Here is a 63,692-nt window from a genome sequence, read left to right as displayed (position 1 = left end):
TACCCTTCCATTGAGCTTATCATTATTGGCTCGAACATAACATAGATAACAAAATATTCTAAGAATATAATAATCAGCAACTTTATGATATTTCTTCAAGAGTCCGAAATCCAATTGCAAACGATGGGAATCTCTTAACTAGGTAGCTCGTTGTGCTAAGCATATCCATTAGAAATCTCCTAGCCATACCATTAATAGAGAGTATTTTATGGGCCGTCTTTATAACTTTTTGCTCATCAACTCCGCAACATATTGTGGTTCATTAGCATTAGTGCAGTGTTTCACTATGTCTTCCTTCATGCATAATAACATTTAATAGTTTCGAGCGAAATTCCATACTACTGTCAATTTGCACATGTTTGATTGTCTTACTAGTCTTCTTTTCAATTAAAGCTCTCGACTACATAATCCTAATATTAGCATCAAACTTGTGCCTAAACACAAACATCCACATCCTCCTCGAGTAGTCATCAACAATTATTAACATATATTTGGCACTCTTCTTCGAAGGAAACCACAACAACCTGTAAACATTCAAGTAAATTGGCTTTGCAATATCCGTAGTTTCTTTGACAATCATATTGAACTTTACTTTCCACTATTGATCTAAATCATATCACTTGCATACATTCAATTCGTTAGCAATATAACTGCATAACAAATATTTTTCACCTAAAACCTTCAGGCTTCTCTTGCTAATATACCCCAAACGCATATGCCATAATTTAGAATTGTGAATGAATGTATCCAACATATCCACGACGAAATCTCTCATTGTCTTACCTTGAAGCTCATATAGGCCATTGTAATTGATTCTTTTCATGATCATCAAAGTATCTCGAACAACTTTCAAAATTCCACATATTCGATACCCAACTAAATACAAGGCACTGAAGGAAATCAAGTTCTTCTTCAACTCTAAAACATGCCTTACTCCAATCAATATCTTTATGATACCATCCTACATTCTGATTCTAACATTATCAACATCGACAACATCGCATTTAGCATTATTCCCCACTTGCAATATGCTATCATCCATACACTGATAAATAGTAAACTAGTTTTTATTTGGTGTAGTATGAAACGAATAACCAGAATCCATAATCGATCCATCGAATGATGAATAATTAGTGATAGACAATCAACACTATCCGAATTACTGACAGCTATAGCTGTAACATCTTCTGTAGAATCAATTATAATTCCCTTACCCTTCTTATTCTTCAGCTTAAGACAATTTCTTTTAAGATGCCCTCTCTTACCACAACTTTAACAGATAACACCATCAGTCCTAGACTAAGATTCTCTTCTACGGATGCCCTCTTTCATAATTAAATCTCAAACCCCATTAAATGTGAAACTTGTTGACCTAAAGGAAAAACTAACAACAATAACAGTAGTATTCCAACTATTAGGTAATGAAGATAATAGAATCAAAGCAAGTACCTCATCTTTAAAATCAATCTCAACTAAACTCAATTGATTAACAATTACATTGAAATCATTAATATAATCTACAACTAACGCACCTTCACTCATCTTTAAATCAAATAGACTTCGCATCAAATAGATATTATTGATCGCAAAGGTCTTCTCATCCATATCCAATAGAGCTTTTATCAAATAAACATCTTTACGATGTTAAATGCAACATTAACCAGCCAATGTCAGCCAAATAACACCCATAACACATCTATCTAGCAATTTCCAATTAGCATACTTCAATGTCTCAGTTTCTCCCCAAATAGGGGCAAGTGCAATTTCATTTCGTAGAGATAATTTTCAATTTGCATCTTTCAAAAACCAAAATCCTTTCTATCAAATCTATCAATTCTCATTTTACTTCTTTTGTCGCTATCGATTTGCTTCAACTCAACCAAGCCTAGTTCCAATACCAATTGTTGTAGAAAGTAAGCAATTTAATAATAAAATAGGAAGAATAAAGAAAATAGATTTTTTTTCCCAAGAATAAAGACAAAAAAAAAGAGAGAAGAAAGAAAATAGATTGAACATCAGATTTTTATGTGGTTCGGTTATAACGACTTACATTCATGGAGAGAACAATAATGAATTCCACTATAAATCAATCAATACACAGAGATTACAATCACACACGCTTGAGTTAATCAAATGTTCTTAGTATTTTCTAAGCCCCAATAACACTCAAAATACACGCAGTATTTATCCTTTTTGTGAAAGTCATCTTAAAGAAAAAAATTTATTTTTATTTGTTTGATGGTACGTTAAAAAGTGTCACTGAAAATGTTTTTGAGTGCTTAAATCTCATTGTGGATAATAGGTCTTGTGTTTTGTGAGCCCATGTGTTTCATCGTCATGGAGGAGTAATCATATGTACAATCTGAGCCTTGTTAAAAGACTTATTATGTTTAGGAAAATGATTTCCTCTATTTAAAGCCGGGAATTTGATTTTCTAATTTTAGTGCGGGTGTTTCTCTTGATGAACATTTTTCAATTGATTTACCATTTTCATCAAGCCAAACACATGAACTCCGGAAGATTATTTTGCCAAAAAGTCTTTCATTAAAAAACATGCGCACGCCCTTAGTATCAGAGCAAAAAGCCTCGACTTGAAATATCTACGAACTCATTATTTATCTCCCTTTCTACATATTTCCACACATAGTCTCAAGCTAAAATCCAATCTATGTGCAAGAGAAAATGTTGGAATATTATTAAAACACACCGAGGCCTCTTATTTGTCTCTCTCCCTGTATATTTCTAGTCTCATGCCAAAGTTTTGTCTATGTGTAAAAGGAGTGTTAGAATATTTGAACATTAAATCACTCATTTGTCTAACCGAACACTACCAACACAACACCATCCTATCAAAGTAAAATCTCCATGAAAAGTGGATAAGCGAGCAGTTTACTTGCTCATAAACAGAGAGTAGAAATGGATCTTTAATATCTTGCTTTGATTTGACTAGAAAATTTGTCGAATGGAAATTGAGTGGAAATTTATTGATTTCACTTCCGTTTTCAAACCGGAAAAAGTCAATTTTAGAATAATTAGTGGTGATCTTGTAAAGTTTTACTTAGGATGCATTTAATTTGTGAAAACCTATATGATTTGCATCCCTCTAGTAGCACTGCCTCTCTCTCTCTCTCTCAAGATTTTTCTCCTTGGCCACGTCTTCAAATTTTTCTTTAAAAAATTCAGCCCAACTTGCTTAATAATTATTATAGGACTTACTTGTAGTAAAATGGTCTGGAAAAATGAGAAAGTCGTTGAAGCACCAATTTTGCATCCTATATATAGGAACACTCGTTTCTTGTGTCATGTGTGTTGAGAAGAAAGAGTCTCCCACATGTAGAGTCCACAAATAAGGTTGTGTATTTATGTGTGAGTGTTCTTAAAATAATACTAAGAGAGTGTTTATTCTAATTGGAATATGCTCTTGATTCTCAACGAGTGATGTCAAAATTTGCGATCGAGATCATGAACCAAGCAATTAGGATTGTGGTATACAAAGACAGTGGTCGGGACCATCGTATGTGAGCAGGCTATCAGGGACGGGAGTACGTTGAAATTCTGCCAATACACAACCAGAGACCATGATCACAGTCTGGGACCAAGCTTGCTTAGTATAAGTGCCAGGCATTAAAACCAAGCTAGATGGCGAATATTTTGAATTTGGTGAATGGCGTCGAGAAGCATAACAACTCGAGTCCCTGCTTGATCAAGACTTATGTGACGTCATTAACGGTGACGATACCACACCACTAACAGATGATGAAGAGCGAAGGAAGTGGAAGATTAAGGTCGGAAAGGCTCTTTTATGTTCTTGCTATTATAGTAGAAGATGAATTATTGTAGCATATCAAGAGTGCAAAGACCTTGAAGATGGCATAGAACACTTTAGGTACTGTTTGCGAGGAACAAGCGATGCCAAGTTACAGCGATTGGAGAAAGAGTTACTATTGATCTCACAATAGAGTATGACAGTGATGTAATACTTTGCCCAAGTTAAATTTATTTGTAAAAAAAAAAATCAAAATTAGATCCTCAAAATGCTTTTTATGAGACTATGATAAGAAGAATTATCATTCAAGATTTACTACTAGAATATAATGACATTGTTACAGTCACCTGTAGATAGGTAAAAGAGCCAACTCTGATTGAGTTGGAAAATTTATTGGCAAGTCGAGAGGTTTTCGACAGACAAATGTCCAAGGTTTTAGTTAAGGATATTGAAACTGTCCTCTTCAATAATAAAAAAAGGGTTTAAGAGCTAGAAGAGAAATGGTGCCGACGTTAGAAATGGCAAACTAAGGAAAAAACATAGAGATTGGCAAAGGCATATATGGGACTAGCACTCAGGCAAAGGGACCTCGTTGGGATATCCGCAAAGACAACAAAGATGATAAAAGTAATAGAAGGGGTAGCCTAGAGGACGGTGCTACATTTACGGTAAAGTAGGGCATTTTGCTAGGGACTATTTATTCAAAAGAGCTTAAGGTAAAATTGCAGCATCTACAAGGAGAATAATAGGGAAGAGAAGTGGGATTTCTAAGCGTTCATCGTAGTGGAGGAACAAGAAAAGCTCGCAGCATCCTCTATCATCTAGTTAAAAGATACGATGGTCCTCATAACTCAGTGATAAATTAGTCAATTATGAATGATTGGATAATTGATTTGGGATACTCAAATCATATGACTAGAGATTAAGACAAGCTATCAAATAGGTCTTAGTACACTTGTGGACAAGTAGTTGTCACCACAGACAACTCAAGATTGTCGATTACCCGTGTCGGCCAAACGATGATAACATTCTGGTTTAGTTCACAACAAGTTGAGCTATAAAATGTGCATCACATTCCAAGAATGAAGAAAAATCTAATATTGATGTCACAGCTCACAGATTCAAGCAATTATGCAGTGTTCAATCCAAGAGATGTCAAGGTGCACTGCAATTTGAAACCCACTAGTACACCAATTATGGAGAGGCATCGAATAAAGTCTATCTATGATGCTAGCACAGATGGCATATATGGACAAAACTTGAAAGAGTGATATGCTTGATTTGTGGCACACACGACTCGGACATGTAAGATTACATAAGTTGAAGGTGATGATGAAGAAGGGCATGCTACAAGGTCTCCCCCATTTGAAAGTTCAAGATGACGTAGTTTGTGGTGTGTGTTAATATGGGAAGGTGCATCAACTTCTATAGGAGAAGTCTACATTTAGAGCTAACATTTAGAGCTAAGAAACCTCTCGAGTTCATCCACTTAGATTTATTTAGACCAATAAAGCAACTATTGGTTAGAGGATCAAAGTAAATGATAACGTTCATAGACGATTTTTCCAGGTATGTCCGGGTCGATTTCATGAAAGAAAAATCAAACACATCTAATAAATCTAAAGAGTTTAAAGAAAAAGTAGAAAGAGAAGTAGGTAAGAAATACGATACCCGAGCCCTTAGAGTGTCAAAACTTAGTATGGAGAGACACTTAGGGCGCACATGATAAAATTTCCACTTCTCTATTTCTTTATTTTCTGTTTCCCGGAACAAGTTTGAAATAGAAATCTGTTTGGTAACACAATTTGATTTTTCTATTTTGGAACAGATTTCTATTCCAGAAATTCCAGAAATAGATTTGAAGAAGAAATTAGAAGTTGAAATTTTTAACTTCTCAATTTCTAGCCAGAAATCAAATTCTGTTCCGGAAATTTTGTCATGCGCACCCAGAATCACAAGCGCTTGGTAAGTCATTTTAGAGAATTTGGTTGTGTATGCTATGCAATCATGCCTAACCATCTATGCAGTAAGTTCGATAAGAGGGCAATTTGCTACATATTTGTGGTTACAGTGATCAAAGAAAAAGGTGGAAATGTTGTGATCCTACAATAAGGCAGTGTTACACTTCTAAAAATGTGGTGTTATCATGGTGGTCATCACAATCCATTCAATTACTAAATTCAAAACAAATTGAAGAAGATGTTCATGAAAGAATGGAAGATAATGACAAGCTTGATAGGGTCTAGCCGAGTATAGAAAGTAAACCCATAACAAAAGAAGAAGTTGAAGTATAGTCACTAAAAAATTCAAAGAGTACATGACGAATTGATGTACATCTTAGAACAACAAAAGAACTCTAACAAAGTCAAATAGAAGAACCTAAAGAGTAGATACCTCAACTTAGGAGATCAACAACGCAATAAAAACCAAATCTTAAATATGTAAATGTGGCATTGACCAAAGATGTCGGCGTAATTGAGCCAAGAAGCCTCACAAGGTAAAGAATGGAGAAAGGCCATGGAAGGATAGATCAGAATGAGATATGAGATTCGGTGCCAATACCTAAAGAGGTACATCTCATATCTTGCAATGGGCTACAAACTCCAGTGTGACAGCCCAAGGAAGGGGAGGGGTCATCTCTAGTCCCACATCGCTTAGGGGGAGAGTCCTGGACTAGTTTATAAGGCTTGAGGTCCCTTTAACCTGTGTGACGCATTTTAAAGCCGTGAGGACTTAGTGTCCAAAGCAGACAATATTACACAGTGGGGCCCGAGTCATTACAGTATTGTCTTAAAAGTATAACATGGATTATGATGAGACTTTAGCCTAATGGCAAAGGTTACTACTATACAAGTTTTACTAGCACTTGCAGCAAGCAAATCATGTAAATTATGGTAAAGGGATAGGAAAAAATGCCTTCTTATATAGATGACTAGATTGAGAAATAAACATGGAGTAGCTAGATGGTTTGAAGAGAAGACTCATTAAAGAAAGTTCTCTATGGCTTAAAAAAAAAGTTGATAGCATGGTAAGAGAAGATTGCCAAATTCTTGGTACAAAGCGGTTATTCGGTAGTCCTACCAAACCCAAGCTTATTTGTGAAAGAATAAGATGGAAAGCTTGTAATAATATTAATTTAAATGGATGATCTAATCATCACTGAAGATGATGAAAAAGAGATATGTCGAATCAAAGTTAATATCTTGCTACGATAATAGATGGAGGAGCTTGGAGAGCTAGATAGCTTTCTGGGACTTGAGGTTGAGTGAATGAAAGAGGAGAATTATAAGACTCAACTATGTATAGACAAATGGTGGGTAATCTTATCTACCTAACCATACCATAACACAACCTGACATTACCTTCGCAATAAGAGTAGTAAGTTGGTTCATGGAGAGACCATAAAAGCCTCACTTAGATGCAGTCGGATGCATACTAAGATATGTAAATGGTTCATTTGATATTGGCTCTTATATAAGAAAGAAGCATTGTGTGAGGTGGAAGGGTATTGCGATGCCAACTTTGCAGGAGATTGTTATACAAGATGATCAACTATTGGGTACATGTTTAGTCTCATATTAGCAGTGGCGTCATGGTGAAGCAAAAGATAGCCAACTATGTCATTGTTTACAACAAAAGTTAAGTATAGAGCGGTAATAATGGCAACACAAGAGAGTTCGTGGTTGGTACAGTCGATTGAAGATCTTCATCAACCAATAAGCTACTCCACACAACTATATTGTGACAATCTATCAGCCATAAGCTTAGCAAGGAATTAAGTTTTCCGCACAAGGACTAAGCATTTAGAAGTGTATTATTACTTCCTATGGCAAAAAGTATTACTTGGCGAGACAAATATGAAGTGTGGCAAAACAAGTGATCAAGTTGCAGATATAAAGGACCCGGAGCTGCACTCTCTCTCTCTCAGCGCGACCTTTTTAGGTTTTTCTCCTTAGTCGCCATCTCCATTTCGTTAGGAATATCAGCCCAAATTACTTAATGACAAATAAAGGAGATATTTGTAGTGGAATGGTATAAAAAGTGGGAAAGTCGATTTAAGCACCGACTTTGCATCGTTCAAATAGGGGCACTTGCTCCTTGTGTCGTGTGCGTTGATTAAAACGAGTCTCCTACGTGTGGAGTCCACAAATAAGGTGGTGCGTTTATGTGTGAGTGGCGTGAGTATTCTTATTATTATTATTATTATTATTATTATTATTATTATTATTATTATTATTATTATTATTATAATAGAGCATTTAATTTGTTTGGAGTATCCACTTGATTCTCAACACACAAACGTACGCCTAAGAGTGGTAGGCTCTTACCTCTCCTCGTTTTTCTACAACTTTGACATAATTTATTGTTTTCAACTTATGCTATGTTGTTCGGGTCTAAACAGAAATTAAATTTCACCCCACATTAAATTTCTCGAAAATAATTATATAGCTAAGTCAATAGTGAATATTTTCATCTGAAACTATAAAAGATAAACTATTCTAAAATCATGAAAATGGTTATTATAGACGAACAAAACCTATAAATATGATATTCTATCATGCGTCGCATTTAATCAAGTTTTCCCCACGATGAAAAACTGGAGAAGCCGCCCGTGATTTTTATGTTGAGCTGTCATCGGTCATCACGTCAGAAGGATCATATACTTGAGCATCTCAGCCAAAGTATCTTAGGGAAAAACAAGGGTAAGAATTATACTGCAACTGGCAAGTGGCAAGGACGACAACAACGAGGCTTGCAACCCATGCACGCACGGTACTTCCATTCGAATTGGGTCCAAAGCAAGGTCTTGTATTCCCTTCATTATCACGGAACATTCCCTCCTCCTGATTGAAGCGTTCTCACATGGCCTCAGGTGTGTTCATCTGTCGTCTGACCATGCGATGGCTGCTCAAATATATTCAATTCGGTTTGTCGCCCTCTTGCCATGCAGAGAGTCGAAGATTAGAGTCTACGCATTGTACTGCGTGGAGCCGCGGACAGGATCTTGGAAAGTAGTCGACTGCATTCTCGGATTACGTATACATTCGAGAAAATCACCATCTTTAAGACTATCGTGAAAGTCACTTAATCTCGATCTGTTTCTATTCGTTCCGATAAGTTTCACCATCAACTTTATGAACCCACCACAACTAGAGAGGAACATTTGGTTTGCCGAATTCGCCGAATTCGACGATTTAGACGGACCGAGGGCGCGAACTGGCCCACGTGGTTATTTGCCAACCTACATGTGGGACAACAGTGAGAGTGCCCTAGGATATGATTCCCTTCAAGGGTTTAATCAATTGCAAGAAAGATGGGATGTTTTTGCATAGATGCTTGAAGCATTTTCAGACGAGTGGACATGGTTTTCCCACGGAGTCCCCATTTGGCCCATGTCTTGTACTTGAGAAATAGAATTTGTGTACTTAAAACCCAATGCAACTAAATGTGACGAGGAACAACACTTTGCCCAGAAAAGCTGAAGACAGAGACAGTTCGCGTACTACTTTTCAATTTGGCATAAAGCGTACTCATTAATTGAAACGTTTTGGGTCGGCTTATTCGAGGGAAATTGTATTGCGTTAGACTTCTTTTAAACCGAGCCATTCATCCAACAAGAACCGGCGAAGCTTATGTTGAATATTCAGACAACAAAAGGATAAGATCATCAGGCAATTTTCACACTTTGATTTGCTTGTTTTTGTCACATCTTTTGTGGATTAAGTCTGCAGTGTATTTTCTCTTCTCAAACCCGACGAAAGCCTCGAGATACCATATTAATATTTCGTGAACCGGCCACAGATGATGATCAGTGCAAAATCTGGTATGATCTTCATCTTGTGGTGTGGTACTGGTCGCCATCACTCCGCAGAGTAAAGTTTCCATAATTATGCGGAACATGAGAAAGTTTTAGGTCAAAATTCAAATACTTTGTTTCATGTAATCTATGATATAGTCATCTTCAGAAAAATACGGGACTGAAAAAGTAACAATATAAAAGAAAGCCGTGGCCGACACAGACTGTAAGGAGCCACCAGAGAGTCTAATGAAACTGTATTTTATCTTATGAGACATGCATCAATAGTAATAAGAATTTGGAGATTGCAAAAACAAGAAAAGCAGCATCTTCGTCAGATTTGATTACGACGACCTCCGCTCATTGAGCCACCTTTTTTCCCCAAGATCCTGCATTAGTGCTCTTATACTCCACGTTGGGAAATGAAATGCTGATCAGTAAGCTCTAATGAATGAGGGAATTAGATGCTAAGTATAGAAGAGGGGAGAGGATCCATTTATAGTACCATCCCACTTAAAGATGCTTATTGGTTAAATATAGCAGCAGCTCTCTAAAAGGCCATTTGCATTCTAAAAGAAGATGACATGTTATCGGAGGCTCGTGCTTGCAATCCGCTTTTTGATGATTTCTTAAAGGATGATCACTCCAATGTCAATCGCTGCACTGTTTGTGTGGCAAATTTGTAAACGATTCTCAAACAATCTCTCTTTGTTGGGAAGGATCAGTCAAAAGGAAGCAAGAAAAGAAGAGAGAATAACTATTAAACTAATGTCAAAGTTGGTTGCTTAAAGCACTGATGTGATCTGAAGAATTTAATCTTGCTTTGTCCCCACTTATTCTGGAGGAGAGAGAGCCCCCTCAGAGCTACAAAAGTATGCGTTCCGGGGTGTAATGACTGGCCATAAGAGTAATCTCTCTCGCACCGTCGTGTTGTGTGAAGGGGGGAGAGAGAGAGAGAGAGAATAGAGAGAAAGGAGGCCTACCAGTGCCTCCTAGAGTGTTGAATTTGAATGGCTATAGAGAGGAGCTGCAACGAGTGGAAGCCTTTCTTTGTGATGCTGGCGATTGATTTTGCCTTTGCAATTGTGAATATTCTGCTTAAGAAAGTGCTTGAAGAGGGTATTGATCATTTGGTCCTAATCACATATCGCCTAGCAATTTCAGCCATTTTCTTGTCTCCGATCGGTTACTTTTTGGAAAGGTACACTTTTCTTAGTCAGAATCTTATTATAGAGAGCTCTAGGGTGAGTGAGATGGGCATGCTGTGTGTGTTCCTTACATGGCTTAGTTGTCTGACTCGATGCTTAGCCGATTTAGCTGTCACTCTGCCACAGTTTGATCTCGAAATGTCACATAGAGTTTCATGAGTTGTGCAATATCCATGAAGTCGGTTACAGTCTGCTTTTTCATTGTTTGGCTTCTGTATCTGTGCTTTTCATATCCGTTTTCTGTCTGCTGTGGTAAACTAACAGCATTCTCATTTGTAGGAATACCAGACCAAAGCTCACGATTAGCATCTTATGTTATCTCTTTTTCAGCGCCATTGTAGGGTTAGTCACCTCAATTCCCATATTCCTTTTTCAAATATCTGCTCCTATCCCAAGAAATGAGTTATATATATTATAGAAAGTACTTAATGAAAATTTGATCTCTCTTGCAGGGCATCGCTCACGCAATATTTCTTCCTCCTTGGTATTCAATACACATCTGCGACTTTCTCGTGCGCCTTCATTAACATCGTTCCTGTTCTCACATTCATCATGGCCTTACCTTTCAGGTATATTAGACCAATGGCTAGAAACTTAGTACTCTGAGTATGTGATCTAGGAAAACAAGTGATTGGTCTGTCATGTTGGCACTGCAGGATAGAGAGGGTGAACATAAAGAGAAGCAGCGGAAAAGCCAAAATAGTTGGTACATTAGTATGCGTCGGTGGGGCTTTGACGTTGACTCTTTATCGAGGAAGGCCTTTGTTCAGCTCTTCACATTCACAGGCTGTTATTTCGATGAGTGATCATGCCACCAAACTCAATTCGGCTGATAGGATGCAGAATTGGGGACTCGGCTTGATTTGCTTGGTTCTCGGAACATTGCTCTGGTCTCTGTGGTTTCTTCTCCAATCCAAGATAGCCAAGAGATATCCTTGCCAGTACTCAAGCACAGCCATTATGTGCTTCTTTGGCTCCGTTCAGTCGGCTGCTTTGAGCTTCTCCACGTCCAGGAGCCTCTCTATTTGGATCTTAAGAGGAAGAACTGAAATATTCACCGTTCTCTTCGCCGTAAGTATGACTTCTTTTGGGTATAAAACCAAACCGCAAGAAATTTATGCAGTCACATTAAATTAAATTAAATTGAGAGAGGATTGTTCAAGTTCAGGGCTTTACGGTGAAGTATGCATATACAGTAGTAAATAGAAGGAATTTATTGGTGCAAGAGCTCTCCATTCGTGAGGCCAATCCTCTATCTGCATTCAACTTCTTTCAGTAGCTCTGTTCAAGTAGCCCTCGATAGGATCCGTCTTTAACCCAACCTGACAAATGTCCCCTGTTCAATCCACCAAATTCCCACATCTAAGGGAGAGAGATGCTATGACTTTAAAAATGGCCATCAGAGAATCTAAATGATCAAGTTGGACCTGCCATATTCAGTGATAATTGTGTTGTGTTTCTGCCTCTAGGGTATGGTAGGTTCAGGTTTGTGCTATGTTGGGATGTCATGGTGCGTCAAGAAACGGGGTCCCGTCTTCACGGCAGCATTCAGCCCCCTCGTCCAGATAATGGCGGCAATGTTTGATATCCCCATTCTGCATGAGCAGCTCCATATTGGGAGGTGAATGTTGACAAATACCAAAAATGCCGTGATGTGTTTAGAACCTGCATTTTGCTGAACCTTTTCTTCTGCTGCTGTTGTTGAGCAGCTTGCTTGGGTCGGTCATTGTCATCATCGGCTTGTACATTCTTCTGTGGGGCAAGAACAAAGAGATGCAGGATTGTGCAATGAAAGTAGCTCAGGAAGCCGAACAGATCAAGGAGCAGGAGCTGAAGTTACAGGTCGTCACAGTGTCGTGCGAGTCGCAGAATCCCTAGTGTGTTGCTTCCGTTGGTGGTCCCAGAGTCTGTAGCCCCCTTTCTCTGCCCCCTCGAATTCCTACTTCTGTGGAGGGTGCATATGGTTGCTTTGTGCAAAGCACAGTCCGTCACTTTGTTTTCCGAAATGCATAATACAGTAAAAGAGCACCTCATTTGGTACCCAGTGTTCAGCATAATCCTGCACACATGATTTGAGTGTATCACTAGAAGACCCTAATTCTGTTCATTATTGATTCACGTCGGGCGTAAAAGTCATGCACTAATGAGAGGGTCCGTACCCTAATTTAATCGCTTTCTTTTGCCTCTCTCTTTCTTAGGCTCGTCGGTCTAATTTTACCGTGATAATCTGCCGGATTCCACGGCTTCTTTAGTGCTGATTCTAATTGGGCAATCTTCTTTGCTCTTTGGACAAGTTAATTCGGCAATCTGACTTCTGTTGCAGCTACTCATCTGTTTGGAAAGCGATATCTCAAAAGAGTTTTGTCAATGGACTATTTATAGCATGGGATGGATTGTCGGAGGTGATCGATCGGAGAAGGGTGAGGGCATTAACCTTAATATGGCATGATCAAACCCCCAGGGCACATCTTGATCAACAGGGTCTGCGCAGTAGTTTTCCGCCTATTGGGAGGGCAATCATTTTCTTTTCGACCTCTAGAATTCCCGATCAATAACGTGAAAGCATAGTAAACAAAGTCAATTTCCAGATGAACAAACTGAAGGCCTTCCCTAGAATGGAAAAATGATGCAAGATCAGCACCTTAAGCTATAAGAAAAGACAGTGCTCTGGTTTTTGATTGCTTGAGATCAGCATTAAGTGTCCCTACAATTAACAGGGCATTTACTTCACTCAGTCCATGACTAAGCTATGGCCAAAGTCCGAGGGGAGATGCAACCCCAAGTTTGGCATCAGACAAGGACTCCTCTTCCAGCCCACTTTCAAGAAATTTTTCTTAGGAACGAACCACTTCAAGAAAAGCAGAGACGAGTGCAGCAATTGAGTCAGGGACACGGAAGTGATTCTACACTCCATTGGATAAACACACGGTAACTTCAAAACAAAGCTCCGTCATGGTTACAAGAAAGCTTATTCGGCATAGAAAACAGCAGCAACTAGCAATAAGGCAGTGGAACGCGTAGAGAGAGACAGGGATTATTATCAGGGATCTCTTTCACCGAACTGTGTTTCTTCTTTTTTTCCCTTTTTTTCTGTGATTTTAAGGGTGTCCAGAGAAACAGACAAACTTGGATGCGCTCATTTACTGTCCTCAGCAGAGTGCTCAGTGTGCTCGTCACTCTTCCCACTTTCCTGGTCCTTCTTCTTCTTCTTCTTCTTCTTCTCCTTCTTGCCGTGCTTCTCTGACTTGTGGTGGTCCTTTCCACGGTGCTCAAAAAAGTCACACACTTCTAAATGCACACCGGGGTCATTGGTCGTGTAGCTCCCGCCCATCATGATCGAGTTGTTCACGGCCTGGAAGTTGCTGTTCACGTGTGTGATCATCGCATCAAGCTCGTCATCAGAATCACCTGACTTCTGATCCATCTCGCCCTTCAGGGTGGCGCCGATGTTGTTCCCCGCCAGCGTGACAATCCCCGTGCCACTGTCATCGTCCCCCTCAGACATCTGGCTCGAGCCAGGCCTTTGGAGTTTAAAGATCCGGCCCACGATCGCCGAGACCATGTCCCGGGCATCATCGTGGTCGAGCTTCTTCGGCTTCTCTTCTTCTAGAGGCATTTGGTTCTGGGGAAGCAAGGAGAGAAGAGGGTGCTTAGAGGGAAACTCAGGATGGAGAGCTTGATGAGGATGTGAATGAGGTGGGGATTTTAAGAGGGAATGAGGAGTGAACTTTGTGCATTGGAATAAAGGGAGTTTTGCTTGAATGGCAATGCAAGGATTTTTCTTTTTTTCCACAAGAGTCTTGGTGTGAATAAAGAGAAGGGTTTTGCTTGAGGAGGGGTTTTGGCTTCTATGGATGCTTTTGTGAGCTTCAAGTTCCTTGCTTTGCATTTGAACTTTCTTAGGAAGGAGTAGAGATTGATCTGTTCATTGTCCTAGAATCATATTGTGGGTATATGAGCACCTAGGACCCTTTTGCTTGATTTTGCATTTTCTTCTTATATGCGATAATAATAAAAAAAGGGCTACAATCTTATATGGTAAGGTTGGAAATGAAAGTTAATCGAACCAAATTTATCCCGAGAGATGACTATTGCAATCCAACATCATAGCCAAAACCTAACTTCCCCAAAAAACTTTAACCCTTGCATTGTTTTGACAAAAGAACACCTAGAGTTTTTAAACTTGTTATGGAGAGACACTTTAAGTGCTAAAAATTACAAATGTGACATTTAAGTGCCATTAAAAAAAAAAATGAGACGCTTAAGTGTCAAATCTGACAAATGTGGTCAAAAATCCTATGTGGCAATTTTTTAATAATATAACTCACCTACGTGGTACATCAGAAAGTAAGTCAACAACGAAGAACCAAAAGAACTTCTTTTTGTCTTTTTTTAATTTTAATATAAATATTAATTAAATTAAAAATATTTTATTTTTGGTAAAAGTTAAATTAAAAATATTTATATTAAATTTATTTTAAAAGGGAAGAGAAGGAGGAGACAGAAGGTGAGGGTTGAGCTCTCATTGCCACCTCCCACTGATGACGGTGGGTGAAGGGTCCACGGAGGTCGTCGGGCCTTGACTAGAAGTTGGCAACCCTCGCCGAATTTGGGGGAGGGCTACAACCTTGCCTCAAATCTAGGCGAGGGTTCATAGGCTCTCGTCATCAATTAGCCAAGGTTACTGACCCTTGGCCCGACCGAGCGAGGGTCGACAACCCTTGCCGAATTTAGGGGAAGGCCAAGACCCTTACCCCAAATCTTGACGAGGGCTCACAAGCCCTCGCCACTAGCCAATGCTCAGCGCCCTCAGTAGACTCTTCATCTATTGTCGTCAGCCCTTCTCATCGTCAGTAGGGAGGTGGCAATGAGGGCTAAGCCCTCACCGCCTAAGATCTCCATCTTTTTTTTTTTTAATATAGTTTTAATTTTAATTTGATTAATATTTATATTAATTATCTAGTCTTTTTTTTGGTCAATTATTAATTATCTAGTCACGTCAGTAAAATAATGTCATTTTTACACATGTCTAGTCACGTCAGCGTATAAAATGGTGTCATTTTGCACTTATCTTGTCGAAAAATCGTCACGTTAGTATTTTTGGTCGAATTTTCTTGCCGTTAACATTGAACTGGTCTATTTTACTTCGATTTTGGCATTGAATTGTCACTTTCGTAAATTTTAGTATTCATATGCCAAATTTTGACACTCCATGTGTTCTTTCATCACCTTTAATGCATCCTATACAAAATCATATGAGACACACTATAACTGTTACAAAATGCGCAAATCCAAACACGAAGCTCATCTAGCTGGCCATAGACAAGCCTAGGCAATGACTATAACAGGAAATATTCTAGGGACATTTTTTATAGTTGGTTACAACTGGTAAACTTTACGAATGATGACTATGGGTATTGGAAACTTAATATCTGAATATAAATGAACCTGCAATAGGATGAAACTGGACCGGCCAGGTTAGGACTCAAACACAATGCGTGTGGCCAAGCCCCCACACTACTCCTTTGGACAAATGTTTCAAACTGGGCTAAACTCGTGGTGTGTCCAAAACTGAAACCCACGACGGGCCAAGTGGCCCGTCACAAGCTCCATACCTGATTTCTTCAGCTTAAGGTAAGCACCAGTCGTCGTCCATCATGGTCCAAATCCAGTGCAAAATCAAGAGATAAGAGTAGCCTCTTGCTAGCTTTTACGGGTTAGTTTGTTTGGTTCGTTTTTTCCAATGGTTTTCAGCCTTTAAGCCCTCTTTAGGAAATGTTGGGGCATTTAACAAGTATTTTGAAATAACTTTTGGATAAATGCTAGCCTTAGGAATGTTGAAAGCCTAATAATACTCTAACCCAACTTTCTAAAGTAACATTTGTGAAATGCTTAAACTCAAATTAAAATATCGTATCCCTTGAAGATTACCCTCACCAATTCTTTAGTTTTTTGGTTTTGCCCCCTCCTTATAAATATTTATCTTCTTTGCATGAGGGCAAAAGACCAAATTCGGTCAACAAAGGGCCTCCAAGGCTAGATTTGGTTGGCAAAGGGTCAACAAAGGTCTAACGAGGGTCACACCCCAAGCGACCTCTGCTTGAGGTTGCATGACCTTAGACGACCCTTGCCTAGGTCGAGAGACCTCCCCCTAACTGGAGGTTGCCCATGGTCAAGCAACCTCAATCGATGCCCGCCAACGCTAGACTTGGCTCATCGGCAACTATACTCCTTCGCCATGTAGCCAAGGATTTGAATTATTTTTAATAAAAAAATATAAAGAATAAAGACAAAGCTCATTGCAAAAGTTTTTTTGCTAAACATTATTTAAGCTCAAAATCCATTTGCAAATTTTTTTTACTAAACACACTTTGGCTTTTCCAAAAGGTTTTGGCTTTCAACGTATTCATTACACTTGAAGCCCATTTGTAAAGTTGAATCAAATCCACCCAATATTAGTTTCAGTTGACCCCTTTAGTTTTATGCCTGATAGAATGTCAAAATGTGGAAAGTTTAGAAGTTGAAAGTATAAACTATGGCTAAAAGAAAGGACTCGGTCACCACGCCATTAAGATGGAACGATACATAGGTTACTGTATCTATACTTATTTGCGTCATTACATGCGTCAAGCTAAGATGTCGTAGTCGGCTGGATCACAACATATGTAGCGTTTGCATAGTTTGACCTTGACATTGTCGAACCCTGCAAGTTATGCAATGGCGGTGGGCAAAACAGTTCGTGAAGATGAAGACGGCGGTGGTTCACCGTCGTTGTAGGGTGGGAGGGAAAAAAAGTGTAATAAATAAATTTTTTAAAAAAGGGGGAGTGATTCAAACCTTCCAACCTTCTTCAACTGTCTCATGCAATAATGGCTCACCTGCTACGCCATTATAAAATTCACACATATTTTAATACTTAACGGGATGATGCAATGCCCAATTCACTGTTTGCCTCCTCCTCCCCCAGCAAAGGGAAGTGCCAAAAAAAAGAGGAAATTAAAAATAGAGATTAAGTAGAATGGCTGTAGTCACTGATTATGTCACAAGAATCAAATAAAATGTTTAGTAATATGCAATATACTATTGCAGCCATGATTGTTCAACATATTATGATTAAACCATGATTGTAGTATGAGTATCTAATCATAGGAAGATAACCATACAATTTCAAATAATTTATATTTATCGTAATATTCAGATAATTTTTATTCAATTATACTTCAATAACTATTAGAAAACAAAAAAAATATTATCATTTTTGTTTTCGTTTTCTATATATCCCGTAATCAAATTAAGTATAAATTATTGATATAGTTTTATGATAATTGGTGATCTGCTCATAATAATTGAATGACAATTAGAATGCAATTGAATTACTCGACTATGATAAATTCTAAAACTTAAATGTTTATAATAATTTCTTTATCGATCATTACTTGATGATAAAATAATGATGGTACTATATTTGCTATGAGAAATCAAAATATAATTGAGAATCTACAAATTGTGATAACTTTTGGTTCATGATTTTTCAAAATATGACAATAAGAAAAGTTAGGCTTTGACCATCTGTTAGTATATGAACCATTAGGCCTCACTAATGACAAATTTACATGTGCAACTCGACAATCTTGATTTAGTGCATCCGACACAATTGCTTAGGTCTATTAGAGGGCCAAAATTTATTGGTTACACACATGGATGAATGTAAACTTTAGGCCAATGAGATGGAGGACAAGACAAGTTAAAGAAGGGTGAGATAATACCTTATACTTAGGATTTTTCTCATAAAAGATGTTCAAAAAGAGTTTTGCAAGATGAATTTTTAAAACAAATAGAATAGTCAGAGACTTTGCCATGGTAGTCCTCTCAATCTGTCATCAAATGCATGTTGTACTGTACTAGCTTCTTACAAGTCCTAATCAACACAAGGCTAGGTGTCAAAGTCTAAACATCGTTGTTCATGTTAGACTTGTCCTTGATTCAAAAGTTCGATATATAAAATAATCTAATCCGAGAGGGCCCAAGCAAGTCTATGTGTTGGATGCTCATGCGCAAAAAGAGAATTGCACAATCCGACACCTTTGAAATTATGTTGCGAGTGCTGTTGGCTCCGGAGGATCAAGCGGGTTGGGCAAGCCATCAATCCACCATAAAAAAGTCTACTTATTTTTATGTCTATGAAAGAATCATTCAAAAGTTTCTTAGAAAACAAATAATTTTGAAATTTTTTTCCTAAAAATGATTGTTTATTTTGTTTAAAATAATTAATAAATAAAAATATTTTCATTATCAATAATAGTATATGTCTAAATATCGTTATATTTGATGAAAATATTTTTTTATTCGTGTGTTCAATTCATTCCTCAAAGTGATATAAATAATTATTTTTGTGGAGTACTTTTTGGAATTATCCATATTTCTGTAGACAAAGGCAGTCGCTTCCAACTTTTTTTCATAGTTTGCTTGTTCCTTTGTCTCCCAAATACTATTTCGATCTGATCCTTGAACTTACCAAATAAAATTTTCCTGCCAACCACATCCATCGATGGGGAATTAGGTCGCCACGTCAGCTGTTTTTACGACAGGCCTTTCCATCGTCGCCCCTGACCTGCGCGCTGTCCCTGTCCGGCTGTCCCTGTCATTGTCCCAGCGAGCGAGGGTTTAACATTTCACGGTAACCGCTTAACTGCATTTACAGCAGAAAATCAAGAAAAAATCAAGAAAATCAAGAAAATCAAGAAACCCAAACACGCCACAGCGAGCGAGCGAGAGAGAGAGGAGAGAGAGAGAGAGGGGAGACTAGGGAGGGAGCTCAACCCATTTGTGGCGTTGCGTCACGTCACTCACAGGCACTGCCAACAACAACACAAATGAAACCGAAAGACGCGAGCTTTTCATCGAGAAGCGGCGCGAAATGAATTCCGCCTTGTTGGGTCGGGAGAATTTGATGGGCGAGGTTTGATCTTTCTCTTCCGCCCGAGGTTTCGTTCCGGCTGTTCTTGTTTTTCCGCGTCTTGCGACGTGTTGGGTATAGCGATCGAGGCCTTTGTTCCGATTTCTTTGGTTCTTGGCAATTCGCTTGATGCGAGATTTTTGAGACCGATCCGGGTCATCGTTTTCGGGCTTGTTTGAGCTGCTGGGTCTGATGATCGTTCGAATGCCGTTGATGGGTTTGTCGATTGCTTGTTTCTGGTAGGCGATTTGGAGAGGTTTTTGAGTTTAGGTCTTGCGAAATTTTTGGAGTGGTGCATTGCGAGGTGAACCTGAGGTTTGGGAGCTGCCGAGGCTGCGTTGGGATTTTGCCATTTTCCCTCAATCCCATCGCAATATGCGTGGCGATGGATCCACCGCTGCTGTGGGCTTGGCTGATAAGCCCTCTGGGGATGAAACCGATGTCGAGAAACAAGGTGGGGCGGTGGTTTCTCGGGAGAGCGACGGTGAGGCCGCGATGGATGGTTTGGCCGCTGGCGTGAATCAGGCGACGCCGTTGACTGTCGTGGTGTCTGGTGGCGGTTCGTGCGTGCCTCCAGAGCCTGCCGTGAAGGATTCGAAGGTATTGGAGTGTGTTGTTGAAGAGCCTCCTTTGGTGGGTTCCCCTAAAAAGGGTTACTTTTCGAGGAGCGGGAGCTCTCATGAACAATGCAGGTATGCTGGACTTGTTTTATGTCCTTGATTGCGTTGGAAATGAGCATGTGGCAGTCTTCTGATCAGCGTACTTGGTAGTGAACTCTGTGTTTTCTGCAGGCGATGGCTGGTTTGATTGAATTTGTTTGATACGCTGGCATGCTTCTGAATTTGCTTTCTTTGAGTATGCTAACTATTTAGATATAAATCACAACATTGGCCTTAGTATACCGATAGACATGTTCCTGAACAAGTAATCGATGCCATACATGTCTTCATATGCCTTTCTGATTGACTTGTATAAACTTATCAATCTGTTTCAACACGAGGACAGACATAGCTTTCTCCAGTTTGGGAAGAAAGCTAGCACGATGCGATGGGATTTAATGCAATCATCACCGGCCTGCTGAGCTGATTAGACATGTGATCCTGACATCTCTCTGTATGGTGGCCCTGTAGAATACTTTAGTAGGTAAAAAAGTATCTTTTAGATGCTTCTGCAGTGTACACCTGCTTAAACTGTTGAAGAATTTTGCATATGCCTTGTGGTCATTGAAATAAAAAATTTTAGTTTATTTGAGAATAATGTCATAAGGACCTGATGATTATTTGCCTGTCACTTGTACTATGAAGTAGAGTCTCTCGTGATTGTTTGCCTGTCACTTGAGCTATGCTGTAGAGTCTCTCATTCTTTGGTGGTTATTTGTTTCTTGGAAACAGAATTTTGTAAATTGCTTTAACCGTCCTGTTATATAGGTTCTTCTTCTCCTTTTTGAGTTGGGTTTTCACATTGCTTGACTACTTGACAGACTGTCAAGTGAGCTTGCTAGGTTTGTTGAAGAAGTATGTCGATTGACTATTACAGATAAATAAAAGTTTAAATTTACAGGATCACAAGGTCTCAAATGTCTCTAACAACCCTCTGAAATCCATAGTCAGACAGGAGCCCATTTAACTTTAGAATATCAAATATCCTGCATAATTACACAACATAGATCTGCTTATGGGTTTTTTCTTCAGCTTGCATTCTAGTTTGTGTTTACACACTAACACACAATTGGAAATGGGTTTAACCAAATAGTATCTTATTTTCATATGTATAGAAGGTTGGACTGAAATTACTTCACCCGTTTTACATGCCCTTCATGATTTTTGTTTTTCTGCAGGGTCTGTCAAGAGGAGAAGGAAGAAGATTTGATAGATCTTGGATGCCGATGTCGAGGCGGCATTGCAAAAGCGCACAGATCATGCATAGAAGCTTGGTTTCGCACCAGGGGTTCAAACAAATGCGAAATATGCCAGTAGGTCCTCTATATCATGCTACCTTTCCATTTGTTTTTAAAAGATACACTTATGTTTTCTTGGTCTTTTAATACAGACAGGCAGCTGCGAATGTGTCACCTCCAGAGTCCCATTCTACTGTACGTACTCTATATTTGATCCTGAAGTTTATTTGAAACGCCATTTAATCCGTCATTCTCATTGGAAGTGAACTTTCCTGATGCATTTATTCAGCCTTTTTAGTGCGACTTCACAACTTTATTCATGTACGGATTCTTCTACATGCCTACAGCTCCTGCAAAATCTAAACTCAGAAAGTGTGGATATTTTATATATCCAATTTATGTGTGAAGTGCGCACAAACATTTTGTTTTGTTGGCCTTTTTCGTTTAATGCGGAGATAAGCCCTCTAACTGTATTATGGCCTTATTTATAGCTTGAGATGTAAACCCCAAGCATATAAACTTTGAAATTGAGATTCTGGTCCAGAATTTGTAGGTAAACTTAAATTTAGGAGAAAACCAGGGAGTGAGTTTTTGTATCCATAGTCTTTTGTTGCGTGACATGCTTATGCCTTGCCGTCCCTGCTTACTGGTGACTGAGTCATTCATGACAATAAGCTTGGCATAACATAAAAGCATCAACATCTTTTTCTTTCATGGTTTTTGGCGGTATATCTACAGCATCTCATGTACATATCTCCATGTAATCTTTTTCTTTAGCAGACAAGTTTCTGGGTTTGGAGGATTGATCCTAACCACAGAGGGTCTGGTGTTGCAGAGCAACGTAGGAGGGTAAGGAACTATGGTGGCACATGTTGCTTGACACTGATTTTAACAAGGAAAGATAAATTAGGTCTTTAATTTGTGGATTCTTCCCTAAAACAGGGCTGTTTCAGTCCACTCTGGGTGGCTTTCTCAATCCTCATTGGCGGTCTTTTCTTGGATGTGTTGATATCTGTGACACTTGGAATTTCAGCGCTTCCTGTTAATATTATCATTGGTAAATCCGTCCTCCAGCTCCTTTTAGTGTTCCTCTTGTAGGCTTGAAAATGTTGCTGAATAGATGTGCTGCAGGTGTTATCGTTGTGCTTGGACTTGGAACCGCACTCCGGCTTGCCCTCGAATTCTGCCATGAGTGGAGCATGAGGAGGGTGGTGCAAAGGGTGGAAACGAATGTGAACATCGGGTACCACCCTGGATTGTAGGCGTATCTGTACATAGCTGGAAACCCGATAGCGGATCATAGATTCTTTTACATTGTCCATAAATCTGTTCCTTCTTTACATGATGAGTACACATGCTTCCCATTGTAGTGGGGCCTCATGGTGAGTTATTTCTGTGTGATCAAGCATTGACAGTCTGAGCTTGTGACTGAGGGATTATGGCTATCTCATAATCTTACAGAGAAGATGATTTTTCTTCTGTTCTGCTTTTCACTGCTTTCTCTGTCGAGCTTGCTTCACTGCTTTATGAGTGATTCGATGCTCACAACAATCACCAAGGAAAATACTTTGAAGAGCATAGCGAATGCTTTTTGCAGGCCATATGACACGAGCTAATCTTGTGCGCGCCCATTGCATTCGAGGCCAGAACTCGCGAGTCATAGGATCAGATGGGCTCCGCCCCGCATATGTTGGGCTCACGCAGGAATTTTTCTAAGTGCGATAGATTCGGACGATGCGTTACGTTCCACATGATGGTTGGTACTTAAAGAGGGCCCATCTGGGTGTAGCACTGGAATGAGCCTAAAATCGAAATGGGCCATTCGGCAGCAGCAACAGGACGGCGTCTATGATCGTTGCCATGTTGAGGAATGGACACGACATATCTAGGCCATGACCCTCCACTCTCGTGGCTGCCAGCAGCCCTCAGCAGTCGAGGTTGCCTGGTCACCGGTGGAGGAGAGAGGAAGGGAGAGGGATCAAAAGCAAGGAAATTTTTGGAGTCATGTTCGGCTACTACTAGTCAAGGGTGTGCAAAATGAATTGCCCGAACCGAAAACCACCCGGACCGGATTAGACTGGTTGGTTTGGTCTGGTTTTCAGGAATGTCAAAACCAAGGAGGAACCGGATTGGACTCTAAATGTAATTTTTTTATAGATTCTTCAAAAATTAGTAAAATGTGAACTGAACATCATCTTGGTCTAGTTCCAAGTAATGAGAAAAAAGTGAGGAGAAAAAATAAGTAATCAGTTTCATTAGACCGAACCGGATCAATGATTTGGTCCAATTTCCAATCCTAGGTTCTGAATTTTGGGAATCGGTCCTTTGATTCCTGATTTCACCTTAGAATCGGACTGGATCGAGATCCGAGCACCCTTCCTATTAGCTACCAAACGTCTCCCTCTCAATCCCTCTGTCGCTGTTCAGGATTTGGCTAAAAAAGAGCCTCTCCGGAGGAGGAGGAAATCCTTTTCGTGCACTCAACCACGTGCCCGGGAATAAAACTCTGCTCTCTTTTTTCCCGGCCCTCTTTTGGTAACTTTTTCTTTCGTCCTGTCGGGGAATCCAACATGACTTTAGCCAAAGCTGGTGGCAGTGGCTAAAAAAGAGAGGCTGGTTGGTGGCGTCACCGACCCTTTTCACGGCGTCAAAAACACAAAATCATTGGACCCGCACGACGTCGTCGACGAAATCCTCCTCCCCACCTTAAAATCCGTGAACGTCGATGCCCCCACTCCTCCTTTTTACAAAGCCGCCATCCACGCGGCCGAGCAGAAGCCCGCCACGTGGTCGCGTGCGGCCGTTCGCGTTGCTTGTCGTGGAGCGGGAGCGGAACGACGTGGTCGAATTCGTGGAGGGAGAAACGCCGGATTGAATCGAGAGTGGGGGCCCCCTTTTTCTTTTTGGGTGTTCACACGCGCGATGCGAGGGGAAAATAAAAATAAAAGGAAACGCGAATTGTCAAAGGAATTAAAATACTACCCCCTTTGATCTTTTCCTCGCGAATTAACTCGCCAGTAATAATGATTTTTTAATAATGATTTTTTTTTTTTTTTTAACAGACAAACAAAATAACACTACTACGTGCCGGTCTTAGCAAATACAACATTAGCATCAGCACACAGTAAATCCAAAAGAGCAAACGGGGTTGATAAATCTAATTCTTAGGAAGATAACGCATTTGATGAGCTTTTGCGAGCCAGTCAGCGCCAGTAATAATGATAATCAGTCCAAATATTGTTGGAGTCCAAATTTTGAATAATCAAGAGTTAATATCATGATAGATTATAAATTAATACACTTGTGAAAAATTTACTTAAAATTAATTTTTTAACTACCAAAAATTCCAAATTAGCATTTTTTTCAATTTTATTTTTCATTAGTTTCTGTTAAATTTCACTGTTAAAAAGTTGAGTTTCATGACACGCAATAGTTGACAAGTGTACTAAATTTGGAGCTTTACCCTCAATTCATCCCATGTTTATTTTTCTGTGATTTTTATGGTATTAATTTAATTTAATTGAAAATTATTTGATGATAAATTTATCATAAATGTATTCGTTTGAATTTTTATAATAAAAAAATTAGTTTAATATATATTTCTCACATATATACTAATATTGGGATTTTCCGTGTTATTAATTCTATTTTGTTTGACCCATCCACGCATGGCTACACTGGTTGAGGCTTAGCCTCCTGATTGCTAGGTCAGGGGTTCGACTTTCAAAGTCCACTACAATTCCCAGAAGCAATTATGTGACTTAAACGGAGGGCTTGTTAGTGGGTTGTTGAACTAGTTTCTCCCATGGTATAATTGGTGCTGTGTTCCTGCAAGATGGGCTAGATCGGATTCTCGGCATAAAAAAAAAAAAAAAAAAAATTATTTTGTTTGGGTCCATTTTTCAAATTATCAAAGGAATTAATATACTGCCCCTTTTCAACCCTTTTCCCTGTGGAACTAGGAGTTGTCCGAGCGGGGAGGTGGAAGCTGCCCCTTATTTTCCTTTGTGGCTAAGTATGTGACTAATTTGTCACCGATGTTTTGACTGCAAATTTCAGTTGTGGTTGTGATAATTTCCAAATTATCAAAGGAATTCAAGGAATTAACATACTAACCCTTCGTCCTCCCCCTTTTTTTTAATCTTTACCTCGCGAATTAAATCGCCGGAAATTATAATAATCACAACTAGAAATCCGCAGCCCAAACGTCCCACTTGCCACTCCGCGCCAAATTAGGTCAGACACTTTCTTTTTGGGTCGACAAATTAGTCAGATACTTAGCCGCAAAGAAAAAGAGGGACCGCGTCCCGCCCCCGGCCAGGACAAACCCCACGCGCTCGTTCTACGAAACTCCCCCGAGTGGGACCGTACCGACCTTCCCCCACGCGCCGGACGATCCCCCGGACGCGGTTTCCGCCGTGGGGCCCCCCCGCTTCCCACGACACGTGGAGAGGCCCCATTGGCCCGGTGACGGCGACGGGGGGCGACGCCCCCCCCTGCGGACAGTGCGGAGGCGAGAGACGTGGGGTAGGAGCACGCGCACGTGCACGTGCGGGGCAGGGGGTGTTAAGGAAAAAGGAAAGCTCCTGAGAGGAAGAAGAAGAATCCCCGTCAGTTTTGCGCGAGCGAAGAAGACGCTCCGGAATCCAGTCAGTCAGCCGGCCAGTCAATTCGCCGCCGCCGCCGTCGTCGTCGTCGCCGATTCGGCGGCGATCTTCGAGATCGAGTCGAATTCTGCTGATTCTCTACCGCGAAGATCCCAGGGTGGGGGGGATTTCGCTTCTGCTTTGCTGCTGCCTAAGCCTTTCTGTCTTTCTTTCCTTCTTTCTTTCTTTCTTTCTTTCGTTCCGATCGCGAGTGTCTTCGGTCGGTGCCGTGCTGTGTCGGTGTCGTCTGGAAATGGGGGTGCTGGAGATGGAGGCGCTGCCGCTGGGGTTCAGGTTCAGGCCGACGGACGAGGAGCTGATCAACCACTACCTGCGGCTGAAGATCAACGGCCGCCACTCGGAGGTCAAGGTCATCCTCGAGATCGACGTCTGCAAGTGGGAGCCCTGGGATTTGCCAGGTAACATTTTTCTTTCGAAACCGCGCTCTGCGCTCACCCTTTTTTCCCTTCTTTTTCTTTTAAGGTTGTTCTTTCTATCTCCGAGGTTCCGAATTAGCGATTTCTAGGATTATCAGAAGAGTAGTACGTGGATATATAGATACGAGGCGAGCGAATTTTTGAATATTTGGGGGTGCTCTGACGGGGTTGATGCTGAGTCGCCTTTATTCCCCAGTCAACTAGATTCCCCTATGGGGGAAAACCCTTCTGAGAGGGGAAAAGGGTGAAGCTCAAGTTCTTTTCTTTTTTTTTTGGGGGGGGGTAGAGTTTCGGTTGCTGTCGCCGTCGCCGGAATTGGTTTATTTAATTGCCGATGTGAAGCGATTCTTGGATAATGGGTCTTTTTAACGTGGAATCTGCTTATGTGTGTGGGCTGCAGACTTATCGGTGATAAAAACGGATGATCCGGAGTGGTTCTTCTTTTGCCCCCGGGACCGGAAGTACCCGAATGGGCATCGGTCGAATCGGGCCACGGATGCTGGGTACTGGAAAGCCACGGGCAAGGACCGGACCATCAAGTCTCGCAAGTCAGGGGGTGCTACTGCCAGCTTGATCGGGATGAAGAAGACCCTGGTCTTCTACAGGGGTCGTGCGCCCAAGGGTGAGAGAACTCACTGGATTATGCACGAGTATCGTGCTACCGAGCAGGATCTTGATGGGACTGGACCCGGCCAGGTATGCAACGACATTTCTTTTTATGCTTGGTCTCGTATTGTGTTGATGAGTCTAAACTTGGAGTGTATATGCTGTATTTGTGGTGCTATAATTTATTGTATGTTAGTTCCATCATGGATTCCTGTAAAAGACTGAGACTCGAAGCATTAGAATATGACGGTATTTTCTTGATAATAAGTTGCAGGATGTGGGCATCGCTATCTGTAAAATGATGCCACTGACCAGTTACGTTAAGATTGTTAAAAGGATGGGCTTGGGTGTTTCGATTTGATCGGTTGTGAAGAGAGTTTTGATGAGCTTTCAATTATGCATGAAGGCTGGAATATATTTCTATGTCTCAATTTCTTGTTCTTACTCTTTCCAATTGATGTAGGCTGCTTATGTCCTCTGTCGTTTGTTCCGGAAGGCGGAGGAGAAGCCTGAAGTTGTGAAGTACGATGAAGTTGAACAAACTGGCTTATCTCCGACAGCCAAGTCCTCTCCTGATGAGGCATTATCGGATGTAGTTCCAGAAACTCCTGTTTCCAATGTCCAAGTAAAATCACAATCAGACGGAATCAAGCGGTGGTTGACTGATGAGTCGGACAAAATGACTCCTAGTACTCAGATGCCTGTTGAGAGCTGCTCCAATAGTTACATTGCCTCTGATGTGGAAGATGGTAACACTGATGGAACACCATTGGAGGTAAAAAAATTTGCATCCTCCACGGAATAGCAGTGGTTTTATTTTCACCAAAATGATTATGGAGTTATTAAATGCTTGGCACTACCTTCTAAGGTCTTTGCTTGTTGACTTATAGCTGCTGTCAAGATGTCTGTAGAAATTACTATATTAATTTGCTCATTCCATGTAGGTAAATCCATTGCTCGAAAGTGGCCCCAAATTCTATGATCTGCCTTGTGATCCAACTGATCACAAAGGTTTATTCCCTGAGCAGACACAGCTAAAAACAGGGCAAGCTCCTTACATGGATTCTCCTTTTGCCTGTGATTTTGGCAATGATCTTGAGGGACTACTATTCCACGATGCTGGTGAGCACGAGATCACACTCTCGGATTTGTTGGATGAGGTCTTCAATAATCAAGATGACTCCTGTGAAGAGTCCACCAGTCAGAAGAATTCAGTTGGAAGTGAGATTCCATTTGATCCTCCGTTCAACTTATCCCAGGTATGAGTAGGGGACAAGCTTAGCTTCGATGGGATTGTGGAAGAGCGGAGCTATTCCATTAATGACTTTGTGCAGAATTCCGCACTCGATAACGGGACATTACAATGATTTAAGTGCTGTAGATTTTATTAATGGGCTATCATTGCCCTAATACAGGTTTTAAAACTAAGTTATCTTCTCCATTCCTTGCATCAATAGAATATAAGTACCATCTTCCTTAAATCTGCTAACTATGTCGTCAAATTGATTACAACAAATTTCTGGTTCTCCATTTTCACTTTTTGATATTGAACAAATGTTTGATAGGCAGTTGAGATTATGTCAGATCAAATTCCAACATCTTGTCTTCCCTGTTGTCTTTGCAGCCGGTCCTAGGGGTCAAAGATAATGTATGGTATGATGATCTTGTTGACAATAATAATTGGATGGATGCGTTACCTTTGTGGGGACCATCTGGAGCTGTTGCTTCAAATAATATGGCAGAATCAACTGGTGAATCTTTCAATAGCAATGGTGGAACTCCGATCAAGATCAGGACACGTGACTCTCAAGTCCTACCACATTCAAGTGATTATGGAGCGCAGGGTACTGCTCCTAGAAGGTTGCGTCTGGCGGTGGATCGAGCCAATCAACTACCAAGAAGCGTAAAGCTAGAAGGAGCTGATGAGGGAATGAGAGGTACTGGCTCTAATGCAGAAGAAGAAGTTCAGTCAACTGCTGAGGAGAGTTCTGTTAACCACAATGACAACACGATTGTCGGAACCAATATCAAGATAAGGACCCGTCAACCTCGACATCAACCAGGCTCAGAGAATTCAATAGTTCAAGGTATTGCTCCCAGAAGAATCCGGCTGCAGATGAACAGTCAATCTGGGTCAACTAGGGATGATGAAGTTAAAACTTCAAGCTTCGATGAAGAAGTACAGTCTGCTCCTACCAAGGTAAACCAATCAGCACGATAGTTTTAAGGTCCTGTCTATGAACATGGATAATTTTCTGAGGCTGTTAATTTTTCTTTCAGGTCAAAGAAGAAATGGACAATATTTCTGATCACAACGAACCAGAGAGAGACGGTCAGCTTCCTGCTCATGATAAGATGACAGAAATTGTCGAAGAGCCGTGTACAAACTTAACGTTGGGGTCAAAACCAGGTGGGGAATCACGTAGTCATGCGATGGCTCCAGCATCTTTGGGAATACCTTCAGTACGCCCTGCTTCTCGTTCCCGCTTATCTTTACTTTTCGCAGTCGGCATGTCTCTTGTCATAGTCCTGGCCGTAGTTTTCTCTGGTGGGGTACAGAGATACATCAAACTGGACATTGCGTAGAGAAAGAGCCGTTTTCCATCCCATCTTTACATATGGCATAGGGTACGCGTGGAGACGTCTAATAGAGGATGATGCAGATATTTTATGTATTGCATCTTTTGCTGTAAAATATATTTCCCTGTATCTAGCAGAGGAGCCTGCTCTGTTGTGGGCTTCTGGATTCAGTGAGACAGCAGATTTCTGTATCGTTAGTGAGTAAGAGCTTTATATGGATCAATTCCTACTCTTTTTTTCCTTAGCTTTGGGTATGGTTTAGTTGGTGCGTGCATCAAGTTTGAACTTTCAAGTGAAGCTTAGGACTACTGGCTTAGTATCATTGGTGTGGATATGCTCTTGGCAAAAAATGCATACAGGCTCTAGCTCTCAAAAGTTCTCCCTTGTCATTTTCGTGAATGGGAGCAGACATGGCCGGTGATGCGTAGGAGATTCCTCCCATTATTCATCTGAAATCTTGGAACCCCTCAAATGAAATTTACCAAGTTGGAAGCAAAGCATTGAGCTGGTCGTCAATTGTAGGATTTTCTCTGAGATGCAGACAAGGGGTATAAAGGAGATGCTCCATCGGGCCCACAGTTGGAAGTACTTGTTAACGTTATCTATGTAGATTGACATGTGTCGACTTAGAAGATGGTAGGTGGTGGTTTGCTTGTGATCTGACAGATGTGGCCAAACGGTTCCACGGGGCCGATGAGCATCTGATTTTTGGTCCGTGGTCTCCGCGCCGTCCCCTTCCATCTGTTCGAAGAACGATCCCTCGGATGTCAACTGCGTGTCCCCTCGATTAGGAGGCCCGACCATGTAACGTTACCGGTTGGTCCGAAGTAGTTGATCCCCATCGAGCTTATACAAGTACACATATCACATGTTCAATGATCAATCCAATTTCATTTATTTCTACGAATTGATATTACATACCTCGGATGATACCACACACAAGATCCTAAAGGTCTAGTTGCGCAATATGATCGGGGCATGAAGTTTTGGAACATTACATATGAATGTTTGAACATTCGTTCCTGTCGATCACAGTCAATCTAATCAATCTCTATGGGTCGGGCAAAAAGTGAAGCAAAGCAAAGTAGCTATACCGAACATATTTTCCAAACGAGAAAAAGCCGAACATGTTTAATAAATCGGGACTTGCCCCCACCCAAATCCGACCCGCGTGACGTGGCAATCCTCTACCTAACATATGGCTCAGTGGATCTTTAAAGCAAAGGGGAAAAAGAAATTTGGAATGCCTCGAAAGGATAAAATCTAAGGAAGAGCGGATAAGGATGGAGAAGGATATGGACAGCGCTAGAGACAGGCCAGCTTTCATTTATTTTACTAAACATCGGAAACCTCAAATAGAGGGTCCCAGACTTGTTATCATGACTAATTTGCCCACCAATAAAATAAAAAAGATGAAAGAAAAATAGGAGGAGTGAATAAGACCCGCGACCAAAAAGACCAAACACCAGAAACAATTCTAGCAACGTGTCGGTCTGGATTGATTTAAATATCTCTAACTGGTGTTGTCTCCAATCAATGATATAAACTTAATCGTCCTTCTCAAAATATTTAAAAAAGAGAAGTGCAGATAAGGAAACTCTACTTTTCAAAAGAGTATAATAAAGATTAGAAATAATCAATTCAATCTGAAATAAAAATACACACTCATTAACTCAATAAATCTTTCCCGACTTGACACATTGAATCAGATTAAAGCGGAAGCTTTCGATTGAAATTATTCCCGCTATAGCTCGTTAGACACTTATTTGATATTAGATTGGACACTTTCAATAATAGAATCTACTTTTTGAAATCTTTTTTTATCCAAAAACAATTGCCTCAAGTTATACTCTTTTTCACAATTTTCCCAATATAAAATGTACAAGAACATAGCATGTTTGGCTTCCAACTGTCAATTTTTGCACCATGGCGCGTACCACATACAACCAAAAATCTCATTAAAACCCCCCCATCTTCCCACATGACTCGCCAATCTTCCTCCCCTGTACATAACCACTCGGGTCGGTTTCAGCTGAAGTGGCAATTGGTGCGCCCGAGAGAGAGCAGAGAGGAATGTTACTGGTGGCGGTACTGGCGGAGCTGATGGAGCAGTACACGGCGGTTCTGGCGAGGGCGCTCCAGCACCTGTTCGGCAGCGCGCCGCTCCCGCGGAGGGTCCGGTTCCTCATCCTCCGCAGCCTCCCCTTCGCCCCCTCCGCCTTCCATCCTCCCTTCTCCTTCCGAGCCTCTGCGTAATCTAAACTTTTTCGGAAGTTCTTTTCCATTCGTAAGTACTCTCTTCTCCTCAACCCAATTCTGTAGACATAACATAGATATAAGTTCAGTTGCTTATCCGTTGATGCGGTACAGAATCTGGGACTTCTTCGACGCCCTTTTCGTTTATCAATCTTATCATTTCATGTTGTTTTTCGCCTGCCGGGATCAAGATCAGCACGTTTTGGTCTATGATGTCCATTTTTTTTGCTCCATATCATTCATTATCAGTCCGTTTTCAGGATTGAAGAATGTTTTCGACAAACCATTTTACAAGAAAGATCGGACTTGAGCAAGTCTTTAAAAGGCTCAAAGAGGAAACAGATGTGAGGATCGCCTTAGGCTAGGAGGCCCTATGTTGTCCTCCGTATTCCCTTTCTGTCGGGATTGCAAAAATAGATAAGTAATTAGGGGGCTTTATGATAGAAAAGGTAGACTCTATGTCATGGTGTATTTCACTTTGGCTACCGTCGAATAGGTTAGTATAGTAGCAATCCGTGTTTGGGTATCGGTGTTTGGGTAAGGAGGGGTGGGCGAAAGGTCACTTCAGAGTCAATGAGCAGTGTACTCAACCATAGGCTAACTCTGTACTTAGGGTGTCAAAAACCAAACCGAAAACTAAATCGAATTGAATTGAAAAATTCAATTTTTTCGATTCGATTAAGTTTTCGTTAAAAACCAAAATTTTTTTTATCGATTCGGTTTTTACCGGTTAACTGAATCAAACCGAACCAACAAACCGATAAGAAGTTATTTCTTGGAAATATAATAGAAAAAAAAACGAAAAAAAAAAACAAATGCAAACACCAAAAACTAAAAGTTGAAAACCAAAAATCAATAAACCGAACTGAATCGAAATTTCAGTTCGGTTTGGAAGTTTTTCCTAATGGTTCAGTTTGGTTCGATTTTTCAAAATTGAATCCAAACTGAACCGAAGTGAATTGTTGACATCCCTATCTATATTGTTGAGTATATTGCCGTAGACATAACATAGATATCAGTTCAGTTGCTTATTCGTTGATACGATACAGAATTTAGGACTTCTTTGACTCCCATTTTCGTTTATCAATCTTATCATTTTCATCTTGTTTTTCGCCTGCTGGGATCAAGATCAGCATGTTTTGGTCTATGATGTCCATTTTTTTGCTCCATATCATTCATTATCAGCCCGTTTTCGGGATTGAAGAATGTTTTCGACAAACCATTTCACAAGAAAGAGATTGCTTCCAAGGTGATATATGCATGTAGCAGAAAACAGTGTGCCGAATCAGACGCTGTGATCTTTTACATCGTTCGCTGAGTCACCGAAGCTTTCATCACGTCCAGGACTAACGCGACGCAAGAGATGGGACTGATGGAGAGAGGGAGAGACAATCATTCCGGCGTAAAGAATCAGATTCCGCACGGCACGTTCTGTCAAACGTGAATCGACGCGGAGGTGATGAATGTGATCACAGTAGTCTTGACACGAATCGAGAGTCTCAGTCACATCCGCGACGTGGACGACGGTCGTTCGAGCCCAATGTAAGGAATGGTGTTTGGTGGCTTTGTCTCTGGGTGCCGGAAGAATGGTGTGGAAGGTCGCCAACTTACCTTTTTCTTCTCATTTTGTACCCTTTTTTTCTTGAGGTAATGTGTCCATATTAATCTGGGTCTTTGTCTTGTTATAAATTCAAGTAAAAGAGTGGATTGGATGGTCCAATCATTTTGGGCGAGCCCCCCACCGCCTTCCAAACACGATATTAGCGAAAAAGAAGAAGAAGTCCAATTATCTTATGTCAGGACGCGACGTGATGAGATGTGAAACTGTCAAGGAATTTGAACTAGTGACTGGGGATGTTGGCGTGATTGGTGCTGGCCTTTCTATTTGGGAAGAAATTATGTAGATTTGTTTGATTGTGAAGAAATTATGCTGGCCCTCCTATTTGGGAAGAAATTATGTGGATTTGTTTGCTTTCTGTAATTTTGGGAATTGCCTATTTTCTCATTGTCTTTTTTTCCAGTACTTCATTGTATGATGGCAGTCCCTCTATACAACAAAAAGAAAACTTTGAGAGAGGATTACCCGAGGACGTATGCACATTGCTGAATCTCGTTAAATTGTGTCTTCTCATTTAATTTTTTCAAGGGATCATTAAATCACTTCGAAATCAGCTTTATGCATATGACGAGGATCTTGGAATCCCTTATAACATCCCATCCTTTTAAAGAATGTATTTTACGATATATTGACAGTGATGACGTGATATGGCCAATCAATTAAAAATGAGACAAATACGCACATCACGATAAATAGAATGCGATTCATAGCAATAGATAATGATGATTGATCGGTCATATAGTGTTATATCTATTGTGTGGTGTATTCACTGTGTAACATACTTTTTATGTACTTTAGCTGGTGAAAATCACCAAGATAAAATTTAGGAAAGAGACGAGAAGGTGGGTCGGGCGAAGATTGGGTCCTAGCGTATTGAGAGAGACAAAATCCGATCAAAGAGATAAAAAAAAAAGAAGACTAGTTTGACGGCCCTTCCTAAATTTTCCTTTGTTAGTTTGGTGGAAAATTGCCTTTGCAAGATTAAGAATATCACCGTGGGGATACACTTACCAGCTCGCCACATGCTTTAACATAGATGGATGCTTGTTCCATTTCATGTTTTATCAATTAATTTATAAAATAATGACACAAATAGTTTCTAAACTTTGGTTCGATATACAATGCGGTATTTAAACTTTTAATTTGTTCAAAGCAATTTATAAACTTTGGCCCAATTCGCAATATAACATTTCAATGTAGTTCATAAACTATATGAATTAAGTACAACATTGAATATTTTTATAGTCTAATAAACTAAATTGAACATGTATCAAAAGTCCACGCACAAAATCGAACAAATTAAAAATTCAAGAACAACATTATACATTAGGCTAAAGTTTAGGGACCATATCGAATAAGTTAAAATTTTAATAATCATATTACATATTAAGTCAAGATTCAGAGACCATTTATGTTATTTTTCCTTAATTTTTTGCTTCCATGTGGGCAGGGCGGTAGCTTTCTCCAAATGATCCTCAAGTTCTCAAAATCGATGGAAAAAAGCCCAAATCACAAAAGGTCAACATGTGGACGACGGTCGTTCGAGCCCAACTTAAGTAATGGTGTTTGGTGCTGTTGTCTTTTGGTGCCGGAAGAATAAGGTCGCCAACTTACCTATGTTCTTCTCATGTTGTTCCTTTTCTTTCCTTTTCCTGAGGTGATGTGCCTATATTGATTTGGGTCTATTGTTTTTGTTATAAATTCAAGTATGCGATTTGGATTGGTTGGCCCCCAATCATTTTGAGCGAGCACGCCATCACCTCCCAACCACGATATTAGCCAAAAAACGGTCCAATGATCTTATCTCAGGATGTGAGCACAGTGAAACAACCAAGAAAAATCAACTAGTGATCAGGGGCTATCAAATCACTCTGGAATCAGCCTTATAGTACTACGCCAACCACTGTGAAGACACGTGACAAGGAGCTTGAAATACCTTATGAAATCCCATAATTTTAAAGAATGTATTTTATCAATATATAAACACGTGACAATGATGATGTGATGTAATCGATCAATTAAAAGTGAGATAAATATATACACACTGCGACAAATAGGATGACAAATATGATGCGATTCATAACAGACAGACGGTGATGATTTGTTAGTTATATCATGTTATTACTATTGTATGGTGTGTTTGTCATATAACATACTTCCTTGTACTTTTCTATTTTGGTCGGAATTTCCTTGTACTTTTAGCTGGTAAAAATCACCTAGAAGAATTTCAATGAAAGAGATGAGAAGATGGCTTGAGTGAAGATTGGGTCCCAGCCTATTGAGACAGACAAAATCAACAAAATCCGAGCAAAGACAAACCAAAAAGAAGAAGACTAGTTTCATGACCCTTCCTAATTTTTTTGTTGTTTTTTTTGTTAGATAGGTGGAAAATTGCCTTTGCAAGATTAAGAATATCACCATGGGGATATGCTTACCAGCTCGCCACATTTTTTAACCTAGATAGATGCTTGTTCTGTTTCACGTTATATAAATTAATTTTTGGAATAATGATATAAATAGTTCCTGAATTTGTTTAATATGCAATATGATCCTTAAATTTTTAATTTGTTCAAGGTGATCTCTAAATTTTTAACCCAATTTGTAATTTGACATATTCAATGTAGTCCTTAAATTATATGAAAAAATTCGATGCTATCCTTTCATTAATTCAATATTAAGAATGGTATAGAACATTTTTATATAGTTAAATAAATTAAATTGAACCTGTACTAAAAGTCCAGAGATTACATTGAACAAATTCAAAGTTTAAGGGCAACATTGCATATCGAGCTAAACTTTAGGAATTACATCAAATAAATTAAAATCTCATAAACCAGATTATTTCACAGACCATCATTTCCCCTTAACTTTTGCCCTTCATATTTCATCACAAGGGCTTCATGGGCAGGGCGTTTTCTCCAAATGGTCCTCAAGTTTCCGAAATCGATGCCAAAAAGCCCAAATCACAAAAGGTCAACACAAACTAGCCCTTTCTGGGGCTAAGCCCAACTAGAGCAGAGACGACCACTGGTCGCCGTAGTCGATGGGCACCGCCGGGTATGGCGGCCGCCACAGCAAACCCCAGATCTAGCAGGCTTTGCCACTCCACTCCGCCCCGCACCACCAGTAGAGAGAGAGAGAGAGAGAGAGAGAGAGAGAGAGATCACAAATGAGCATCAGTTTATTCTAGGGGTTCCGTGAGATCTGATACAAAGAAGATGATTATTACACATGACATCAAACGAAATCAAAGAAATCCTCAGAGTATAGCGCAGCTGGAGCTTCCCTCATCGCCGCCCGTGGCGGCGGCTGAGGAGGACTGATCGCCGGCCTCGACCCCGGGCCAACCGCGGCAGAGGCAGCGTCGGTCCTCCGGGACCCGCTTGTAGACGGACGCCACATGCCTCCCGCAGCCACCCCAGGTGGTCTTCCCGCAGTTCGAGCACCTCGCCTCGTAACACATCGTTCTCTCCAAATGCTTAACGACTTCAACACCAGCACCAAGTACCGACGCCAATTTATGCGGAATTATTCACCAGTTTCGCAACGAAAACCATGGGACGGCGGCGATGCTTCCGATGGCCATCGGTTTTGGACTGATCTTTGGTCAACGGGTGATGGCACCCCACCGATTCTTCACCCTTCCCTTGTATTCGCCAGACGGAGGCCAGCTTTCATTTCCATTTGACCACGTAGGCGATGAGCATGCGCTAGGCCGGTCAAAATGAGTAGGTCGGGTCGGACTGAAAATGGTCCATCCCAAATTGACCTATTTAAATATAATGCAATTTTAGGGTACGAATAATAACAATTCTGATTAGTTAATTTATGGAGAAGAAATGGATTTTTTTTTAATTTCTATTCTTGGATGAATTTAAGTAAAAATATGCATTAAATAATTATACAAAATTTCTTCCCCCAAGCGGCGGTGGCAACGGTGGTGGTTGATGGTGAGCTTGGGCGAGGCTGCAAACTATGGGTGGTGGTGGGCGGCAATCAACGAATGGTGGTAGGCAAACGGTGGACAATGGCTGGCAGAGGTAGATGGGCAACCAACTAGTAGCAAGGATGAACAATAATAAGAGTTTTTTTTTTTTTTAATTTCTTATTTTTATTTTAGAAATAAGAAGTAAAAAAAAAAAAAAATCTTATGATTTATGTTCCAAGCCTATTTATGGAGTAAAAATCTATTCCAAAAATAGAAAAATGAAATAGTTTTACCAAACGGATTTATGTGTAAAACAAGTCTGAACTAGAAAAATAGTTTTGAAATAAAATTAGAATGATTATTATGTGTGTCCTTAGTATCTCATTAACAACTGAACCCATACCTGACCCATATTACTAAAACATATCCAGAATTAACCTAACATAGGAAAACATATGACCACTCTTTTAACCCACTTTAAGCTCTTTAGGTAAATAAACGAATTCATGAATCAACTCGTCGAGTGAGTGAGTGAATTGACTCGCCAAATGAGCGAGGAAGCCCAGGGATTGAGTTGTGGAAGAGGGTGTGAAGCTAGCGCCATAGGTGGGGCGAAGGATGATAGATGTTCATTGATCCCAAGTTCGAGTATTTTGGTCATTTCTCGATCTCAAGAGATTAAGATTCTTTGATATGTTCGTTCGGCTTGAGTTAGGCCTGAGATAATTCAGGTTTTACTCCAATTCACGTTCAATGGTATGACGATGATAAGTTTACATGGCCAATCTCCAATGTAGCCACAATTTTAGCAGTTTTAGATTCCTCCACTCTGGTTTCTCAATCCCAATGTCACTAGGTTATTCTGATAATGACTTTGAACTACTTGAAATGTTGCACCAATCGAGGGACAAGAACTTGAGAAAGAGCCCATTCAGGTCCCACCAAGATTGCTTTTGGGAGGTGCCCCAAAATTGATTAGAAACCGAAGGCGAAAAGAAGAATATATAATCACCAATCCACTATTGAGGGCAATAATCGAATAGAAAAATGATAAGCTGACAGCACCGTCACTATGGGAAAAGTGATGGTGCAGCCTGTACCACATATTTTGCCAGGGACACCAAACTAAAAAATAATGCTTAGTGGAAAAAGATCATAATTTTCCCGATACCTACCAACCAAACGCTAATGGGTACTCAAATGTTCCACTTTCTTGTTCTTGTTCATCTTGTTTATCTGAGGCATAGGGTTCTCAAGTGCTTCAGGAAGTATGAGAATGGTCTAAATATGACCATTTGTCTTCCAAGAAACGATCCCAAATTCACTCAAGTCACGGACAATTACTCAGCATTAGATTAAAAAAAAGAAATTGATCACTTGGAAGGACAAAGTATCATACCCAAATGAGAGAGAGCATGAATAATCATCAATTTAATATACATAAATATATAAAGCAAGGGGGAAATACACTAAAAGTGCCAAAAGTTTTGTCCGGCGTTTACTTTAATGTAAAAAGTTTTTTTAGATCACTTAAGTGCTATTTTTAAAATTAAAAAAATGATTATTTAAGTGTCAATTCCAATATGATGTGGCTATATTTTATTAATTTCTTAATCCTACGTGACCGTCGGCGTGCCTAGTCAGTATATAACCTCTAAACGAGTTGTCCAAAAGTTATAAATAGTGATCATTTAAATACTAAATTTTATTAGAAATGATCATTTGAGTGCCAAATTTTACTTAAAATGATCATTTTAGCTCTAGTCATTGTTAAAAAACAATCACTTCAGTCCAAACTTTCCACGTGGAAATGCCACGTGAACTGGATTTTTAAAAATTTTGTCAAGTCATATTATTGATTTGGCGAGAATTTATTGCTGTTGGCACTAAAGTGATCATTTTTCTCCGATGTAACACTTAAGTGAGCTAGAAAAAACTTTTAGTACTAAAGTAAATGCCGTATACAATTTTCGGCACTTCTAGTATATTTATCCTAGGGCTAGGTAACACAAAATAAAGAAGAAACATATGATTTGGGAAATCTGTAAAAAAATCTTTTACTTTTTGATAAAGACCTTGGATGTAAAAGGCTCTATTTACGATACAATGTGTGGAAACAATGAAGGAAAATATATAAATAAGATGTTTTTATAATTTTACATGATTTAATTCCCAGCAAAATTGATTTACGCAACATAAGGAAGAGAAACCCAATTCGGAAACGAATAATCCTTCTTAAATCTTCATCTATACGAGTGAAAGTGTTCATCATGATTATACTGTTAATGAGATGAACAGCAATAACCCCCATAAAGAGCAAGCTGCCCCAGCAGGAGCCCCTATTTTTCGAGTAAAAGTACACGATTAAGTGGTCTCCAAATTCATCATCATCCATATACATACACTTTATGAGCAACATATTCCTTTTTCTCTGGAAATTTTATTTGACATCTCGAAATCATCCATAATAATAGCAATAAACGTGGAGAGAAGAGAATATCCTCTCTAACCTCACTCTGTCTCGTCCCTTCACCTCTTCCCTTGTATCACCTTCAACAAAAGATCAATCTAAACTTTAAACGGCTTTGGAAACTGAAGAGCAACCTCCTCAAATTTGACAAAGACAAAACGATGATTAAAATTATTAGAAAGGACAAACTTTAATGATTAGACATCATAGGGGGCCACCGAAGATGGGCGGTAGATAGCTCACCAAGGATGTAGACTATCGATCGCTGGAATTGACAGGGAGAGAGGGCGAGAAGAGGAGCAAAGTGGGAGTGACTTAGCGAGAACTATTCAAGACTCAAGAAGGAGCAAAGTGAGTTTACTTGGGTTGAAAGTGAGGTTATCTCAGGCCCATTAAAATCCATCATTTTCACTTATTTGAACCTATATTTCACATTTGAGTTGACCTAATTATGACTTATTTAAGTGAAACTGAGTTATATTATGAGTTTGTGACCTATTTTGCCATAATTAATCAATATTTCCACGTACAACTATATCGTGAGATTAATCAATGTCCACGTGAGATGCTTTGATCCCTAATGTCTATTAGAAATTATATGAAAAATATAGACAAGAGATTGTAATCCCTCGCACATGCCTCTGATTTGAACTGATAAAGACCTTAAAGTTATCTGGGAGGTACTAATGGATGGTGGAAAACAGTGCCCGCTAGAATCCGCTCTCCTGAATTGCACATTTTTATTTCCAAGTGGCCTGCTTGTCCATGTTGAAGATTGAAAGCAACAAATGGGTGTAGATGAAAGATAAACTATCACCTTCGTGTAAGGAAAAGGTTAAGCAAGATAGCATTTATTACGAGGGAATAACGCGTCCAATATAAGGCACTGCTTTGGAGAACCGCCGCATCATGAAATGAAAATTGCTTCTTTTCTTTGGGGGGACCTAGAAAGATGATAACACTGATATCTAAATAATGTAGTGGCATCAGAATGCGGTACTTGAATATCCTCTCAAAAATAAATCCATAAAGTAATTTAAAGTTTTTAAGGTACCAACTTTTCCATTTAACTACATGAGGACAAGTACCCTGGAGAGAGCCTTTTTTTCTTGCCATTGAAATTTTTTATTTGGTCTACCGGCAGCCGAATTAAAAAATTTTGCAAGCACTCTTATTCTCATCACAAAACCGTGGTACGTTAATTTCGGTAATTGAATCTATACACACGCCACACGATTAGCACATATATATGCGTAAAAAAATCTCTTCATTGTCAATGTGTCTAATAGAAATATTTATTTATTTATTTATTTTCATTTTTCCACCTGATTGTTGTCGCTGTTTTATTTATTTATATATTTATCTTATATCTCAAAAGAATAAGTCTTCTTGATATTTAATTAACGTAATTAGACCCACTACTAGTACTTCCTATTTGGGTAATTGCTAACTAGAAGAATAGAATCTTAGTCGGTTTTTCTTTGGCATGCTTCCATCATCATGTGATCCATCCATAACTTGGAAGGCCCTAAAACATGAGGGAATATTAACTTTGTTAGGATTTCTAGATAAATGCTGTGTGTTGCCTTAAACTAGGGTTTTTATTCCCTAGCCGCCTATATAAAAATCTGGCCCTCAATAAACTAATCTTGGAAATGCACAATGTGCTCTCTAAACCCTGTTTTAGAATCGGAATCGAATCAACTTTCTTGAATTCAAATCCACGTATTATGACATGCACCTAATAAGGGCCTGTGGAAAAGAAACATTTCGATGCTCAAAGCCTATATTATTGTGAATATTTACAGTTATATTCTAGGCAATTGACTAAAATCTCCAAACCAATCGTGATAAAGGTGACTAGTGTAAAATACAACGTATAAGCCCAAGAAATTCCTTCAAAAATTCTGTAATGGAAGATGAAGAGGGGAAAGATTTTTGAGAATATATGTTCACCTTTGCATCAAGACCTTAGCTTTCCTGACTTAAGCCCTCAATCCCAGTCCTTTGCGACCTGACATGACAATATTCTTTTCTATCTCTGTGTCAGCAGCCATGTTAGCTTGACCCACATCTGAAGAAAATAAACTTGATAATGGCTAAGAGATTGATACCATTCCTTTGCCTAAAGAATCACTTGTTTTCTTCCTTTTATAATTTGAATATAATTTGTGGGGTGACCCATCGTTGTAGTTCTCATGTATGTGAAGCGAATTAGGTCACAAGGAACTGCACCTCACTACTTGGGAATAGTATAAGAGAACAATGGAATATATCTCCCCAGCTGATCAAAACCTTAAGGAAGCGATGCCAAAAATCGAGATGAAGAATATCTTCTGCGGCTGGCTTTTGTTTAGTTAGTTCATACAACAATCTCTCTGTTTTCCCTGTCTTATCCTTTTTCTGTGTTCTTTGCTTGGTGTGTGTATATAAAAGAAACCCTAGCTGGTTCACCATGGCCACCGTCCTAAATACGGCTTTTCGGTTCTTCTCGGCCATTTCTTACCGTTTATTCTTTCGCTATCCGAGTGCACACAAGGACGTCCACCACCACCCCCATCACCACCACCATCAGCGCCACCACCTCAGGTACACGATGCCTAAGGGAAAGCCTCTCTCTTTGCAGGTTCGTTTTCATTGACAACCCTGGTAATTAGTTGTGTTATCTTTCGCTTTTATTTTTATTTTTATTTGGTTTGCGTGGGGTAGAGGTATTTTGCGTTTTGCTTGAGCTTCCCTATGGGATTTCATTCTCCACTTTTTAGGAAAAGGGAAGCTGGAAAAAACCAAAAAGGACTTTCCAATTTGTTGTATGTCAAAATCTTATATGAGACTCATGATATGTTCAACTCTACGGTCCCTCCCTTCCCGTGCATTTTCAAACTACATACGCACGCTAGATGCATACTTTTGGCTCTCTTTTTTTTTTTGGACAATATGAACTTGTAGTAGAAACTTTTTGAGTACTAATTCCAGATATTTTTGTTTAGATCGTCCTTGTCCTGATTCATTATCGTAGTTATCATTTGTTTACTCGTGATTCGGAGCTTTCATGATAAACAATCAACCGGGATGATGTACTCAATTAATCAATAATTACCCTTTAGATTGGTTGGTTGTGTTTTCACAAAATTCTTCAATAGTCCAAAGTTTGACAAGGTCCACCTCTAGATGTGAGAGATGTGCCCTTTGTCTCTTTGTATGATCACGCAAAGTATATTATCAAGATAAAGTTGCTTCTCATAAAGATATCACAAGTTGTAGGAACCATCCCGCATGTGAGATTCTCCCCATTAATCTGCAAGGTACCTCAAATTAATCTTTCGAAACGAGGGTTAAGATGGCATACTAGCTGAAAACGTGCACGAATCGAGAAGAAAATAAGTTTATATAGTAAAGGGCTAGATGAACAAAAAGAGATGAGAAGAAAGAAGGCTTTTCTTAGTCCGGTTGGTTTCGTCTAAGAGAATAAAGAGAACAAAGTTTGGGATAGCTTTCCACCAAACCCTTTGGTTTCCTACATATGAATGCAATTGCAAAAAGCAAGAGAGCAGATGGAATATAATGAGAAAGGCTTGTGAGAACCGTGTACGCTTTAGTGGGAACAGCATCTTTGAAATTATTTTTGCTTTTTGTGTGTTTCGCTGTTTAGACTGTGGAGCTCAAAGTTAGAATGTGCTGCACTGGCTGCGAGAGAGTCGTCAAAAACGCCATTTACAAGCTCAGAGGTCTCTCTCTCTCTCTCTCTCTCTCTCATAGTCAATTTAACTATTTGAGTTCATATATGTACATTTGTCTATGTAGATAGTACTAGAAGATGAGTAAAATGTTCTGCAAAAGTAGTTTCTCCACAGAACAAGTATATCTCCTGTGGATCTTGCGCCAATTTAATTTGTTTTGTTCTTAATAAGAATCTAATTTAATGATTTTAGGGGTCGATTCGGTGGAAGTGAACTTGGAGATGGAAAAGGTGACGGTCGTAGGATATGTCGACCGGAACAAGGTGTTGAAGGCGGTGAGGAGGGCGGGGAAAAGAGCCGAGTTTTGGCCCTACCCTAACCCACCGCTCTACTTCACCTCCACCGAGAACTACTTCAGAGACACGACTAAGGAGTTCAAAGAGAGCTACAACTACTACCGCCACGGCTACAATATCGGCGAGAGGCACGGCAACATCCCGGTGACTCACCGCGGGGACGACAAAGTCAGCAACATGTTCAACGACGACAACGTCAACGCCTGTTGCCTCATGTAAATAATGAATTAAAAAAACCAGAAAATGGAATGTAAAATAACATGTAATGACATGGGGAGGGTCTAGTTAAGGGATGTGTTTGACTGTGTGATGGTGTTTGTAAAGAGGAAGTGTCACGTGGGATTATTAGCCTTGGACCATGTTAATTGCCAGTGTCAAAGGCTTTAATTTCTTTGCTTTAAGGATGGTTCTACAGGAATATATTCAAATGGAATATTTCCCAAGCTTGGTGTGATGTGGCTTTCAATTAATTTCTATTGTGAGAATATGTATGTTTCAGAAACATAAAGGAAATGCTATATGTTTCAGAATTATTGCATTTTTAATCGGGTTTGAGTTGAATTCTTTTCTCTTCCATTACATTTTCTACTACATGAAGTTCAACGACCGAGGGATCATGCATGCGAAATAAATTGGAGCATATACTTTTAAGTTAGTGGGTTGAAGAATATCATATGTATATAAGCAGCATATAAATCTTATAAACAAACGATGAGGGACGTTTTAACATGAATTATTCATTGACAACTACAAAAAGATAGGGATTTTTTTTCCCTTTTAGGTAACAAATTCTTATTTATAATGGGGGTGAAGTGGTCTTTTATTAACTGGACTGAGCACGTAATAATAGGGACTTACCTAATAAATTCTAAATTTGTTATACAGATGTCACTTTAGTCATAAACATTTTAATAACCATTGCACAAAGTTCCAATATAGCCCCTCTGGTCAAATTTAGCCTAAAAATAGTGACGTGGACATCTAGTCATGTTAGCCATCTTATGTGATCTAGCCAACTTTTAATATAAACAAACTTATGCAAAATAACTCTTTTATCTTCTTTTTTTAAAATAAAATTTAGAATTTTTCCTTCCCTTTAGGTATTGTTCGTCTTCCTCTTCATTCATTTCTTGTACTATTCATCTCTAGCTCACCATGCCAATTAGGTGTAAACAGTTCTAGGTTATGTACAGGTTTCACTTGAAACCTAAAACCTGAAACCTAGAACCTAAAACTTACCCGCTAAAACATGTTCCTTATTTTTTGAAACTCAAACCTACCTTTTATGCTTCTGAACTTGAAACTAATCATGTCACAAGTTCAAGGTCAGTTCCATATTCTATCCATGTTCAATTTACATTATTAATTGAATAATTGTAATGAATCATCACCTTTAATGACCACAACTTGCTGTTCCAATCCCCTAATCGTAACTTATATTTAGATGCACGAATTATGTAAAATCAACAAAGTGAAGGTCTTAGTCATGAAATGGAAACTCAGATTAGCGATTCCAGATTATACACTCGTTATTGGATGCCATGGAATACTGTAAAATCACACAAAAACATAAACCAAGAAATAAACACAAAAACTTGTACTAGGTTCTAGGTTTTATCTATCTAGAACTTAGAACTTACAAATGAAACAAGTTTCCTAATTTTCAAAATTTGGAACTTACCCTACATATCTTGAAAACGAATAGGTTCCCATTGGTCCGGTTCTTCAATTCTAGATTTTATCTTGAAACCATGCTCACCCCTAATGCCAACCTCGATCTAGCCTTAAGTGACTTACCAGCAATCATCTCAACCATGACAGCATGGACCTAGAGACCCCATAACTCCGAAATCGCTGAAAATTTCTCTTTGGTTGTTGTGATTAACTCCAATTTGATTTATGTGGAGAGCAAGGTGAGCGATGGGGTGTGGGATTAGAGGTTGGGCACATGAAGTGCACATGAGATCTGGAGAGGGAAGAGGACTGGAATCTTGGAGGGTCCCAAGGCAATAGCGTTGTAGTCATCCTATTTTGATTGTAAAGCTCCATAGAAGAGGCAATGCAATGCGAGGAAAAAGGACCGGTAGTCGGCTTATCAGTGTGAAAGAAAACCTTACTTTTTTAGTTAACTCTTGGGGTGAGAGAGACTCAAGACCATCAAATATTGGTATCATAACTCATGTTACCAATAAGTCTGGATCCAACAATCACATAGAGAGAGGGTTGTTGCAGCTCCAACCCAAGCCCGATGTGTAAGGGGGCGATTATTGGTGTTTATCCCACATCAGTAAGAGGTCTGGTGATCGGTTTATAAGTATAAGGGAAAATCTCACTTTTTGAGCTAACTTTTGGAGTAGGACAGGCCATGATCACTAAACACTCGACAACTTTGAAAAGTTCGATCTCAGAGCCATGGATGCTGAGTCTTTCAAGTAGACAACAACAGCTAGCATTTAGGGCACGATGAACGGCGTGATTGAACTTGGGCTTGGGCACTGAATAGACTAAGTACCTAAGGTTCTAAGAACACATTTTATTTGTTTTTGGAAAAATGTAAAGGACTTTAGATTTACGGGGTTTTTCCTAAAGCAAGTAGAATTTAGTAAATTGTAATTTAAAGTGCATTAAAAAACAACTTTGATTTAAATAGTATTTGGAAAAATCATGCTTTGTAAAGCACTTTTTTGTTGTTATTTTTGTAAATAAAATAACCTTGTGTCGGTGAGCCAAATCTAACTCTAGTAGCCACCATGGCCCTAGGAGACACGGCCTAAAGTCTCATGACCTTAAATGACTATTGCTTGGGTTACTCGAACCCAAGTGGCCATCACCTTGGGTTGCAAGTCACATGGACGTATGTGACTGTCACTTGGGTTAGCATGACCCTAGGCAACGATTGCCTAAGGTGGCATGACTTCAGGTGAGTTTGTCTAGCATTAGAATAGTTTGTCGACAATCAGATCTAGCCTTGTCGGCGAGCCTCACGCAAGTCTCAACGAAGCTATCTATGTAGAAAGATGAACAGTTCTTATGAGGTTAAAATCGAAAAACGAAAAATTGGTGAGAGTAGTTTTGGAAGGAAAAAATTATTTAACCCTAGAAAATGACCTTTCGAAAATGCCAAAAGCCCAAGGCTCGTTGGCCATTCAGCTTTGCCAAGGCCAACATTTGACCAAAGGGGTCCTAAAAAATTTGCCAAACACCTTAGGTTTTCCTTAAGAAGCTTACAAAAGAAAAGAAAAAAAGGAAAAAATCTAGAAAGTTAAAAAAATTAAACAAAATTACATCTTTTTGTTTAAAATTGTCCATATCAAATGATCGATTGTGCCTTGAAGGACAACTGGCAATGTCCAAACGATACGTCAGCATTTTCAAGCCAAAATTGATCAAAATGACTATATTAAAAAATTTAGGATTAAATTGATCAAATTAAAATGTTTGGAATTGAGTTGAAAGTCATATAACTTGTTACATCCACCTAGAAGACAAAATAAAAATAAAAATCAATTACTTATTTTTTGCAATTGGCTTTTAATATTGACAAGTGTGCCGCACAAAATCATTGCAGCAAATCAATAATAATAATAATAATAAAATAAAGAATAATGAAATGAAATATTAAAACACATGATAACCATTTTATTTCTATTCTAGATTTATTTCTAGAAAAAAAAATCCATTTGATGATGCAATTTCATTTTTCTATTTCTAGAATAAATTTTTATTCTAGAAATAGGTTTGAAACAGAAATGAGAAATAATCTATTTTTAGAATAGATTTGAGAAATAAAAATTCTTCTTATCATTAGTCTTTGCTACTAGCCGACCGCCCACCTCGCGCCATCGGTCACCACCACCGTCTGCAGCCACCACCGGTGGTTGCCACCAACCACCCGCTGCAATCCACCGTTGTTGGGGAGAGAGAGATTTTGTGTTGTTATCAAATGAATTTCTATTTTGGGAATATAAATTTTATTTCGTTATTAAATGTATATTTTTACTTCGAAACTCATTTAAAAATAGAAATAGAAAAATCTATATATGTTCTAGAAATCAATTTCTAGTCAGAATAATTATCATTCATGCCATCGACTACTTGATCAAAAATAGAATTAATCGTAGCGAGTAACATAAAGAACTACGATGCCCATGACTCTATGTACACACGAGCACGAAGTTGTGATCAATTGGTGTCCTTTTACAGCAAAAATCTCATAAATCACTGGATAATATTATAAAGTCACCACGAGACGAGCTATGTTGACACTTTGATTATTAATTGAAAGGCTTAAAAGGGTGCGACATGCAGAGCGGTACAATGTTAGGTTCTTTGGATTAACAATCAAGTTCTCACTAGACAAAACACAACCTTATTAAATAATGTCGATTTCAATATGATTCTTCATCATAGATTAAGATTCTTATGCCGCCCAAACTATATAAAGGTAGCTCGTGCCTCCGGATTGCAACGTGCTACTTAAATTAGGTCAGAGGACTGCAGAGATGGGCTAACTTGGTCTGAACAAAATCTTATTCTTGAACAGGCCCATGTAACTTTCTCAATCTTAAAGAACAACAGGCTTCTTGCAAACTGTTCGAAAGCCCATTATGGTAAGATCGAGACAACTTGTTCCTCGTTGGAACGATGTAAACGCAAGGGTTGCTAATGTGGTCACATCTTCGTCGATCGGGGAACGGCTAGAGAGAGGAGAGAGAGACACCAAATTGAAAGTGTCAATGGCCCATGTCTCCAAACAAAACCCTGTTTCGTAGTATGGTAAGTCGAGACTACTTGTTTCTAATTAGAACGATGTAAATGCGAAGGTAGCTAATGTTGGAAAAAGTATTAGAATATATAAAATAATAATAATAATTGGAAATATATTACAAAAGATTAGAAAATAAAATGAAGTGTTCGAGGCATGCAAACACCGTCCTTAAGAATAATTCTGCCCCTCAGAGTACGTGACTTGGTGCGTAAGGTTTCAATGGCTATCTTCCCAAGATACAACATACATTTTTCTATACTCCGCACTGAATATTAGAAGGAAACATAACAACTTTTGTGTATAACCCAGCAAAAAGAAAAGGAAAGATGTGAGAACATATTGTATTTACTAAGATTGTGGATGAAGTTTAATTTATATTTAAACAAGGAAAAGAGAGAGCCATTAGGAGATCATCATAAATCAATTGGTAATTAAAAAGATGACTGTTATAAAATAATGGAGAGTTTATGAAGTAATAAATCAAAAGTTATAAAGCCGTTATATGATAGTTGAAAAAGCCGTTACAAAAATAATGACTTTCATGACGCTCATAATTTCTAATAAATATTTCAAAACTACCGAAATATCCAACAACTAATGTCATATCTTTGTCGATTGGAGAGAGAGAGAGAGAGAGTTGAAAGTGAGGCTAATCATATAAAGCCCATTTCTCCAAAGAAAACCCTCCTTCATAATATGGTAAGATCGAGACCTCTAGTTAGAATGATGTAAATGCGAAGGTCGCTAAGGTCACATCTTTGTCGATTGGGGAAAGGAGAGAGAGAGACCAAATTGAAAGTACGAATAGGGCTGATCATACAATCGCACGCAGACAAAACTAGAGCAAATGTGGGGAGGGAGAGCGAAAAGGACTAGTCAGAACCTGGGGACCTCGATCTAACTTGCATCGTCGAGACAGGCCCACACCTCGTTTCACACTACTGAAGATGATGCATATCTATGTAGTCATGGCATCAAAATTCCAGGAGTTTAGGCCGGAAAATAAAATAAAATAGAGCTTTGGAAAGCAAAAAGAAAGGAAAAAAGAAGAAGAGAGTAAATATATACCACGTCGTGTCAATTTGAGCAGCTGGCATAGAGCAAGATCTAGGGTTTGGCTCGAAAACACTCCTCTCCCTCTCTCATGGTCCATTTGGAATTCATGTTCATGGTCCATACCGTGTGGTCGCAATCCCATGCTCTCAAGAGCGTGATTTAGATACCACTATGATCATGGAGTAATGCCAAGGAGGGGGACAAGTATCCGCATACTAAAGTGATGCCGTGCATTCCGCGTGATTTCCAATCTAAAAGCTTCGAATGGTTATATTTGAACAAGCATACCATATTCATGCACTCATTTACAATTTCCTGCCATGTTATTTTGGTATTCGGTTCTGGGATTTGTGTTTTATATAAATGACTAGTTTCTTTCACCCTAAAATTTTGAAAAGCGAGTGGGGTTTACGCAAAAAGAAAAGCGATAGGTTTGGGACTGTGGAGTGATAAAGAAAAGAGAGACGCGTGATGTGTTGGGGAAGTTTGGCAACCTTAACTTTATATTGGTGTACTTGACATTAAATGAGGGAGTGGTATCATATGGACTTATTTTATGCCGACATAGCACGGTACGACAGACAGCTCTCTGCTTACACGCAAATTAGCTTCTGAGGTCGAGTGGTCTTGATTTCACTACGAGCTATGAATGCACTTTCCACTAATTCTATCTTGAGCCTTGAATGAACTACATTCGATTCCTTTGCTGAACCTAGGAAACATATTAATCTAATCAAGTTATAGCTATTTTAGTAATATTCTATGTCATGGTAACATTCACTATTACTATATCTTCAGAAAACTTGCGGAGTAATATTCTGGGACACCGATTATCCTATGAGTAAAATTTGGATAAAACCACCTCATGGGTTAGCTTCGCTATAAAGGCATAGATTCCTAGAACCATCAAAATGCACGCGATTTGAATTAAATCATCTATCGTGTTCGAATTTATGCTCTTATCCAATCCATGAGATTGGCAAAATATTTTATGCAAGGCAGGCTTGGTCCAATAATTTCTAGAAACATGACTAATCATTGGCACCTCTCATAGCCCCATGAAGATTCCTAGAAGCATGGTGCCCATCGAATTTTGCTAAAGGTAACATGGAGTGTCTGAGATTTTCCTCAAAAATAAATTGACATCTCGGCATAAAGGTGAGATACACTCACTTCGACGCGAGCGAAATTTGGTGGGATTTCACTAAAGTACGTGTTATAACAAAACTATGGAAAGTATGGTTGTATGATTGTTCGCTGGTGGCGGCATTTATTACAAGAAATACCGAGAATCGATAATTTTTTCGTCATCTCATCGGGAGAGATCTTCATATACCCTCCTCTGTGCTTCAATTGATGGGGGAAAAACGTTATCGTCGCTAATGTCCAAATTCGAGACGAACAGAGTCAGATGTTCATGATCGTCCTTAGCAAACATAATGAATTTGTTGCAAAATTGAAATTAGCATCCCCAGCATTATTAAATTCCTCCGCTTTCAGGCCCACCCTCGCCCACTGCAAAAGCCTCCTCCTCCACCCCCCTCGATCTTCTTCTTACGGCCATTTACATGGCAGAGTTTAAATACAAATTGAATTGTCGACGCACCTTCCCCATCGACGTGTGGTCGCTGTCGTCCTCTCTGCAAGTTTTTTTTCTACGATTGCGGTTTGTTTTCCTGGGATCTGCCGCCCGTCGTTGAATGCTCCCTGTCACATTTATGCAAAAGCCATAGATCGCAGGACACTGTAAAACGCTTTATTTGTAGATGATGGACAGATAAATGAGCATAGACCCTTTTTCTCTCTTTTCTTCTCTCTCTCTCTCTCTCTCTCTCTCTCTTCTCTTTTTCTTTAGGTTTATGTTCTGATTTTTTCCCTTTCTTTCTCTTGCTTTCATTCCCCTCCTTCTCTTTCCTGCTGCGGTCCGGCTTCTATTCCCCTTTTCTTTTCCATCTCGTTTTGTTCTCCTTCCTGTCACGACGGAGGATCCGATCGTCTGATTGTCGACGTCGTCGTCGTGACCCACTTGATCGTAGGGCGGTCCATTTTTCTTGCCATGTTCCGGATGTTAATAATTTTCTTGAACTTTGCTTCCTCGAAACACAAGGAAGGAAAAACGTGGTAAGGGTTTCATTATCGAAGAGCCCCAACATCATTTCATGTGGAAAAGGTTGATGTCAAGAGAAGCATTAAAATCAAAAGAAAAAGTTATCAACGTGGTCCAAGCAGAAGACTAGATATCGCACGCCTCCTCTCTGAAAGGCAAAAGCTTGAGAGAGAGAGAGAGAGAGAGAGAGAGAAATAGCGACGAAAACTGCTTTTGTTTTGTCTTTTATGTTTTTTCTCTCTTTTATCGTCGTCATTGATTACGCTTCGTGCATAAACCCTAAAACCTATGCAGCAACACGTCTCTATCTAGTGTGGGGACTTGTCTGTGTTTGCGGGAAGGAATCTCGCTGGGGGTTCATTTTGCTCGCGCAACTATGTACTTAGCTTCATTGACTAGTCACTCCAAAGACTCGTCCTGGGCTCGTTCGCGAATTTAGACTTTGCGACCATTTAAGCATAAAGGATGTGACATAGGATCGATGACTTGCTAGAACGATCCTAGTGCTGTCAAAATTTTCAACGAAGGGTATCTCGTTTAGAAGAGACGCATCGACAAAAGAAGATCGGAAGATAGATGTCCAAAAAATCTCACCTATTAAAAACCCCAACCTGGCTCTCTCTCTCTCTCTCTCTCTCTCTCTCTCTCCGTGTGGCTAGGCACACGTCCTCTATTGACCCACCTATAAAGAGGTTAGGGGAGCAAAGAGTATCAAGTTCGAAATTCGACTTCCGTGAGCACTACATGCACCTGCATAGGAATTTAAAAAAAAAAAAGTTTATGAGTGATTCTTACGAGCTAAGTTGACCTCTGGCCTTTCATATGAGATGGACGGTTTGAGACTTTTTGTCATTTTAAATATGACCACAGTATAAACTAGTAGTCATATGGATGAGGGTGAATTACAAAAAGCTCGTTCGGGATCCGCGTAGCCTTGTCGCATTTCTAGGATCAACCGACACCTTTCATGTTGCAATCATATCGGAAGCCTTAAACTTTCCATAAGACAATGATATTCCATAGATTACATGGAGCGGGTTTGACAGCGAATGACACATCATTTGCTATCTCTTGGAGTGGTTGGGAGAATCATGAGGTGATGAGACCAGACAGATAAGAACATCTACGTCTCTCTCTCTCTCTCTTCCGACTTTGTTGAAGCGTGCTTATGGACAGGTGCTAAATTATGGTTAGCTATAGATTGGTCGGTTTTAGCATGTCGGCAATATTGAGCTATCATCTTCACTGTCAAACGTGAATGGATGAGAATCGTAGACACGACTGTCATGACACACTACTTTGAAAATGCCCCGAATCTGAAAACAGGAATTTAGGCCATTAGAAACCCTCATAAATGGCTATAAGATACTTGGCCCTTAAATCCTCAAAATACCAGCGTAATTAATTAGCGATAACAAATTGCATGAAGTAATCATGGTTTTGTCGCAATCCGATACCTCAAGTCCACAGTCGTACATCGAAAATTTGCAATAACTGTGTATGGGTCAGCCTCGCTATTGAGTGAATGGGGCCATCAACTAAGTAATTCAACACCTTAAGACCCATCAGATTACAGTTATGCACAAAACATAATTTGCATGTCCAATCCAATTCAGGTCAGGAAATATGACACTTACCTAATTGACTTGACCCACGAAGAAAAATAACTTTTTTTTTTATCAAGGTCTCAAACGCCAAGAGACCTACTTTGATATATCTTAATATGACTTAAGAACTCTCAAGTTCTCAAAACACCAAAAAAGATCGAAAGAGACTTTGATATCCCTTAAAATGGCTCAGAATCCCCCCCACGTTTTAGTGAACTGTTCTCCTTGGTCGGCTTGAAATACTGTGAAAAATTCCAATAACTGCTCCATCATCAATTCCAAATAAATGATGATTACAAGTCTCATCTTTTAACCTTATGGCTTCCAAAAGAACATTTTCATTATATTACGTTAATCTCCCACGTGTAAAACCTTCATTTGACACAAACACTTATTTCCTTAATACACGATAGGGCATAAAATTTCAAGACTTTACATGCATCTATGAGGGAAAGTGGCTTAGAATTGTGCATTAAACGTGGAGAAACTACGGTAATCGATGTATCTAACCTAAAGTGACAGTCACGAAACACAACCCGAGATTCCGTACCAAAACCCTACTAGACCACCGATAGGAAACAATATAATGGTCGACCTAAACACATGTACATAATTGGTCGAGGTCGTCAAATAGCCCATGACACCATGTTCAAGCCCCAGCACAACACTTGCACATTTGCGTTGAAGCAGGTAGACACGTTCACTCTTCATCCCACGTACTGTTCATCTATAAAATTGCTTAAATTCATCAATAAGGGCATCCTTTTGCAAGTGGCAAGTTCAGTTTAGTACATTAGAGTTCCAAAACCACCCCGAAATAGGTATTGGCTGGGCTACAGTTCGAAACCGCAGCTAGCTCTTCCCCTTTTGGCTAAGGTAGAGCTATCTCTAATGTTGTGGAGTCGTCGAGTCCACCCAAGACAAGATGATAAGCAATGAAATAATAAACTTTTTAGGGGTGTATGTCTGTCTAGACGAGTGAAGAGCACGTAATGCATGCATAGTGGGGTTTAATTTATAAATAAGAAAAAAGATCTTCCAGGGACACAAATGGTGATCATAAGTGTAAAAGTGTCAATTGATGGCAAAAAAACAAAGAAAAATTGCAGTTAAGGTTTCAGAATTCACATAGAGAGAGAGAGAGAGAGAGAGAGAGAGAGAGAGAGAGAGAGAGAGAGAGAGAGAGAGAGAGAGTGATTCCTAACGAAAGAAGGAGGCTTTTGGAAGTTCGTAAAACTTGGTTAGGATTGTCCGTTTTGTTTCCGGAGTGGTATATGCAGGCCCATTCTCTTAAAGTGGAACAGTCACTGAGAACTCTATCACTGCCTCTCCATCACTTAGACGCGCAGACCCTAGATGCTATTTAGAGAGAAAGAGACCATCACCATCAGCATTGTACGTGATGCCAGGTACAAAATTTATTAGGTTGTATTCGCATTTGCACAACTGTCATGTCTGCGAGAATTCTTATTCGTTCAATTAAATATTACAATACCGTTCTTTTGACGCATATATATAAAATAAAAAATAAATATATGCTTAATTATTGGTGATATTGACATTTTCACGGGTATGATCGCGACACAATGGGCTTTTGTGCTATGATGAGCTAACGTCACTCTGTCAGTTCTTATGTCTTAATAAATCATGCGGGATTGAAATTTTTCTTAGAAAAACAAGTGACCATGCATAGGGTTGCTGGGGTCACGGGTCACATGCTGTTTGGTGAATGTAGAATGAGCAGACGCTGTATGATAATGTGCACTAAGTCCATCAATTGTTGTCAACAAAGCTCCAGTGCTCCTTGAAACTTCATATATGCACGCTCCAAAGTGGAAACTGGCATGGCTTTGAAAAAGGAGTCCTCATAAAGGGTGAATCCCAACGCAGCTATCTGCTTTGTGCCTAGTTTCCAGAACAAAGGGACAACATAGGCTCAACCTTGCACTTCATTGAAGATTGTGAGGCGTAAAAAGTAAATTGGCAGCGATTGTTTAAGTGGGTACTTAATTGTCCAGTTATTTACGGGATTTGGGTTTCTTAATTGTCCAATTTTTTTTTTTATATATTATATATATTCGAAAATTTTCGAAAAGTTTTCAATTTAAAAAGTTTGAATTTCCAGACACTAGCATGAGCTATGTTTCATATCTTAACAATTTAATCTTTTGATCATTAATTATAACCATAAAGTTTGATCGTTCATTTGCATGCTATTTGAATTTATTGATGCTTCTGATCAGGCATCCATTTCTCTCATTCAAAGATCATAAGTGGTGTGGTTTAATCAACCGATTTATTGGATATTCAAATTGAATCTATGGAAATGAATCTTTCACTAGAGTAATTACGGGATACATAAGAAAATCATGAGGTAAAATGGTTAGGGGCAATATATGCCTAAGTTTAGGGCAAATGAATTCCCAACGCTAACATCATTTTTCATTCAAATACCATCTTAGCAAAAACCTGGGCAAGTCCATATCCTTAGTGTAAGAAGCGAGAAAAACCATACTCATTCTGAATCATTAGCAAATTAGCTGGAAAAGTCATTGAGTTGACTGAGCAGCTGGATTATCAAATCTTAAAAGATGTTATTGTTGGGTATTTTGTGTTAGAACATTGTGCGTTAACAGGGGGAAAAAGGGGTGATTATGATTGATATCTGATAAGAACTCAACACACAACACCCAATCATACTTATGGAATCTAGGAGAATCGATAATCATTAGTACCTTGCTTCGAATGACATGTTTCCGGTCGCTCTGAAAGAAAGTATATCGCATAGACAATATTAATATATATCTATGAATAGAAGAATGGTAAAAACCCTAGAACCCCAAGCTATACGAAAGCTACACTTAGGGTTTTTGCATCAATCACCGCGAAATCGTCTTATCTTTCGGTGGCGACCACATGCCTTCCACGAAAAATGACAATCTCTTGTCAAATTAGTCCAGTCAAGCCTCGTTAATGATTATTAACTAGCAGTTGATTACGTGTTTTAACACACATCGATTGGTGCGCAATGTTAGGTGGACTACAAGACAAAGTGGCAGCCAGTGCTCTCTAATTCTCAATTTGTCCCTTCATGGCGGTGATCCTAAAAGGTAGAACTCCATTAATGCACGTGGTGGATTCCCCCGCCCCCGCCCCCACCCCCTATGACATGGTCTCGTATGATCATCAATCTGATGGGTGAGAGCGAGAGAGAGAGATGAATGGGAAGAGGCGTACCGATCTTGCCAAGCAAGGGTCGGCTCATCAGAAACGTGATGAACTTTTGGCTGACCACCAAAGATTATAAAGAAAGAAAAATAAATTCGTATATAGAGAAGGCAAGACCAAAAATCTCTTGTAGAACTAGCTAGTGTCAACTGAGACGCCGTTCTAGCCATAAGCCAAAATAAAAAATTACAATAAGGGTCAAAATAAGTTGAAAAATTTTTCCGAAATGATGCGGCGATTTTGAATAGCCGATGTTCAAAACTGCAGCAGTTTCGCAATCACCAAATCTTTTTAGTCAAATTTAAGATCTTGTTCAGCTTTTGTAAGTCGAGAGAATAGAGTATCAAAGCAGCTCGAGGAATTAAGAACACCCGTGAAAACAAGTCCAACAGTCCATGCACGTTGTTCTTTCTGTAAAATCAAATTATGTCTGTAAACAAGAACAAATTTCATCTACTTGGCATAGGTTCAGCTCTAAAAATTGTAACAGCTTAAAGGAATTTCATAGATGGCAATAGACTAATACACAACTCTCTAATCGTATGCTAGGAGAGCGATCAGTACTTACAGGACTGCACTACAATAAAGTAGTAGCTTTAGAAATGAATACATTTGAAGGAATAAGTGATTTATAGTTGTAATGACGTAAAAGATAGGTCTGATTCGATATATCAACCGGTCGTAAGATCATGGTCTATTTCTGTATGAGCTTATGGACACAAACGCTTGATCTCCAAACTGATTTAGAGAGATTATGCGAAGCTCTGGAATTTGGAAAGGATTTAGATAAGAACTCGGACGATGAGAGAACTAGAGTGATGTGAAGGATAAAGAACCAAGTAGTTCCAGAGAGTAATTTGAAGAAGCTATGACGGGTACTCTAGGAAAGAGGAAGCACGTATATGTAGAGGATTCAACCCTTGATCTTGTATTTCGCTAAAGTATGTACAAGCGCAAAAATATCTCTTCATAAGACCGTCCGATCAATCATAAGTGAAAAGAACTTATGTTGGAATGATTTAATTGTTGGCCTAAATTGAGATCTGCCTTAGTCAAAAATCGAGGCTCTCGGTTCGATTTCATATTTCCTCCCAAAAAAGGAAAAAGGGAGGAACAAATCACAAAGTCCTCTTGATAAGCTAAGCCAGATAAGAAATCCTCCTCTTCGTGGAAACTCAAAAGTCAGACAACTGATGTTACCTAGTATGTTAGTTTAGGTCGTATATTACTGCAACCGGACTAAGCTCTTCATGCGACAGGAAAACTTTCTTGCTCTAGCGGAAATTTAAGATCAAGCTAGGCTTCAATCACCAGGTGAGAAAGCAAATATTTTCCATGATGAGCTCAAAACTTAATGACGACAAAAGAGCCTATTAGGGACAAGCGAGCAAGATGAATTGAACTCTCAGCTCATCGCCATCAAAGATATTCACAAGCAACACGAAAAGAATTAAGCTGGAAAAGAGTCAAGACTTGCAAGAATAGATGCAGATATGGGCATTGCACAAAGATAAGGAGCTCTCACCTTAATTTCAAATCTCCCTTGTGCTTTCTCCAATCTCTCTCGGGGCATGCTGATGCAGCAATAAGAACCACAACCTAAAGGAATTCGCATATCATACAGAAAAAGGAAAAGCTAAGTATCAAACCATGCATTTGCCCTTAATGATATTACTACACATTTTTATAAATCTAGGGTGTATGAGAAATTATGATCGGTCTTAATCTCTAATCAGTATATGTAGCATAAGAGGTCTAGCTCATATGAAGATTCATACTCTACAGTCTACACACATAATGGTGATCCAAAATGTATATCCTAAATTATTAATATCAAATCAATGAATAGAGATCTAGAGAGAGAGAGAGGGAGGGAGGGAAGGCCAGAGAAGAAAGAGTAGCATGACAAGTGAGAGTTAAGAGACCTTGAGAGGAAACCATGTCATAAATACATATTGCTGCGTGAACCGAGCCCTACAAGGAGGGGAAAAACCAAAAGAAAATAATATAAAAGACAAAAACATGAAATCTTGGACTTGATGGATCTCTGTCTCCATTTAATAATAACAATAATCCCTTGACTGATGTTAAAGTATGTTTATGCACAAAGTTTAAAGAAGAGAGTGATGAAAATAGGTGGCGGCTCTCTTGTCTGTTTCCATTTCTGATGATCCTTCCCAGTAGACTAAGTCACCTGTGAATTATGACTAAGTAGAAGCAGAAAACAAAGAACTAGCTCAGCTGATCATGGTGCTTGCCTTTGACACAAACTGTGTATCCTCCTTTTTTGCTCATCTTTCTTCTCTAACTTTCTCAGATTTCCAAGTCCAAGGACATGGATGATGCCTTGTCTTTGCTCGGTACGTTCAGAAGTGGCCACCCGTCATAGACCCTCAATTCGTGCGAAGGGTACTGCGAAGTAGTTGCAGAAATCTGAGGGGGTTGCAATGAGGATGTGCTGGGTTCGCTGGACTCCGAATCGGGACACTCCATATTGACGCCGAAAAGCCTAAACTTCTTCGCAGCAGCCTTATTCCCATGGACCACCGGCACCGAATCAAACACCACAGGCTCGACACCTCTTCTGGCGCCAAGAAGACCGCCACCGCCACCGCCTCCACCTTGTACCTCCATGTTCTCCATTATCCCCAGTTGCCGTGGGGCCACGCTCGATCTGAGGAGAAACACCGATGAGCCCCCATAATTCGAACTATTTATGATGTCGCCATGCCCATAAGGGTGATTGCTCGTGCTTCCATAGCTCTGATAAGGGTTCCCAAGGAAAGTAGTACTGGATGTGACGGCTGAACCTACGAGCGACGATAGTCCCCACGGAACCGAACGGTGGAACGAGAGTTGATGATGGGGAAGTGGGAGATTGGGAAAGACCGAGGTGTGCTCCGGCGGATTGGGTCTCCTCCTCCAATCAATGTATAACCGGTCCTTCCCTGACTCGCCGGCCCCTCGTTGGAATGACACGATATCACCGGCATCGAGCTTCTTCTCCTTCACAAAGCGGCTCCAACCCTTGGTCATCACATAGCTCTGGCTGCTGTTCCAATAGGAGTACCGGAACCGCCATGGCTTCCCGTTTCGGTCTTCAAAGTTAAGGAGGAGCCCCTTGTCGCTCGTGGATGAGTCAAGGGGGAAGTACTTCTCGGCATGCTGCTTCGGGATGACGAGGCGGTTGAGCTTGCCCACATCGCTAGGGGTCACGACTTTGTCGAACATGTGCTCTTTCTCGATCTCGGCACATGGGGTGTAGCTCTCTTGTGTGATGTAGCCGTCGTTCCGCGGGGATAGGTCCATGAATTCTAGAGGGAGAGCAAGGTCTTGAACTGAGAAGAAAAGAGAGAAGATGAGGATGAAGGGGAAGCAAAAGGGCAGTGGTTACCTCGAATCATCTGCTGGTGGTTGTCGAAGAAATTAAAACCCTTGATTTGTTCACACTTTGTCTCCTCTTTGTGGATCTAGTCCAGGAATTGAAAAGGAGATAACTGGAGCAAGAAAATCAAACAAAACATATGAGAGATACTAAAGAGAAACGCAGTGGGAAAAAATGTGTGATTGGTGTAGGGATGTGAGTGATATATTTGTGGATGAGAACAGAATAATATAGAACAAACTCACCGCAAATGTACTGGCGCTGGTTTTCGTTTGTGTGGTTACTAGGGTAAAGATTCTTCAGGAGATCTTGGAGACCCAAAAGTGGAAGGAGGAGGAGGAAGCTCTCACCACAATGAAGATCGGTCCTTTTGCGTCTTTGACCACCAGGACACTCTTGAACAGGCCATGGACGTTTCAAAGACGGCAAGTTCTTCCTCTTGTTGTTGACCTTGAAAGTTGAAACTTGAGCATGTGAACTATATACATGGAGAGAGAGAGAGAGAGAGAGAGAGAGAGGCAGGGAGGGAGGGAGACCAGTGGAGCTCACAGAGAAGAACTGGGGGCAAGAAAAAACAAAAGCTAGAAGGAAAATTTAGAGAGAGAAAGAGAAAGAGAGAGAGAGAGAGAGAAAAAAAAACCATATGGGGGTTATGATATTTTTCTTCTCAAGGTACCTCCCTGGAAGTTTCTCAGAGTTTGGATATTTAATTTACATTTTCCCTTACCCCTCATTTTCTTGATTAAATTCTCTCTTGAAAGAGAGAGGAAGATTATTAGTAGGGACCCCATGTATTATCTGGTTGGCTCATGTGACCTTGTCCTTGTCATCATCCAGGGTGGACTATTCTGTCTCTCTTTCTCACATTTTCAAAGCACAAAAAGAAACCATTTTTAAAGGCTTTGAGATAAGGCCCAAGAAAAAGACCAGCTGTTTTGGAGAGAGAGCAAGAGCTATATACTTTTCAATAAGTACAACAATTGAGCAACCGCTAGCCTTAAATCAAGAATAAGACAGACAAATTATTGTTTCAAAGCAAAGAAGAAAGTTGTATTAGTCTAATGGGGAGTATCTAACTGTTAGGGGGTGGGGGTGGGGGTGGGGGTGGGGGTGATGCGTTTTTTATTATTTTGTATTTGTAGGGACCATTGCATTCTGTGGGGGTAGTCGTGGTGTGGCTATATAACCCAAGATTCAAAGAGCATATATAACTTTGCCAATTGACTGCTATGTGCTAACTTGCCGTGAAGCATGCTGCACCTATATGAGCCACATCCTCTCTCTCTCTCTCTCTCTCTCTCTCATAATAACTCTTTACAATTATAAGTCCTCAGGCTTTTGTGCATATAGGTTCTATGCATTCTATCATTATTTCTTCGGGAAAAAAAAGGACATTACACTTCTACATAACCCCAGTATGCTAGGGCTTAAATAAAATTCCCATATCCTTTCATTTTCTCCAATTATCTCTGCTGATTGTGGGGATTTTGTTGCACAATAGCGATTGATTGAAAAATCTGAATATTCGTTGGAAATCACATGCCTACCAATAGAAGGAAAGATTGGTTCTTTTCCTCTTTTCCAATTTGGCCTTTGATGTGAGGCTTTTAAGGGAAGCTAAATTAGTCTAAACCTGACCGCTTATACAAAATTGGACCTGGACCGATCATCTTGACCAATTTAACTGAGACTCTAGCCTAGTTTTACCCTTGAGGTTTAGTTTCTTTTTACATTAAAATGGGGATAGTGATATATTATGGGGTGAAGCTATTGTTGAAAACAGCTGTGGAAGTTGATTGATCAGCCGCCTCAATTGATTTGTCATGCATCCATTTATATAATCTAATAAATATCTGAAAGAAGTAGTACATCTTATGAAACATCATCGATCAATGTTTTTTTTTTTTTTTTGGTGAAGAAAAATTAAGTTATAATAAATCATCAATCGATGTTCTATGCTTTGCAAGTTGATAATTAACAACCCTCTCATCTGCACATATCTTTCTTCTATAGCGATAATACAAAATGTATTTTTGAGAATGATTATCCAAAAAATCCTAAACTTATTATACAGTAGTCAGTTCAATTACAAACATTTTGACGGTACTAATTTGATATTAAACCTTTCAATTATGTCAATTTAGTCTTATATCTTTTGAAAATTTTCCAATTTAGTCATAAACCTATTATTTGGATATTTGGCCGAAATGACTGCATTGACAAATTGTCAAAAAACTTAGGACTAAATTAGTATAATTAAAATGTTTATAACCGAATTAGCCTATGTATGATAGGTTTAGATCTTGTTGGACAATTTTCCCTATATTTTCCTAGAATGAATCCCTAGGTAATAATATGCCACAGAATATACCTTGAGAAACCCTAGCTTAAAAAAAATGTTATACAAGGAAAGCAAATGCCTATCAGCTAAGCTAAGCAAGCGGTAGCACGTCCCACTTGGGACTTTCTAATCCCACTTGTGACTTACTAAGCAGTTTTTAGTAATTGGAAACGTAGACTTTGGCTCTTAATTCATCAGGGTCATCATATTTAATAATATGCATATGCCAATTTGAGCACATTAGTTTTATTCAGAGGAACAAAGGGGCCCAATTCGAGACCGTGCACGTTTCAAAACCAGACTCAGGAACAACCAAACATCATTAGTATTAGTTTTTCCGAAACCAGACTTGTCACCATCCCATCAAACATGCAAGCTGTCCTCCTTTTCCAAAACTTTAGAAACACCCCAAGTCCAAAACCACACCTCTCTCTCTCGCTCCCTCCCTCCCTCCCTCCCTCCTTGCCTTGATTATGTTAATCAAGGATCAGCAATTTGGATCGCCATTTTCAAGTATTGAAATAGAGTCTTGTGTCAGTTAAATGAATTCGCCGAATGTGATAATTAATGCCTGGCTCTTGCTCATGCTTCATTTTGGATTTTTTCATGACGAGGTATTGAATTTGCGCTGCACTCTTCCTAATACGATTCACACAATCAAGTCATATATATACCCTCTTCAACTGCCAAGTTGGTGTATTTTCCATGGAATAATTCCCGCCCAGCTCACAAAGCTGACTACCCTAGCAGATAGTTTTTGATGAAATGGACAGAAAACCATTGTCTCCACACCTGGATTAAAGTACTGCTGAGGATCCAGAAACTTAGCATTATCCTTTAAGGGCTTTCTAATCGATTCTCTATATCACTGTATAAATAATTGAAGGTCGCTATCCCATCATCATGGACTTATATTGGCCAATGAACATGACGCGACCCCAATAATCTCAAAGTCAAAAGCTAGATGCACAAGTGTGTATTAATGAGGAGTACCAAAAA

At 39.5% G+C, this 63,692-nt stretch overlaps 7 protein-coding genes across 15 annotated transcripts; 5 read left to right on the top strand and 2 right to left on the bottom strand.

Moving 5' to 3' along the window:
• The first annotated feature begins 10,157 nt into the window (after positions 1–10,157).
• Positions 10,158–12,815, top strand: LOC104444146 (WAT1-related protein At3g30340). Of its 3 annotated transcripts, none has more exons than XM_010057759.3 (6): positions 10,158–10,764; positions 11,060–11,113; positions 11,224–11,340; positions 11,428–11,842; positions 12,241–12,392; positions 12,481–12,815. In XM_010057759.3, exons 1-6 carry the CDS (start codon positions 10,574–10,576, stop codon positions 12,647–12,649), a joined length of 1,098 nt encoding a protein of 365 aa, XP_010056061.1. In that variant the 5' UTR covers positions 10,158–10,573; the 3' UTR covers positions 12,650–12,815. The 3 variants fall into 3 exon arrangements, with proteins under 3 accessions (XP_010056061.1, XP_010056060.1, XP_018730716.1); XM_010057758.3 differs by having other exon boundaries at positions 10,160–10,764; positions 11,051–11,113; XM_018875171.2 differs by lacking the exon at positions 10,158–10,764 and adding an exon at positions 10,821–10,949 and having other exon boundaries at positions 11,051–11,113.
• An 834-nt stretch (positions 12,816–13,649) lies between these two features.
• Positions 13,650–14,463, bottom strand: LOC104444145. The gene has a single exon (XM_010057757.3). The coding sequence runs from the start codon at positions 14,385–14,387 to the stop codon at positions 13,908–13,910; it is 480 nt and encodes a 159-aa protein (XP_010056059.2). The 5' UTR covers positions 14,388–14,463; the 3' UTR covers positions 13,650–13,907.
• A 5,097-nt stretch (positions 14,464–19,560) lies between these two features.
• LOC104444144 lies at positions 19,561–23,117 on the top strand. 2 transcript variants are annotated; one of them, XM_010057755.3, is made up of 6 exons: positions 19,561–20,419; positions 21,565–21,699; positions 21,777–21,819; positions 22,402–22,473; positions 22,567–22,681; positions 22,756–23,117. In XM_010057755.3, exons 1-6 carry the CDS (start codon positions 20,103–20,105, stop codon positions 22,884–22,886), a joined length of 813 nt encoding a protein of 270 aa, XP_010056057.1. In that variant the 5' UTR covers positions 19,561–20,102; the 3' UTR covers positions 22,887–23,117. The 2 variants fall into 2 exon arrangements, with proteins under 2 accessions (XP_010056057.1, XP_010056058.1); XM_010057756.3 differs by having other exon boundaries at positions 19,562–20,419; positions 22,405–22,473.
• Positions 23,118–26,213: 3,096 nt separating this feature from the next.
• Positions 26,214–30,137, top strand: LOC104444143 (protein NTM1-like 9). Its single transcript, XM_010057754.3, has 6 exons — positions 26,214–26,689; positions 27,108–27,403; positions 27,777–28,088; positions 28,258–28,572; positions 28,938–29,513; positions 29,594–30,137. Exons 1-6 carry the CDS (start codon positions 26,524–26,526, stop codon positions 29,897–29,899), a joined length of 1,971 nt encoding a protein of 656 aa, XP_010056056.2. The 5' UTR covers positions 26,214–26,523; the 3' UTR covers positions 29,900–30,137.
• A 1,676-nt stretch (positions 30,138–31,813) lies between these two features.
• LOC120294137 lies at positions 31,814–34,231 on the top strand. 6 transcript variants are annotated; one of them, XM_039314131.1, is made up of 2 exons: positions 31,814–32,180; positions 33,478–34,231. In XM_039314131.1, exon 1 carries the CDS (start codon positions 31,967–31,969, stop codon positions 32,147–32,149), a length of 183 nt encoding a protein of 60 aa, XP_039170065.1. In that variant the 5' UTR covers positions 31,814–31,966; the 3' UTR covers positions 32,150–32,180; positions 33,478–34,231. The 6 variants fall into 6 exon arrangements, with proteins under 6 accessions (XP_039170065.1, XP_039170064.1, XP_039170062.1 ...); XM_039314130.1 differs by having other exon boundaries at positions 33,416–34,231; XM_039314128.1 differs by having other exon boundaries at positions 33,399–34,231.
• An 8,190-nt stretch (positions 34,232–42,421) lies between these two features.
• Positions 42,422–44,644, top strand: LOC104444141 (heavy metal-associated isoprenylated plant protein 30). The gene is made up of 3 exons (XM_010057752.3): positions 42,422–42,791; positions 43,818–43,893; positions 44,098–44,644. Exons 1-3 carry the CDS (start codon positions 42,621–42,623, stop codon positions 44,418–44,420), a joined length of 570 nt encoding a protein of 189 aa, XP_010056054.1. The 5' UTR covers positions 42,422–42,620; the 3' UTR covers positions 44,421–44,644.
• Positions 44,645–58,872: 14,228 nt separating this feature from the next.
• LOC104444140 (B3 domain-containing protein Os03g0120900) lies at positions 58,873–60,954 on the bottom strand. The gene is made up of 3 exons (XM_010057750.3): positions 60,598–60,954; positions 60,362–60,464; positions 58,873–60,281 (listed from the first exon to the last, which is right to left on the bottom strand). The coding sequence occupies exons 2-3, from the start codon at positions 60,369–60,371 to the stop codon at positions 59,281–59,283; spliced, it is 1,011 nt and encodes a 336-aa protein (XP_010056052.1). The 5' UTR covers positions 60,372–60,464; positions 60,598–60,954; the 3' UTR covers positions 58,873–59,280.
• Between the last annotated feature and the right edge of the window lie 2,738 nt (positions 60,955–63,692).

This window comes from Eucalyptus grandis, chromosome 5 (assembly GCF_016545825.1).
Source record: "Eucalyptus grandis isolate ANBG69807.140 chromosome 5, ASM1654582v1, whole genome shotgun sequence".
Taxonomy (NCBI): domain Eukaryota; kingdom Viridiplantae; phylum Streptophyta; class Magnoliopsida; order Myrtales; family Myrtaceae; genus Eucalyptus; species Eucalyptus grandis.
This window is presented reverse-complemented; position numbering and strand designations above follow the sequence as displayed.

Coding starts and splice junctions, on each gene's coding strand:
- LOC120294137 (XM_039314131.1), top strand. CDS start 31,967: ATGTTACTGGTGGCGGTACTGGCGGAGCTGATGGAGCAGTACACGGCG.
- LOC104444144 (XM_010057755.3), top strand. CDS start 20,103: ATGCGTGGCGATGGATCCACCGCTGCTGTGGGCTTGGCTGATAAGCCC. Junction 20,420..21,564: donor AGCTCTCATGAACAATGCAG/GTATGCTGGACT, acceptor GTTTTTCTGCAG/GGTCTGTCAAGAGGAGAAGG. Junction 21,820..22,401: donor CTCCAGAGTCCCATTCTACT/GTACGTACTCTA, acceptor CTTTTTCTTTAG/CAGACAAGTTTCTGGGTTTG.
- LOC104444143 (XM_010057754.3), top strand. CDS start 26,524: ATGGGGGTGCTGGAGATGGAGGCGCTGCCGCTGGGGTTCAGGTTCAGG. Junction 28,573..28,937: donor CTCCGTTCAACTTATCCCAG/GTATGAGTAGGG, acceptor TTGTCTTTGCAG/CCGGTCCTAGGGGTCAAAGA. Junction 29,514..29,593: donor TACAGTCTGCTCCTACCAAG/GTAAACCAATCA, acceptor TTTTTCTTTCAG/GTCAAAGAAGAAATGGACAA.
- LOC104444145 (XM_010057757.3), bottom strand. CDS start 14,387: ATGCCTCTAGAAGAAGAGAAGCCGAAGAAGCTCGACCACGATGATGCC.
- LOC104444146 (XM_010057758.3), top strand. CDS start 10,574: ATGGCTATAGAGAGGAGCTGCAACGAGTGGAAGCCTTTCTTTGTGATG. Junction 10,765..11,050: donor ATCGGTTACTTTTTGGAAAG/GTACACTTTTCT, acceptor TCTCATTTGTAG/GAATACCAGACCAAAGCTCA. Junction 11,843..12,240: donor TATTCACCGTTCTCTTCGCC/GTAAGTATGACT, acceptor TTCTGCCTCTAG/GGTATGGTAGGTTCAGGTTT.
- LOC104444141 (XM_010057752.3), top strand. CDS start 42,621: ATGGCCACCGTCCTAAATACGGCTTTTCGGTTCTTCTCGGCCATTTCT. Junction 42,792..43,817: donor GAAAGCCTCTCTCTTTGCAG/GTTCGTTTTCAT, acceptor TTCGCTGTTTAG/ACTGTGGAGCTCAAAGTTAG. Junction 43,894..44,097: donor CGCCATTTACAAGCTCAGAG/GTCTCTCTCTCT, acceptor TAATGATTTTAG/GGGTCGATTCGGTGGAAGTG.